Source organism: Anolis carolinensis, chromosome 1 (assembly GCF_035594765.1).
Source record: "Anolis carolinensis isolate JA03-04 chromosome 1, rAnoCar3.1.pri, whole genome shotgun sequence".
In the NCBI taxonomy this organism is placed as follows: Eukaryota; Metazoa; Chordata; class Lepidosauria; order Squamata; family Dactyloidae; genus Anolis; species Anolis carolinensis.
In genome coordinates, this window is record NC_085841.1 from 122,928,223 (window position 1) to 122,998,176 (window position 69,954).

Below are 69,954 nucleotides of genomic sequence, written 5' to 3' on the forward strand. Positions count from 1 at the left end.
ACCAATTTAATAAAGTTTCAGCCACAAAAACAAAGTTTTTGAAGTAGAACAATGACTTTCAAAGTAAAGACAACCCAATGAAACAGGAAATAATACTTTCAAACGAGGAACAGATTTTTGTTATTATTAAAAATGTTTTTTTAAAAAAACTGAAAATTCACCAAAAATCTGAGCATGTCAAAAGTTCTGAAATTTAGTGAGCTAGTGGTAAATGTGTTCTACCACTGTTGCAAGTTTAATCAGGATAACTCAAAAAATGATGAAGAGAGAAGCCCCTCAAGTTTCCCCATTGACAATAACGAGGTACATGAGAATATTCGGAAGTTTCAGAAAGTTTTGAATGTTTTGCCTTCAAAATTTGGAAATTATTTTAGAAACAAAGTGCCAGCGCCCCCTACTTTTGAACAGAGTTTAGAATCATTTTTCTTCTGGATCGCACATACCTAGTAGGGATTAGTGGTTTATTCTGCCACAAGCTGGATTTTTGGAAGTTGTCAAAGGAAACCAAATGCAAGCTCTTGATATATTTGCCATTTGTGTCCTTATTTTCCCCCGAAAGCCACTATATATTTATTACTATTTATTTATTTTATTCGTATGCTGCTTTTATCCTGATATAGTGGCACAAGGTGGCTATACACAGAGGTTGGGCAAATTACTTTTTGGGAGTAGTATTCTCAAAAGTAAGCAAGTAACTTTTAAAATCTCTCTCTATGTGCAGAACTCTGGCTGCCCTATATGAGATGCTTTAGATTGAGGATAATTACCGTGGAGCAATTTTGTCTTGAATACATCAAGCCATGAACTTTGCTGTGAATTTTGGCATGGAAATTCCTTTTGCTGACCTATGCTGAACCCTGAAATGTCACCTTTGCTAGATGCATCAGCCTTGTGACCTTTCCCAGCCTTCATTTCAGATTGTTTGAATTAATTGTTTCTTGCCCACAGTACGGAAGGCAGCACTTCACAGTAATCTCTTATGCCTCTGAAAAGCCTGTGGAGCTCCAGCAGCAGCATCACTATCCAATTTCTATCCACTCACTAAAGTAGGCCACACTGAGGATGCTTCCAAGTGGGATATGTGACACTATGGACTGACTGTCTGACTGGGTTACTTTAAGAAAAAAGTGTTTCCATAGCAACATTGACAGAGAAGCGTCCATTATTTCCATCGTGTCCATTTTAAGATTAGACTTCAGTTGCCATAACAGCAAATGCAGCATAAACATTGTTTATTGATGCTCAGAACAGATATTCTCAATACAAAACCCTACAACATTCCCATCACATGCAGTATCAGGGCTGATAATGTAAGTGATAACAAACTGCCAAAATGTAATCTGGAAAGGGCTAAAATAGGCTACAGTTTAACAGACCTCAGTCTATTTTTCTTCATTCAAGATGGTAACATGCCCAAATTAGCAAATGTTCCATGGTTGTCTTGAGATGAGAAGATACTTTCAATCAAAACATGGTCAGGTCTGAAGGATGAAGAACAGCAAACAGCATGCACAGATGTCCTGCCAATTAAAGGGGCACAGAACAGTCAGATTATTTTGGTACCTTATAGATGCACACTGGTTCGCAGGCGAACCCTAACTATGGACATGGTTTGGCATTCTACGTGGAGATGCATGCCTGTGGAAGTTATTTTGGGACTTAGTTGGATTTGGGTGGCCAGAGTATCATTGAATTGTGGGGTAGAAGGAGGCTCTGATGTGGGATGGGGGGTCCATTTAGTCCAACCCCCTTCTGCCTTTGTGCACCAAAAGCACAAACAAAGCACCTTGACAGATGGCCACCCAGCCTCAATGTTGTTAATAATAATAATAATAATAATAATAATAATAATAATAATAATAATAATAACAACAACAACAACAACAACAACAACTATTGTATAGAAAATTATCTTTAGATTGTTATGGTGTATATGAAACATACATGAATTTCATATATAAATTTGTGTTCCATCTCCAAGACATTTCCTTATGTACAGTGAGTCCTTGGTTTCTGCTGGGATTTGGTTCTAGGTCCCCTCACCCCACCCCACCCCACCCCACCCCACCTTACTCTGTGGATACAAAAAATCAAGGAAACTCAAATCTCATTAAATGTCAAAATCAACCTTCATTTTAAAAAAATATTTTCAAGCTATGGATGGTTGAATATGCGGATCCAGAATTCATGGATACAGATGGGTGAGGGGTGACTGAAAACAAATCCAAAATTCCAAATACTTCTGGTCCCAGCCATTCTGGATTAGAGATACTCAAGCTGTATAGTATTAAACTTGGAAGAGTTATTCTTTACTTTCTGCAGCACTTTATCAAGCTGCTGATCAGGTTATAGAAATAATATGTTGTTTGAAAAGTGGGATTAATAATATTATAACTGTAAACATGTGTAGAAAGGAATATTTTAACTGATGAAATTTCCTGGATTGTTTTTCCACAACAAAGGGGGAAACTCTATCTACAGGTTCCCCTCTGGTGAGTGTAAAGAAAGGGGGTGACACCACTGTCCTGTCTGGCCAGTGGATTAGGCTGTGCCGAAGAAAGGCTGTTTAAAGCAAAATTCCCACAAAAATCAGTAGCAACTGTTGTGTCTTGTGTGAGCACTCCCTTCTAGGTGAGCTCTACTTCAAAAATTCACACAAGAATAGTCTTGTCCCATCCATACTCAATTAAGAAATTCTGTATTTGGAAAGATGAGAAGACCTGAAAGCTGTCCAATATAACTTTAGTATTAAAGTAAGCAGTTACAACCCTATAAAGTTACCAAGGAGCCCCTGGTGATGCAGTAGATTAAACCGCTGAGCTGCTGAACTTGCTGACCAAAAGGTTGGTGGTTTGAATCTGGGGATTGGAGTGAGCTCCTGCTGTTAGCCCCAGCATCTGCCAATCTAGCAGTTCAAATGTATGCAAATGTGAGTAGATCAATAGGTACTGCTACATTGGGAAGACAACAGCGCTCCATGCAGTCATGCCGGCCATATGACCTTGGAGGTGTCTATGGTCAAAGCTGGCTCTTTGGCTTAGAAATTGAGATGAGTACCAATCCCCAGAGTCAGACACAATTAGACTTAATGTCAGGGGAAAACCTTTACCTTTACCTAATGTTACCAAATACATAGCACCTTCTTACTGACTCTTTAACACTAGGCACTAATGGTTGAATAATGTTGATCATATAACACTAAGTTTTCTCTAGCTCAGGGGTCCCCAAACTAAGGCCCGGGGGCCGGATGAGGCCCTCCAAGGTCATTTACCTGGCCCCCTCCCTCAGTTTTATAATATAATATTTTTATATCAGTTTTAATAATAAAATATATTGTATATACATATAATATTGATAAAAATATTATAATGTTATACAATATAATAATAATAATACCATATAATAATGTTAATTATATGTTATATATTACATATAATATTACAGTATAGTGGTATAGTTCAATATAGTAATATATGATGCTAATATTGTGCTATGCTAATAATATATTGTATGTACATACAGCTGCTCTGAGTCCCCTTTGGGGTGAGAAGGGTGGGATATAAATGTAGTAAATAAATAAATAATTAATTTTAGACTTAGGCTCACCCAAAGTCTGAAATGGCTTGACGGCACACAACAACAACAATCCTAATTAACCTGACTATCTCATTGGCCAGTAGCAGGCCCACACTTCCCATTGAAATCCTGATAGGTTTATGTTGGTTAAAATTGTTTTCATTTTAAAATATTGTATTGTTCTATAATTGGTATTGTTATATTGCACTACAAATAAGACATATGCAGTGTGTGTAGGAATTTGTATTTTTTTCCCAAATGATAATTTGGCCCCTCAATAGTTTGAAGGATTGTGGACCGGCCCTCTGCTTAAAAAGTTTGAGGACCCCTGCTCTAGCTACTCCCCATCCTTCACTATAATTCCAAACAGGAGGTCTAGGAGTTTGCATGGTCATAATCATAATACAAAATGGGGAAATGGCCTTGACACAGAAGCTGGAAACTAGAAAAAGTTAAGCAGGTATAAATCCTACTGAAATCAGCAGAGCTTAAGCACATAAGCACACTCAACTCATTATATGTCAACAAGGGAGAAAGTGTTCACTGTTATGGCTCCCCGTGTTGTTTCAAAGTCAATGTTCTCTGAATGAACTATCACAGCAAGAGGAACAAAATCATTTTGCCTGTGAAGATGATGATGCAAGGAAATGTATCAAGCATGCCTTTTCACAGCAAGTATCTTCACAGCGAGGCATATTTTGAGGCTTTATCTCCCCCTGCCCCCACCTTTAGATGAGACTGAGAGAGAGAGCAAGTTTGAAGACAGACTACTTGGTATTATTTTCATTAACGCAAACAGACAGGAATTGGGAAAAGAAGTAAGTAAGTTATCTATTTCCCCTCTTGTTCCTAAGCACAGATGCAAGACTTTAAAAAACAGGGACTGAAGCCAATCATGTTGGCAAACCAGACAGAAAGGATTAAAGGTTTATGTATTTTTAATAGTTGCAAGGACTGAGAGAGATTAAGGAACCTGGTACTCCCATGTATCTCGTCACTCAAGTCTGTTTGCCCAATCTGCTGACCAATTTGGGACTCTTAGATTTAGAAGTACTTGGATTTCTGCAGCTGCCTGCACTTTCTTTGGAAATCCTGCAGCAGTTGCCAAATGCTCACAAAATCTTTGTCTCAGCAAAATCTGCTTGGCCCTATATATCAGAACTATAAGTATCAAACCAGCAGACAAACCTTGTCAGCAGCAAGGAAAATGAAACACCAATTAAAGCTAGAACACACTGACGTTTAATAAAGTTTTAATGTACTGCATGCTAATGGCTGAAGGACAAAATAACAAATAAGAGTAAATCATGAAAGTAAAGGTGTGGTTTTTGCTAAGCTTTCACATAAATATGCCACTTATGTACATATATTTTAAAAACTGAAACAAAGATCTAGCACAAACCCAATGTCTAGGGGATTCTTCTTTAACACATCCAAGCAGAGGACATCAGTTTTCAGGAAAAATGTACATTTTGCGTGTCAAAAAATCCAGTGCTGGAATTTTAAAACAAGATAGCAGTCCAAAGTTAGGAGTAAAATGCACTAGTTTGAGCAGGAGCAGTATACACTTGTATGAGTAGAAAAGCATTGGATTTGATTTCAGAGAGATACCTTTCTACAGCATACACTATGGTTCTGACATGATTTACTACATTGATGGGAACAAATCATCTGATGAGTCTGAAGAGCTTTCCCTACCCTTCACATGCCAGATGATATGACCGAGGGCGCTTCCAGACAGCGCTAAACCCACTTTGGCACAGGTTTTAACAACTCACTTTAGCATGGGTTCCAGTCCCCACCCACCCACCAAAACTCCAGGCTTTCCCACGCAGGGGGGAGAGTGGCTACATGTCAATGCAAGACAAATTGAGATGGCATGAAGCGACCCCTCCAGCCCCCCATTTACCCCTAAAACTTACTTTAAAAGGTCCCTGGTGGCCATTTAAAGGAAGTTTTAGGAGTAATTGGGGGCTGGATGGTAGGGGCCAGGAGCCCAAAAGGTGTGGGATGGCTGTGGAGACTCATCCCCAGATAGTCCTGGGAATAAGTCCCCACAGGCCAAATACCCCATTAGACCCGAGCCTTTCAGGAAGGTCTGGATATCTAATTGTGTATCTAATTAATTGAGAACAAACTAAGGAAATCTCAATTAATTTGCTTTTACCAGAAGCATTGTTTGGACACCTCCAGTAAAAATTGAGACAGGTACCAGTTTTTGGTCCTGTTTGGATGGGCCCTTAATTCCAAAAGCTGTTCTGCTTTGCATTATTACAGAACCTAGCCTATTCCCATTTTCTACCTTCCTCAAAGATTCACCTATTTGTAGGTGTGTAATCACATTTATTACTAGAATGGCTCCATACTATGGAAAGCCTAGGGTTTGTAGTTTGTTGGGAAACGTTACACTATCTGATAGGGAGCTCTTTTGGCATAGTTCAGAGGATTGGGAACCAAATTACTGATCCCATGATGTAAACGAGACAGATAAAATGACATTAAAGTATTAATACAGTGTTGTACAGATGCATTCATCATTTTTAAAGGAGGTATTTTTTGTTTGCTTATTTGAACATTTATAAAAAGGTATTAGCAAAACTATAGACATTTTTAGGAATTTAAGCATTCCCTTCAATATGCTCAGCTGTGTTTACTGCAATATTTGGGAGGGGTGTGGAGAGTACGTTCTGATCAGTGCTTTGAAATTTTTGTGTGTGCATTTGTGCAGAACTACAACTCCCAGTATTTCCCAGCATCACCATTGGGAGAATCTGAAAGTTGTTGTCCAAAATGTAGCACTTGCAGACTCTGGTTTTACAATGCCATGTGAAAAAAACAGTTAACCAGAATCCTATCTCATAGATTTGTCACCCTCAGGCCAGCTTCAGAAGCTTCAAGAACAAGCAAGGTGACCACATATTTCTTGGATCAAAAATAAGGTTTATTCAGGCTTACTGTTCTGCCCTCACATTATCTTAACTACTTGGAAGGTGAACTGGCTGTGCAGGGAACAGATTGGAGACTATGTAGTTGAATGAAAACAAGAATGTATTAGCTGATAAAAGATTTAGACTTTACCTCCTCCTGAGTCTCATTACAAATTATGACAATGACTCCCAATCTTTGGGCCTCCAGGGTTTTTGGACTTCAGCTCCCACAGTTCTTAACAGGTGGTACGTTGGCTGGGATTTCTGGGAGTTGAAGTCCAAAACATCTGGAGGCCCAAAGGTTGGGAACCACTTCTTTATGAGGAGAGGTAAAAGTTTTTGAGAAATAGACCCAGTTCTGGTTGAACTGAGGCTCTTGAATCTTTTACTCTGACTGGGCTTGAATACAACTCATACAGCTCTGAACAGACATGCTATTTTGTCAGCCTTCTGGCCTTCCTCTCTCTTCACCTTCCGGTCATGAAAAAGGCTGACTCTTCCAAGAACCAGAAGTGCCTTGCCTGAAGCTCCACCCCTGAGGGGATTCTTAAAGGGGCAGAGTGACAGAGACTTTAAATGCAAAGAGGTGACCCCACCCCGCCAAGAAGCTGTGCAAGAAATATTAATCCCTCTAACTTAAAAGGGCTTAACTATGGGTAAACAGTGAAGGTCTTTCATGGGGCATGACACTTACAGAAGAAGAATAAAAATAAAAGTTCACACACATGTTGTAAGGGATAGCTTGAACCTCAGATTGACTCTGATGAGGAAAGAGGGATTCAGGTTCAGAATCTCCCCGAAAGGCCTGTAGATTTGGAAGATGAGGAACAGAGAGTGCAGGTTCAGTTTCCCACAGGGAGGATTGGAGTTGATGACCCTGAAGCCACTGAAGCCAGCCAGGTGTACACTGACATGGGAACGGAAGAAGGAGGATAGAAGGTTCCCAGCTTAATAACGAGTCTCAGTGAAATAACGAGGAAGCTGACCTTGATGAGATGGGCTCCTTAGATAGAGCTGAGCATTTGGAATTGAGGGTACAGCATAGTGTGAGAATTGCAAACAGGCGCGGGGAGGTGAGGGGGCAGAGAAATGCTTTCATGTTTTGCAAAGAGTGTTAAAAGGGGTGCATTCGGGGAAAAGCTTTTGTCAAAGCAACTTTCTCGCTACTGGAGAAGCAAGCTTCAGTTTTCCTGCTGTGCTTTGGATTATATTGTAGCCCATGTATCTATGTTTCTTGGAATTTGGCATGTTCTCTTTGGATGTTGTTTATTTCTTGTAAGCTCTGGACTTATATCTCAAATAACTGACTTTTGGTGTTTTACTTTTGCTATCTTTAATAAACTAAATAGACTCAAACCTGCTGTGGAGTTTGTGTGTTAGAGCAAGGTGAATCAAGGCTGAGGTGCGACATAGCCTAGCCTAGTTGTAAGGGAGACAATGGCTTTTTTTTTTAGAACAATGGTTTTATAGTTTAACTTATCTCTAGCACCTAGAATTAGCTCATGACCTGTCTGGCAAGTGAGAAATGTACACCTCTTTTTTATATATGGTCAAAGGCTCAGTTTCCTGTTGCCTAAATAAGGGAATATTGCACAAAAAGCACCCTCAGTCCACACACTGATTTGCCCAAGGAACTGGCCAATCCCAGAGCAAAGAGCCCTTTGGCATTGGGAACCTACACCAAAATGGTGGCCAAAAGTTTCAATTTTCAATTTAAGGTCCTCAGTTCATTGTCATTTTATCTATTTTTGTTCCATAAGAACTATGCAATTCCAACCAGACTTTCTTTTATTTTATTCTCATTCCTCATGCATCTGGAACACTTAGGATGCTGATCAGTTTATTTATATTTGTAATTTCCCTCCAATTTTATGTTAAAAAAACCCATGGTGATGCAGAAGGCTGCGTATCAACTATTATGCTCACAGAAATAACAGCAGCTGACATTTCACACCATTATAGAAATATTCTGTTGCATAGTGCAACTTAATGACCAAAGAAGGCACTTTTATTAGCTGGGCTAACTGCACAAAGCTAGTTTTAATGAGATCTCTGAAGATTTGATCTCTAGTGAGAAGGCCTATTACTAGATTTAAATCCCATCTTATCTGCAATTAGCCTTCTACTTGTCGCAATAATACTCTGAAGACTTACTAGCTTCCTATGTTGTTAGCATTTTCTGGATTCAGGAAAAAACTCCACCAAGCACTCTCTGTCCCAGAATTGTTAGGGGCTCTGGTCTGTTTCATAAGGGACACTGTCAGCACAAGATGAAAATAGAGAAGCACACTATTTGTACATCTCAATGTGGACTGTTACCCTGTTTTCCTGAAAATAAGACATCCCCTGAAAATAAGACCTAGTAGAGGCTTTACTGAAGGAGGCGATTTATCAACACACAATTGGTTGATAAAGCCTTAAAATAGTGTATAACTACTAAAATGATGTATAAATATTAAAATAAATACAGCGCCCCTACTTTGCGGATTTTCACTTATTGTGGGTGGTCCTGGAACCTAACCCCAGCAATAAGTGAGGGAACACTGTAACTGAATCAGAAACATCAGAAATTCAGGCTTATAATATCTGGCCTGAATCAAGGTTATAGGTTTTTTGAAAAAAATCTACTAAAAGTATAACTAGCTTACCAGTGTTTGGATATTTGTATGTATCACTGACGTTGATTTGTTTTGTAATGATTTTTGCAAGTTTATGGCTTAATAAAATTGTCACAGACTAAAGTTTTAATTGATCAGCCTAAATATCCAAAAGACACTCTCTGATCCTGGAAGCAAAGCAAAGTCAACCCTGGCTAGTACTTGGATGGGAGACTGCAATGAATCACAGGTACTATAAGCTGTATTTCAGAAGACGGAACTGGCAAAGCCTCCTCTGATAATTCCTTCCCTATATGATTCATGGGGTCACTATAAATTAACAGGCAACTTGAAGGCACAGAGAGAGAGAAAGAGAGTTTTCACTGCATTTTTTTGCTACTCATTGCTTAAAATTCCTTTCCCATCTGCTCATCCACACACTTACCAACTGACAATAACACTTCATAGGTCTTATGTGAACTCTAGTAAACCTGTTACTCTGTGTTGTTTTAGCTACCATAATGATCCTTTTGGATTTTATGATACTTTTGATCTTATTTATATGGTATTTGACGTTACATGATATGAGTGATGTTTACCAGAATACAAGGTTACACACAAATATTAAGGCAGGACATGACTTGGGATTGTGAAAGCGGATATAGCTTACCCATCCGCCCTTGACACAACATTCTCCTTCTTTCGAATAAATTTTGAAGCACCTGATAGGTATAACCTCTACTTGTTATCTAAAGTTGCAATCCTACATGAGAAAAACAAGCACTCCATAGTGATTCAGGGCAGCTGGACCTTGCAGATTCCCCTTCGCCCTTAAAACTGGAAAATATGTGTTTACCACCCATTTTAACCAGATTAGAACAGAGCAATTCATTGAAATGTATGCTCTCGAGTTCAAAGCAATTCGGAAAAAGAATCTGCAGTCGCAACTCACTGACAAGGAAGATTAGCTAAAGGAAAAAAAAAAGACAGAAAAAGAAAACCTCAAACATGGCTTATTTCTTTGTTCATGGAATCTAACAAGTAGGAAAAGAAGTGTGATGACTTGGCTCACTGTTGTGTGTTTTACAAATGAAAGAACTCTTTCCAGGAGCAGGAGGCAGCTGCTATGGGTGCATCTAATTCAGGGGTCCCCAAACTAAGGCCCGGGGGCCGGATGCGGCCCTCCGAGGTCATTTACCTGGCCCCGCCCTCAGTTTTATAATATAATATATTGTATATACATATAATATTGATAATAATATTATAATGTAATACAATATAACACTAATAATAATACCATATAATAGTATTAATTATTCTATATTACATATAATATTACTAATAATATTACAGTATACTTCAATATAGTAATATATAATGCTAATATTGTGCTATGCTAATAATATAATATATTGTATGCACATATAATTTGTAAGCCACTCTGAGTCCCCTTTGGGGTGCGAAGGGTGTGATACAAATGTAGTAAATAAATGCAGTAAATAAATAAATAATAAATAAATACATTTTAGACTTAGGCTCGCCCAAATCTGAAATGACTTGAAGGCACACAACAACAACAACAACAACAACAACCACAACAACCACAACCCTAATTAACTTGACTATCTCATTGGCCAGAAGCAGGACCACATTTCCCATTGAAATCCTGATAAATGTATGTTGGTTAAAATTGTTTTTATTTTTAAATATTGTATTGTTCTTTCATTGTTGTTGTTGTTGTTGTTTTTGCACTACAAATAAGACATGTGCAGTGTGCATCGGAATGTTTGTATTTTTTTTTTTTCAAATGATAATCCGGCCCCTCAACAGTCTGAAGGATTGTGGACCGGCCCTCGGCTTAAAAAGTTTGAGGACCCCTGATCTAATTAATGAAGTTTGACACCATTTTAACTGCCATGTCTCAATGCTAGAGTTGCAGTTTTAGCCTTCTTTGCCAAAAAGAACTGGTGGCTCACCATGCTACAAATCCCATGATTCCATCATATTGAGTCATGACAGTTAATGTGGCATCAAACTGCATCAATTATGCAGTGTTAGGTGCACCCCATTGCCAGTGAGGCAAAATATACACTCCAGATATTAATGCAGACTTTAAATGTTCAGCATCTTAATTAGCCTTGTTACAGATCATGGTAAAAGACAGAGTGAATTTGCTGCCTTGTTGGCATGGAAGCTACTATCCACTTCTGGAAGAAAGGAGGCAATGCAACTCCCTCATTCTTCGTCAGGGTCTTCCGATGCCTAATCTACTCCAGAATTAAAGACATGTGAGTGTTTTTGCTGTTGCATTTTTTATCGTGTCAGAAGCGACTTGAGAACATACTGCAAGTCACTTCTGGTGTGAGAGAATTGGTAGTCTATAACGACATTGCCCAGGGGTTGCCCCGATATGTTACCATCCTACTGGGAGGCTTCTCTCATGTCCCCACAAGCTAGAAGTGACAGACGGGAGCTCACCCTCTCTCGTGGATTTGAACCACCAAACAACAGGTCAGCAACCCAACCTTCAGGTCAGCAGTTCAGCCGGCACAAGGGTTTAACTCATCATGCCACCGCTGTTTCGTGATATAATAATAATAATAATAATAATAATAATAATAATAATAATAATAATAATAATAATAACTTTATTTTTATACCCCGCCCCATCTCCCCGAAGATACTCGGGGCAGCTTACATGGGGCCTGGCCCGATAAAACAAACAAATAACAGTAACAAAGCAATAAAACAATTATCCCAGTAAAAAATATCAACATCAATAAAAACAATAATTAAAATCAATATGAAGCCATTTTTGACTTATACTGGCCTGGCAATATGATAGATCATAAAACATTATCAAAGCTAACTTATGTTAGATGATTATCTGATGGATGATACATAAACCCATTCATTAAGATGGACTTTTATTTAGTGTTCTGGGACATCACAAATCAGAGCAATATCTGAGGATGATTTATTAATGTCCTATCATCTTCTTCCCAGTTCAAGACTCAACTCAACAGTGAAAAGAAAAAAAGAAAAAAAGAGTTACATTGACCCATGGATAAGTTAGCTCAGGATTTTTAGGGTCAATTTCTAGACTTATACATGAGTATATATAGCAACTAGATAGATAAAAAGGAATGTTCTCTGCAGCTTGAATTTATGTAGATAATGTAAACAGAGAACTTCAGTTGTACACTGAAAAATATGTCATAGATCTAAATAATATACTATTTGATTTACATGTATTCTTGTATCATTATGAGTTTTGACTGCTGTCATTTTTTCTAGTGCAGCAGTACAATGGTGAGGAAAGATGCTAAGATACTAATTATTTGAATAATAATAACAAAAAACAACATAAATTCAAAAAACAATTATTTGCCATCTCACATCTTGTATTGCAATTTTAAGAGTTAAAAGTGTTAAAAGTTGCAAGACAAAAAGTGCTACAATATAGAAATATTAAAGTTAAACGTGTAGGCTTGAAATATTTTCCTGGGTATTCAGCCAACTAAATTCAAAATAATAGACATCAAAGAACTATATTAAAGTGGTAACTATATTAAACAGACACCTGGTTATGCAATGCCACCCTAGTGACTGGCTTCTTGAAGTAAAAATAAATGGAAATCTCACATTTAACAAATGGAAATGTGGCCAACCCAGCCACGCCACATTTCCTCCAACAGGAGCCAAATCAAGAATTTGAACTCTGTAACTGCATTAAAATGAGACCTATTGAACTTATCATGTGGTTGTCTGACAAGCAAACAAACAAATCCAATAAAGGTAGAAATAAGGCAGCAGATCTGATTTGGTTTACCTAGAAACTGTCGCTGTTTGCTTTAACCCAGGATGGGTGAAACTTTATTTACAATTAAACAGAGTTTATTCTCTGTAACAATGGGTCTGCTGAATGAAAACAAATCCATGTAAATGTCTTGCAATTTTGAACTAAGTTGAGAAGGATCAGAACTGTATTATGATGACGATGATGATGATGATGATGATCTGGAACTTATGTCACAAGTACCACCTGCCAGCAGTAAAGAACTGGTGGAATCACAAACCTGCAAAGGTAGTGGGAAATGAGCACGCAAATATACTGTGGGACTTTTGAATCCAGACTGATAAAGTTTTGGAACATAACATGCCAGATCTCACGGTTGTGGAAAAGAAAAAAAGTTTGGATTATTGATGTCGCTATACCAGGTGACAGTCAGATTGACGAAAAACAACAGGAAAAACTCAGCCATTATCAAGACCTCAAAATTGAACTGCAAAGGCTCTGGCATAAACAGTACAGGTGGTCCCGGTGGTGATTGGCACACTGGGTGCCATATCTGAAAAATATGCACTCCCAACAAAGTATTCCTATCACCAAAGTCTGGCAAATCCTCTGTTTTCTTAGGGCCACAGATAATAGAAGCACATAAAATATCGCAAAGAACACCACTGTGAAAACAAGGGAATTCCAGACAGGAAACAATCAGGGCCAGCTAACACCTCCCAACAAAAATTCACTCAGGGAGGAAGCAGCCAGCCTTTAAAGCTGCAAGGCCATTACATGCTAATCATTTTGCCTAATTGCAGCATTTATACTTGCCACCAACAGAAAAAAAATTAAATCAGAAATATTGTATATTCACAAGCTTTAGGAAATAATATCCCCTGATGCCGCATCGTGTTAAAGCGCTGAGCTGCTGAACTTCTGGACCGAAAGGCCGCAGGTTTGAATTGGGGGAGCGGAGAGAGCTCCCACTGTTAGCCCCAGCTTCTGCCAACCCTAAAGTTCAAAAACATGCAAATCAGAGTAGATGAATAGGTACTGCTCCGGTGGGAAGGTACCGGCGCTCCATCACACATGACCTTGGAGGAGTCTACGGACAACGCCAGCTCTTGGGCTTAGAAATGGAGATGAGCACCAACCCCCAGAGTCAGACACGACTGGAGTTAATGTCAGGGGAAAACCTTTACCCTTTACCTTAACTACCACCAATTCCTCAATACGTTATTTCCCATACCACCATACTTCGCCACAGCAATGCGTGGCTGGGCACAGCTAGTCATTATATAAAATACACATATTTAATTTTATTTCTACAAAATACATATATTAAAGTACACAAAACAATGCTTAAAATATAGTGGACACAAGATGAAAGTTTAAAATTCATCATTAAAGCTGACTGGGTAGGCTTGCCGGAAGAGATAGGTGTTCAAATGCCTTATATGTATTTTAATGTATTGGAAATGCTACTAAATACTGAAATGTATTGAAATGCCTGTATGAGCTGTGTCAATTGATTTGACAGATGCAATGTGGGATAAATTAACCTCATTTACTATGACTATGGCATAAGTTAATATCCTTTACCACCACTATTTTTTTTCGTGTCAGGAGTGACTTGAGAAACTGCAAGTTTAACCCAGTGCCTGCAGTGGCACACTGGGTTAAACCCTTGTGCCAGCAGGACTGCTGACTGACAGGTCGGCGGTTCAAATCCAGGGAAAGCAGGTGAGCTCCCTCTGTCAGCTCCAGCTCCCTATGTGGAGACACGAGAGAAGCCTCCCACAGGATGGTAAAACATCAAACATACTGGCGTTCCCTGGCCAACGTCCTTGCAGACAGTCAATTCTCTCACACCAGAAGTGACTTGCAGTTTCTCAAGTTGCTCCTGACACGAAAAAAACCCCACCATTATGTATGCTAACTATAAGGAAAGTTCCATTCACCATCTAAGTTTGAGATGCCTTTTTCAGTGAAAAAATTAGATTAGGTACATGAGATAACAGGCTACTGCCAATAAAATCCCATAAAATGCTCACCTTAGGGTTGCCATAACTTTCTGACAGTAAGAGCGGTTCAAGAGTGGAATGTGTTGTCTTGGAGTGTGATGGAATCCCAATCTTTGGAGGTTTTTAATTAGAGGCTGGATGGTCCTCTGTCAGGAATGCTTTGATTATGTATTCCTGCATAGTCATGGGTTCGACTGGATTTTTTTTTCTCATGTCAGGAGCAACTTGAGTTCGACTGGATGACTTGTGGTCTTTTCCAACTCTATACTTCTTTGATTCTATGAAATACAATATAGAAATACATTTAGAAGGTAATAGAGTTCTTACTTTAAGACAATATATTTGACGTATTACAAGGCTTCCTTGTTTCTTGGGACTTAGAGACTTCATCCTCTGTTTAATATACTGTCTATCATTTGTTCCAAATATGTTAAATTTTTAAAAACAACATAAGTGACTGGTCATTTTCAAATAAATGTTCATTTGCAAATCTCTTGGCACATTTCCTGATTAAATTGTTGGTAGTGTATGAAGTTACTCTTTAGAAATGCAAAGCAGTCCAATAGTTGCATCCATAACCTCTCACTGACATATTGTGTCTTATACTCCAAGTTACATTTTTCAGTCTATCTAGGCAACCCTTTAAAAGTCTTCATATGCAGCAAAATCTAAGATGGCATTTCTGGGATTTCCAGTTAGGAAAATCTACAACTTTTAAAACAAGCAGATTATTTCACTATGTTTATGATCATCTTTAAAAGAGGAACTTGTTGCTGTCTCCCATCTGGTGAACATGAAAAGTGATGACTGCAATAGTTGTTGTGATGCAAGAATTGGCATTTGTATTTACATAATGTGACTTTGACTGACTCTTATTTCTGCCTTGTATCCTCCAGCCCATAATAAATATTAATATCCTAGACTCTAGATATAGGAGACCCATTTTTCATCTGTAATATAGAAAAGTGAACCACATCCTGAATCATGAGGAATGGAAGAGAATACTTATGAATAAAAATTAAGTGAAGAAAATGGAATTGTACCTAGTTCAATGTGGTCTGCTATAAAACAATAAATATAAAGCAAAATTTTAAAGCCTCTGAGATTGCAAAAGAAAAATTGTAAAATTGTAAAACATCTTTCTGTCTCAAAACAGCAATTTGCAATCCGGATTTCAGCAAGAAGGCCCAATAATTCCTCAAAAGGACCTGGGAAACATGACAGCATTTTAGGGAGAAAATAGTATAAAGGTATGGTCTCCAAATGAGGAAAAAGAAATGATTTATTTATATAAAATAATTCAAAAGATTATGTCAAGAAAGCGACAAATGCTGCTATAGAATAACGGCTGAAATTGTCAGATATTGCAAGGTTCCACTGCTGTAAGGAAAGAGTGCAAAGAGTGATATAAAAGGAAAGAGAGAAGGAAATGATATTAGTGCATTGATGACTCTGAGTGTATCTACATTGCAGAATTAATGCAGTTTGGCATCACTTGAACTGCCATGGCTCAGTGCTATGGAACCATAAGAGCTATAGTTTTCAAGGGCTTTAGCCTTCTCTGCCAAAGAGTGCTGGTACTTCACCAAATTACAAATCCCATTATCCCATTAAATACAGCCTTTTCAAACCCCCTTGCCACTTGGAAAGGAATTTTACCTCAATATTCTGTCTTAACAGTGGTCTATTATCTTTAGTACTGGTTATGCATTCAGAAAATAATTTCCCCCCAGAATGATCCATGGTTTTATGCGATTTATGCATTTAAAAGCTTTACTATAATATATAAATCACCGATGGATTTTCTTTTGAAATTCTTTCATATGCTCTATTATCCAACATGTGCATGCACTATGTTCCCCTGTGCCTCTTTCTTTCTTGAACTCAGCTTGGACATTCCTATGGTAAAAGTTTTTGCTGCAGAACAGTTCTCTGCACATTTACCTGGCAGTACATCCCATGGTACTTATTGGGATCTACCGCTAAGTACATACAATGATTATTGGAAACAGAGCATTGCTCTGTGGAATAGGAATGCTCTAAAACATTCTCCTTATGATCAATCTCCAGACGTTTCTGGGTTTTTTTTCTTGTGACGCGGAACAACCCTTGTATGCACAGAGGTTTAGTAATTCAAAAAGACTTAAACTATAAGGTATGTGCAAATCTAAAAATCAAGTAAGTGGAGGAGGAAAACAAATTTAAACCATGGATGTATCTCAACAATGTTGATACTGTTGTAGGGAGAATCGAAATATGGGGAGAATCCATGTATCTGTGTTAGAGAGATTGAGAGAACATCTGTGACAAATATCTGGATTCAAAGAAAATCTCTTCAAGGAAAGTTCTTAAGTGTCAGGAATATCCTCTTCCCCTGCTTTTCATAAGGTGTTTATTCCTTTTGATCATGCAAATAAGATATTTGGAGGCACAAAGTATAGTATAATTTATCCAAAGGTAGGATAGCCTGCAGATGTTTGCCTTTATCTGAGCCTACTGGAAAGTGCTGGGAACGATCCCTTCTGTCCTCCTCAGCCTCCCTGAATTAATTTCATGAAAATTATTTTTGCATTTTTGCTATTGAAGTAAGCCAAAGAGGAAGGGCGAAAATAAAGAGAGGTGTGAGTTAAAGAGAAAAATTGGGACGTTTTTCATAACAGCTGAGGAAATAGGACAGTGAGGATCAACCTAAACTGTCTCAGTTAAACGGGGACAGTTAAAAGGTACAGGAAAGGTACTGAATTTCTTCCTTCAGAAGAAGGCCCTGGAAAAGATTCAGAATGCTTTAAAAAAAAAAAAAGCACAGTGCGAGTGTGAAGCCCCTAGAGCAGACTTCTTGCTCTTTCTATTTTCCCAATTATATGTTTTCTGAACCATCCACAGTTCAATGATCCTGAAAAATATGAACAGCATAAGACCTAACCACAGAATCAGATAGATCTTGGTGGGAGAAAAATCAATAACCGAGTGAAAAGACATAACAAGGGGGGATGATCTTAAAAGTAGGTTGAGTTATAAGTCTTCAGTCATAAGGCTTTGCTATTTATATAACGCAATAAGGCAATTTGATCACTAACGGCACAATCCATATCTATTCTGAAGAGAGACCTATTGAGTTCAATGAAGCTTACTCCCTGGTAATTCTGTGATTGGATTGAAAGTGAGTCACAAGACAAGCCAAAAAACAGCTTCAACAGCTATCGCTGTCTGAAAAATAGATCACCAGGAAATTTCAAGACAGCTTAGGAAATGGATTTTGGGGGAGTGATCATGCTGATAAACAGTGGAAGGCAATCTGGCCAAAGAAGCTGCATCAGTTTGTATAAACTGCAATGAGAAAATGCATTTAGAACTAATACACATTTGGCACCAAATGCTGGAACAATTAAATTATACCTTGCCAACCTCTTCCAAACTGCTGGTCAGGTTTCAGATTGGAAGTGCTTTACTTGGCTTGTGGTGGATATATGAATATATACAGGAATTATGGGATGACATTTTCTCCTGGATATCACAAACCACAACAGACAAGCCTATAGCCAAGGGGATAGTTTAGGGGTTAAAACCACCCCTGAATTTTTCAGGTCAAAAAGAAAAACCTGGTTTACTCATGAATTTTAACTGGTTAACCAAATCCCCACACCAAGTATATGAGAAGCAAAAATTAGAGTCCCTCCAGAACTGCAAGCACTATCTCAACCACATTTTCATTATCCACACTATCATTACCTATCTTTTCTACCAATTTACATTGCAGTGGCAGCAATAGCTGACATAATGGAAGCGGCCATAGTGGAAGTTGCCAAAATGTGGTAGCCAGCAGGCAAGGCCTAAGGCAGAGCGGGGCACGAGGTGGTGGTTGTATTTGACCTGGATTGTAGGTGAAAACTGAGGAAACTGTGGAAACTGAGGTGTCTCCCACTGGTTCATCCAACCGAAGCCCTGCCAATGGAACAGGAGAAAAGAGAAGAAGCTGTGTCATTGTTAGACCTTGAACTTTATATGAACAAGACTGTTTCTGATGACCAAGTGAAAGCTCAATGAGTGCAAATCCACAGACTCCATTGCCAGGATATGTATTTCCTGTGGATACGGAGAGGCATCTAAGATTTCAACCCAAATGGTTCAGCAGATTTCCCTGGTTAGCCCACTCATTGCATGTACAAAGTGATCTCTGAAAGTACTGTATGGTGGTTGGAAGAAAATTTGGGGATAAAGGTGATCATCAAAAGCTTGGTGCATTGGTTGCTAAATCATTTGTGAGTTGGAAGAATGCAATAGAAGCCTTCAATAGGCACCAAAAAAACAGAGTACCATCAGAACAACTTGTGCATGGCTGAAAACTTCTTGCTAATTCACAGTTGAAAACGTCTTGATGTAACCCATCATCAAGATAAAGGAAATAAGAAGAAAGCAGAAGAAAACAGAAGGAAACTTCTGCCTGTTGTGGAAACTATTGTCCTTTGTGGCTGGCAAGAACTGATTTAAAGAGGGAGCAATGATTCAGGATCTATTACCAGTGAAGAACCTTTGCATAATGATGGTAATTTCAGGGTCTTGTTGAGATCTGTGCCAGATCAAGAGACACTGACCTGAAATGTCATCTCAGAGAAAAAAAGTTTCAACTCCTACTGAATGTTTTTTCTGGCTATGGGCCTGACACCAGATAATACACGTGACTAAGCTAGATAGCAAGAAGTGTACCTTTGGTGCCCCCATCAGTCAGCTTACAGGTTTCTTTATTATTATTTTTATAGTGCTTACAGTTATTATGGCCTTTGTTTGTGCTTGCACAGCTTGTTTTGTTCCCTGAAATTACAGTCATATTCTGTAGATTTTTGTCAAGAAGAAATTATATTGGACGAGTAATTGAAAAGCAGTCATACTTTAAAGATATCTACCATTTTTTCTCTGAAGGGTGAGTAATAATTCAGTGCAGATTTTACACTCAGTAAATAATAAAGGCACTTTCCAATTACACAATTACAATTTTCAGTCTACTTTAGCTGCCATGGCAGTATCCTTTGGAAATTTGGGGATTTTAGTACAAAGCTTTCTGGCTGTGAGGTCTAAAGTGCCAATCCAGGATCCCATGGGAAATAGTTATGACAGTTGAAGTGGAATTACAGTGTTATAATTCTGTTATGTGGATGAATGTAACCCAGCTAGGTTCAACACTCTTTCAGCTTCTCTGCCCTTGAACCGATGCCATAGCATCTCAATGCCCTACCCTTGAATAGGGGCTATGGCACCCAGGGCCGGCCGGAGATAATTTTTAATGGGAAGCGGGGGTGCTGAAAAGCGCCCCCGCCACCGGCCCCGCCTCCCGCGCCCTGGCCCCGCCTCCCACGCTGCGTGGGAGGCGGGGCCATGGCGATTAGTGAGGGGGCGGGGCCACAGTTGGCCCCGCCCCCGCCCAGCGTGCCCTGGCCCCGCCTCCCACGCTGCGTGGGAGGCGGGGCCAGGGCACGCTGGGCGGGGGGGCGGGGCCAGAGTTGGCCCCGCCTCCCACGCTACTCCCACTCGCCCGTCTGGCCTTCCTAGCAGGCCAGAAAGCAGCGGAGGTCCCTCCAGGCCGCGATTGCGGCCTGGAGGGACCTCCGCTGCTTTCTGGCCTGGTAGGAAAGGCCAGACGGGCGAGCGGGAGTAGCGGAGGCGGAGCCAGCTCTGACGCCGCTCCCCCCCCCCGCCCAGCGTGCCTTGGCCCCGCCTCCCACGCTGCGTGGGAGGCAGGGCCAAGGCACGCTGGGCGGGGGGGGGAGCGGCGTCAGAGCTGGCTCCGCCTCCCACGCTACTCCCGCTCGCCCGTCTGGCCTTCCTAGAAGGCCAGAAAGCAGCGGAGGTCCCTCCAGGCCGCGATTGCGGCCTGGAGGGACCTCCGCTGCTTTCTGGCCTGGTAGGAAAGGCCAGACGGGCGAGCGGGAGTAGCGGAGGCGGAGCCAGCTCTGACGCCGCTCCCCCCCCCGCCCAGCGTGCCTTGGCCCCGCCTCCCGAGGCAGGGCCAAGGCACGCTGGGCGGGGGGGAGCGGCGTCAGAGCTGGCTCCGCCTCCGCTACTCCCGCTCGCCCGTCTGGCCTTTCCTACCAGGCCAGAAAGCAGCGGAGGTCCCTCCAGGCCGCAATCGCGGCCTGGAGGGACCTCCGCTGCTTTCTGGCCTTCTAGGAAGGCCAGACGGGCGAGCGGGAGTAGCGTGGGAGGCGGAGCCAGCTCTGACGCCGCTCCCCCCCCCGCCCAGCGTGCCTTGGCCCTGCCTCCCACGCAGCGTGGGAGGCGGGGCCAAGGCACGCTGGGCGGGGGGGGGGAGCGGCGTCAGAGCTGGCCCCGCCTCCCACGCTACTCCCGCTCGCCCGTCTGGCCTTTTCAAGCAGGCCAGACGGGCCAGGGCGCACTGGGCGGGAGGCGGGGCACCGTCAGGGCGGTGCCCCGCCTCCCGCCCAGCCTGACGGCGCCCCCCCGGGCCTGCGCCCGAGGCGGCGGCGTCAGCTGCCGCATGAGTGGGGCCGGCCCTGATGGCACCTCAATACTGATCCTTCTCCCCATTTCTGTTCACATAGAAAAACATTTCTTATGTAAAGGTTTTGATACAATTTTGTTACAATATTCAGAAGTCTTTTCCTCTATTGTGTTGTGATTGCACAATAGAGGAAAGGAAAAAATAACCAATATATGTGAATGAATCATTTTCAGAAGATTTTAGAAAGTCCCAAGGGTGAAGAACTAATATAGCATAATACACATATCAAAAAGACACTTAAATATACAACATTTACTTTAATTCATGCTCTCCATAGCAGTATCCAATGATTCTCCATTCCTATTTTTTGAAGTTATAATAACTAGGAAAAGCTAGAATTGAATTCTGACCATTTCATGGCTGTAATTCAGGCTGGATCTACACTACCATATAATGCAGTTTCAGAATACAGATTAACTGCATTGAACTGGATTATATGAGCCGTTCGGCTATCATATTACCTAACAAAGGTATCACCACACTATGGACTGAGATTTAATTTATGGTCAAACGTGTGTAATAGAGAAGAAAGTCATGTATTTTTGCCTGGTTTGAATGAAATGTTTAAAGATTAATTTCTGAATTACAGTTCTTTCCCCCCTTGAATTTCCAATACTTTGATGTATCTTGTATTTAGCCTTTCACAGTGAGAAAAAATAGCTGTTTCATAAGAATGATTGCATCATAACGCAAAAACACAAAAGGAAAACTCCGTGCCTCTTCAAATGCTGTCTTCTCTTTTGCTTTTTTATTTTTTAGAAAAATCAAAGTGTATGAAGATGTCACGCCTCAAACAGACTCTACTAACTTTCATTAGTAAGTGATTGCCTCAAAGTAAGAAATGCATTTGGGGACAATTACATGATTTTCTATAGTAGAGCTGAGAATGGTTGATGTCTCTTAGAAGATGGGAAAGGATCCAGCTGCTGAGACAGCACACCATAGCGGCAAACCATTGCAAAGGCATTTAGTATTAACTCAAAAGACAGTTTTAAGCCTCCTCACTTGCCAGAAGGAATTTGCCATGAGAAAGATATATTTTAAGATCTTGATACTGAATTTTTCATGATCTGCCACTTGCGGTTGATCTTCACTTTAGTCTATCATTCATCTGTTCCATAAAAACACCAGCTGTAAGGTCTGCTTATTTTGATTAATTTTTCTTCTTCTTTTGTATTGAGGCAGAACTCTAAATAGTGCAAGAAATCTAATCTCAACTGCAGTAGCATGCCATCTCAACAACTCCATATCCTATCAATCTATATATTTAGCTCAGTTTGACTTCTTTTTGCCACCCATCAGGTGTTTCTCTTTCTATGGAGTAGAAAGACAATTTCCCAACTGATATTTTGATATGGAGATTAGAGAATACTTTTTGGACTACAAGGTAATAATTCTCCAACCAGAATAGACACTGAGCATGCTGGCAAGGAAAGTTTTGGTAGCTATAGTCCAAAATGTAATCTTTGTAAGTTCTGGAAGACATTGCATGTCTTGCCATCTTATTCAGAATGTCTCAGTTGAGATAATTGCGTTTTACAGGGTGTGACTGCCCTGTAACACACTACATTCAATTGGCCACAACTCTATTATTACAGCTTTAAATTGAGTTGATCAATTGTTAATAAATGTAATTCCTGACTCTCTGACCTACACCATCCCCCCAAAGTAATGAGAAAATGGAGCAAACACATAGCAACACAAATTCTCACAAGTAAATTCAAGCAAATTAAGGTTGATGGACGAGATGGTATTCAGAACGACAATTGCCTCTCTGAGCTCCAAGAGGGCCTTAAATACCCCAGGGCCTGACCCAGATGAAAACTGAAGTCTTCACTCAGGTCATTTCCACCAGCCAATCTAATTAAGCCATGTTGGGATGGAAGCCTACGGCAACGCTTTCACCCCAATTGTGGGCAGGGCCTCCACTGGATATCACACAATGTTGTGTGGTAGTTGGTGTCTGTCCCCATCCCCTAGATGGGGTGAAAGTGTCCTAGGATGCTAAGATCACCTCATCTGATGAGGAGTTAGTTCATAGTTAGAAGCTAGGCTGCCTTCAGAAGCGAACATTTTCTGTTCATGCTAACTGGCACTTTCTCTTATCTCAGTATCTTGCATTCCAAGATGCTTTTGCCATGTTGTCCCATACAAGCTTTTCTAACAATGAAAAGATAATATTCCACCACTTGGTGAAAGCAATGAAAAATCCCAGCAGTCTACTCTCAGTTACGCACAGAGTGAGAGTTATGTCATTTTACTTGGTAATCATTTTTGTCAGATCCCATTCATAAGACTATAGCATGCTGCTCATGGTGCGTTCACTCAAAGTGGCACTAGCAGGAAAAAAAGGTAGGAAGAGAGGGAGTGATCTGTATGGTAACTAATCTTACTCTGTCTGCAAATCTAGCCAAAGAGGAGAAGGAACAAAGAAGAGGGATTGGAAATGCCTTCTCTTATTAAAAGATAAAAGAGTTGAACCATTTTAGTACTATTAGAGAATTTCTGGCTATAGCATCCCTATCTTGAATCACTGCTGATTGCAATCTCTAATAGCAGAACCTGCCCTTCTAGACTGAAATCTCTATTAGGATGCCATCCCTTTTTATCTAGGAGAGCAGATGCCAAAAGGAGTTTCAGAATTCTGCTTCTGCCACTTACTGTTTGGATTGTTTGTTATGACACCCCCATATAATACGGCCCCTTCCAAGAAAAAAATAGTACAACTGTTATCGAGACCGCGATTTAGCAGGGATCTGCCCTGTGAGGGAGATCCAATCCGTCTCCCAGAAGAGGGAACGAACCTTGGCGAGCCCACCGTAAAGTAGGAAATGAACCGGATTATAATTTACCTGAGACCGAAAGGAAAAGCTCTGCCAAGTTGAAGGAAAAACCGTCAAAGTGTTTATTAAAGCGATTCAGCTGAATGGACATCGAGCAGCGATAGATCGACATGCAAGATGTAACGATACATTGGAAATAAAGCCATTTTATACATTTTTCAAGTTTGAAGTCTATTTGAACTTCCCGCCCCGTCCCTTCGCTCATCTGGCTGCTGATAGGTCGAGAGTGTCACACTAGGCGGGAGCTAGGATTCCCGCTCTGCGTCTCAGTCAATGAGGGACAACCTTCGCCTCTGTCGGGGCCAATCAGGTTGGGGAAGGCGGGAATCAGCTAGACAATGGGTTCTGGTGAATGAATCATTGGAGTTATCTTATGCAAAAGCGACCACCTGAGGCTAGCGCCTTCCAAGATAATCTTAAGATTATTGCTGTTTTTGAATAGGGTCATTTGGGATGTCCGGGGTCCTTTACGCACATACACAGTTCATGAATACCTTGAGGTATGGTGGAGATGTCAGTTTATATTGACACTATGGGATTACGGAGACAGGACCAGTGGGGAGTCTTCATTTTGGCTCCCCAGGGGTCCAGGATGGGATTGTGGTCAACGTTACCATATGAGATCTTATCACCCGTGGGGCTGCTCCGATCTGAGTGACTCAATCTCTCGCTATGGGCCATGCAGATGCAACATAGATTAAATCTTTATGGTGAAGGTCAGCTAGAGTTCAGACTGTGCCTTCCTTGATTAAAATATACTAGGGGATATAGAAAATCATATCTTATCAATTTCCACCCAAAATTGCCGAAAAATATACTGAATATTAGTGTTTATAGCTTATTTTCCTTTCCTGCGCTAATAGCGCACGGCGGGAGGCGATTTAGGCAAGGAACGCAGGTTTGACAATCAGCTGATGATCGGAGAAGAAATGGTAAAAAATGATCTCTGTTGGTTGTCTTTTAAAGGTTAGGCGATTTTAGACATAAATATGAATTAGGGTGATTCTTGGTGCGAAATTGAGTGAGTTCTGAGTGGAAGTATAGGCTGGGGGGGGGGGGGGTAAACAATCTGGCGATATCGCGGGTTTCCTGAGGACCGGGAGGAGATTCAGATTCCCTCCGGTTTTAAAGTGAAGGAAGAAACCCAGGTTTTTTCTGTAATATATTATATATAAAAGGGAAATATGTGGGTTTGGGGGTCTTCCAGGGAACCCATAGACCAAGTTACCTTTGGTTAAACAGTTAATAAAGAATTAATTCCAATATTTCATAAACATATAAGCATGCAATTCATGGAAAGTTCATAAGCAGTTCAGGCAATAGGAGGTTCATGAAAATAACAAAGTGAAGGGATTCTGGTTGATTTCTTTTCTTGGTAGCCCGGCGATTCACAGAACTGAAGACAAGGATATGAATGAGAAGTCCGGTCATTCATAATAATGTAGATGAAGGAATGAATGAAAGAAGTCCGTCCGGGAGTTCTTGTCATTGCAAGGATCGCAGCTGGTCCTTGAAGAAACTATATTTCTCTCTCTCTCTGGGAGGGTGGCAGTCCACCACCAGCAGCCTTGGAGAGAAGCCCAGGGTCCCTGGAAACAGCCCGCCAGCCGTGAGAGCCGAGAAGCGGCTGTTGCGGAGAAAGAGGCAAACGGAACCGGCTTTTTTTGACAGTCAGCTGATTTGGAGCTTCAAACTGGACCCATTCGGGCGCTGTTGGTGGTGCCGGAACCAGGAGCCTCAAAGAGTGTTAAATATAAGAGATAGGCATGCTTGGAGTATTTTTGATGAAGTTATGGTCCAATTTGTTCCGTTCCAATGGCAAGGAGAACGTGGCGAGGTTAATGGAGGAAGGAGGGGGGGGTTTCATGCAAGGGAGTCAAAAAGGATACAAAAAAACCACTGGAGAGGATTTCAAGTTAAAAGGAAAGGATACTTTTTATTTAAGGATTAGTTACAATGTTAGGGCTGGGGAAAGCAATGAAAAGAATTTAATAATAATAATTTGTTGCGGTCTGAACGTTCTCCCACTTTGCAGGCGATCCGGATTTGTGGAACCCCTCGCTGCAGGTCAGATGAATTTAAAAGCGGGGGTCTCAGCTATCACAACAAACATAAACTCGTTATCTACCCCTTCTTCTTCTACCTGCTAGTTGGAGTACACCAGAAGGTAGCTCACTTCCAAAAGTACTTAGGGCCCAGAATCTCTGAACTAACTTTGAGTAAGGACAAGGGACAAAGGTGTTCAAAGCACCTTTTGACACAAACCAGGCCAGGATTGTAAATGGTGGGAGACATCAACTTCATAGATAACTTTTGCAGTTTTTCTCTGTTTCTTATCTTTTGTTCCTTGTAAACTTGAAAGTAAACTAGGGGCCGGGCTGTGGCGCAGCTGTTGAGCAGCTGCCTTAAATCACTCTGACCATGAGGTCATGAGTTCGAGGCCAGCCCGTGGCGGGGTGAGCACCCGTCAATTAAAAATAAAAAATAGCCCCTGCTCGTTGCTGACCTAGCAACCCGAAAGATAGTTGCATCTATCAAGTAGGAGATAAGGTACCACTTATAAAAAGTGGGGAGGCAAGATTAACTAATTTACGACCTGGTATGAGGAAGTGCCGTCAGTGTGGATGATGAAGCAGCTGCTCCCCCCTGTGGCCAGAATCGAACATCCCCTCAGAAGAAGGTTAACTTGCCTCTGCGTGTCTCTCTCTGTCTCTGTTTGATGTGTTTATGGGCATTGAATGTTTGCCCTATGTGTGTTATAATGTGATCCGCCCTGAGTCCCCTTCGGGGTGAGAAGGGCGGAATATAAATACTGTAAATAAATAAATAAATAAAATAAACTACTGCTATTCAGAAGGTCTTGTCTTTCTCAGTGGGTTTGAGCCAGAAACCTGGTTGTGACTCAAGGGTTGCATTTTGTTTTATGATTTGTCAGTGGAAGATAAATATAGGCTTGATTGCAAGTCTCATTCTTGAGGCACGCATCTCAAAGTCTTGCTGTTGAATGGAAAATATTCTCAACTGAGGTTATAGAACCCCTTTAATATGAGTCTCACGCTTGAATAAAGGCAGGACAGATAGTTTATTAATCATTTGTAGGACAGATTGTTTATTAATTAATGGTCTAGTTAGACTATTCATTAATTATCTGGTTAGATCCCTAGCTGTGTCCTTGGCATTAGACAGCATTCCAGCCCCTTCGCTTAATGGCTGGGCATATCCTATAAATGTCTGCAGAAAGTTAGAAAGTAATTTTTAAGGATGTCACAATGAAGCTGTTTCAAACAGAGCACTGACAGATGAATCTCTGAAAACTGAGAGTATCATCTGACCACTGCTTAATTATAGATGATCTCAGCATGTCATTATCTCCATTTTACATAACATGCTGTTATAGCTTTTGAATGCAAATGTTTCATTACAAAGTATATTAATCTATCCTAAGTAAATCTAAGTCTATAAAATAGCTTGTGGAAAATGCCTCAAGGCATGTAGCCGGGGGGGGGGGGGGGTCACACCCCCCCCCCCCGAAATTCTCAGGATGGTCTGCGAGAAGGCCTTACTGGTATTATTTATCATTTATTTATTTATTTTATTTACAGCATTTATATTCCGCCCTTCTCACCCCAAGGGGACTCAGGGCGGATCACATTACACATATAGGCAAACATTCAATGCCTTTTAACATAGAACAAAGACAAACAAACATAGGCTCCGAGCGGGGCTCGAACTCATGACCTCCTGGTCAGAGTGATTCATTGCAGTTAATTGTAGTTGGCTTGCTCTCCCACCTGCGCCACAGCCATATGAATAAACTGTTAAGTTTATTCATATCATGATCAGCCTCCCACCCCACCCCCCCACCCCGAATCAAAATCCTGGCTATGAGTCAAGTGCATTGTGTCTTAAGCCATTTGGATATCACTTGAAGCCTTTTTCTCTTCTTCTCTAAAAAGCATTTCTTCTTCCTCACCCCTTCTTTACTATTAAATCGATAACTCTGTGGCAAAGCAATCTACTAAAAACAAGACTTGTCTTTAACTTACCTTGCTTTTGTAACTAGTGTAACATGAAGCTTCAAGATGTAGAAATCAACCTATCCTCCTACTCCCCTGAAAAAGATTTAACCTAAAAAAAAGGAAACAAGGTTCAAGAGTTCATTATACATAGACTAACCCTGAAGCATGGTTGATCCCATTATCTCTTAGTTCTCCATTATTGTCTTTACCAAAGCAATAGATTCACAACACATCCACCATCCTTTATACTGCATGACAGTTAAGTCTAGAGCAGTGGCAGTAACAGCACTGTATAAGTCACTTTGTATCTCCACATACGTGTTGTGAAACAAAGTTCAGAAGTGTTGCTACTTAATATACTTTATTCAGGACTGAACAGCAATAACTGCGTGGCACTGAGGATTCAGGAACCTGGGAATGTTAAAAAAGAAAAAGGAATGTTCTCTTTCTCTTCTAGACCTTTCCTCTAATTGCTACTATATGTATGTTGAACTATCAAGGTATCTCCCTTCTAACTTCTGCTGGAAAATTGTCACCAGAATCCTTGCAAACTGCCTTCTACCTATTTCAGAAGACATTCTCCCAGAATCCCAGAGCTCTTTCCACCCCTTCAGAGGAACAATGAATATGATTTGCATTGCACAACAGCTCCAAGAAAAATGCAGGGAACAAAATCAACCTCTGTACATAGCATTCATTGACCTTGCAAGGGCATTTAACGGTGAATCACATCTCTGGACCATCCTCCAAAAAAACAAAACAAAAAAACAAAAAAAAAAAACAACAACACACAAACAAAAACAGATACTCTGACAAATTCATGTAAATCCATGATGGCAACGGTATTGGACAACAATGGCTCCCCAAAAGATGAATTTAAGGTGGCATCAGGTGAGTGAATGATGACTAGCTACGATTTTGCCCCATAACTGGCTAAGTCCATCACATGAATGTTTATAGATAGAAAGGCAGCTACCATATGTGTTCTAGTGTTAGGTCAACTACTGTGATTTTAAAGCACTGATTAGCATAAATAATGTCTGTGACTTCTTTCTGTTGTCGCTGAAATGTCGTTTTCAGTACAGACTTTTTTTTTTTGCAGTGTGTTAAAGCGCTGAGCTGCTGAACTTGCAGACTGAAAGGTCCCAGGTTCAAATCCCGGGAGTGGAATGAGCGACCGCTGCTAGCCCCAGCTCCTGCCAACCTAGCAGTTTGAAAACATGCAAATGTTAGTAGATAAATAGGTACCGCTCCAGCGGGAAGGTAACGGCGGTCCATGCAGTCATGCCAGCCACATGACCTTGGAGGTGTCTACAGACAACGCCGGCTCTTCGGCTTAGAAATGGAGATGAGCACCAACCCCCAGAGTCAGTCACGACTGAACGTCAGGGGAAACCTTACCTATGTCTTGAACTGCAGATAGTTTTCAAAAACTGATCAGGTTTTGAGGATTTTCTTGCTACAGGAGGAAAATTGTAAAAATCACTTATGTTTTTGTCAAGAATGAAATTACCAAAGAATTACATCCCAAGGCATTTACATCCTTAAGAAAATGGTCATGAAAAGTAACTTTTCCAGGTTTTGGAGAAATGCCCGGGCCGGGGGGGGGGGGGGGGGAAGAAAGGGGGGAGGTAGAAACTGAAAGTCAGAAAGAACTCTTTGTTTGGAATTCAAAATGTAGGGTGGGATAATTTATTTTTGTCTGTAACGTTGAACCCATCTACGCTGCCATATAATACAGCAAACTGCATTAAACGGTCAGTGTAGACTCATATAATACGGTCAAAGGGGTGTTTGGCACATTCAGAAAATATTCTTTTTTGCCCTAAACTCTTATCTTTGCTATAACCCTGATTAATAATGTAGACTTTGGCCTTTTACACATAATATGCTGTGAAATCAATTTTAAAGCACCCCTATGAACATTTCCTGTGTAAATTACTACAACAACTTGCCTTTGCAAAGCCAGTATTTTGCCCCCTTCCTTTAAATCTTTTTATTAACTGCATTAATTATGTCGTAAGGTGCTTCCTTACCTACCACCAACGAATCCATTGCCACTGCACTATAAATAGTTCAATGTCATTAAGAAGAGCTAAGAGAAATTGAATTTTGTTCTCACATGCAGATGGCCCTACAACCCAGAAGACTGCAGAGCCTTTCACCTACACTTAGTTTTTTCCTTGCCTTTTAAAGTGCTTACACTGAAATTTTCTGCTCATATCATTAAACTGCTTGTTGCGGCTTTTCCAGCCAATATACGCTCATGAAGCCCAGAAGATAGTTGGCTGTTAGCTACCTTTTAACTAAAATAGGTATCTTCCCTCCCTCCCTCCCTCCCTCCCTCCCTCCCTCCCTCCCTCCCTCCCTTTTAATACAAAGGACATTGCTCTTCCCTTATTCATTGTATCTTTGATGAAAGTGATAAAACATGACAAGGGCCCGAGCATGGCAAAACTAGACCATGTTTCAACTTACAATGCTTGCAAGATTACTGATGAACAGGTTCACTGTCCCAGCATTGTGTAATCAAGTAGATATGAATACACATGTGCATGGTCCTTATCTCTTTTGGGAGAGTCATGATAAGCTCAGTCCACAGATGTCACATTCAACTCCACGAGCGTTTCCATCAGCGCTGCCTCTGAAAAATCCTGCAAATCTCTTGGGAAGACAGGTGGACAAATGTCAGCATGCTGGAAGAAGCAAAGACCACCAGCATTGAAGCGATGCTCCTACACCATCAACTCCGCTGGACTGGCCACATTGTCCGAATGCCTGATCACCGTCTCCCAAAGCAGCTACTCTACTCCGAACTCAAGAACGGAAAACAGAATGTTGGTGGGCAGGAAAAGAAATTTAAAGATGGGCTTAAAGCCAACCTTAAAAACTGTGGCATAGACACTGAGATCTGGGAAGCCCTGGCCCTTGAGCGCTCTAATTGGAGGTCAGCTGTGACCAGCAGTGCTGCGGAGTTCGAAGAGGCACGAATGGAGGGCTTAAGGGAGAAATGTGCCAAGAGGAAGGCACGTCAAGCCAACCCTGACCGAGACCGCCTTCCACCTGGAAACCGATGTCCTCACTGCGGGAGAACATGTAGATCAAGAATAAGTCTCTTCAGCCACCTACAGACACACCCCCAAGACACCAGAAACGGAGGACCATCATCTTCGGCCTACAAAGGATTGCCTAAGTATAAAGATAAGCTCCATGATAACCTCCAAAATAAATCTATCACGCATTATGGTTAAATTATTTAATTGATATGATTTGATTAGACAACGTGTGATATCTCTTCACTGTTTTAGTCACATCTTACTTCACTATTAATTTATTATTTTATTGCACTTATATATCACTTTTCTCACCCCTAGGGGGACTCAAAGTGGTTCCCAACATAATCAATGGCAAAATTCAATGCCTTACATGTATAAAACAACACATATCAAAACAACAACAATAGATTAAGACCATTAAAATTATAAAACTGTAAAACAACAGTCACACATATTACATAAAACATTTAGGCCTTGCAGAATCCCGATGATATCTTTAACTACTTCCAAATTTCCATATTTATGTCATTCACCGAATCCCTTATTAAATAACCAGGTTTTAAGTTGTTTTCTAAAAGCTAGGAGGGAGGGGGCCAATCTGATCTCCCTGGGGAAGGAGTTCCACAGCCAAAGGGCCACCACCGAGAAGACCCTGTCCCTCGTCCCCACCAAGCGCACCTACGAAAGCAGTGGGACAGAGAGCAGGGCCTCCCCGGTATATCTTAGTGATCTAGCTGGCTCATAGGGAGAGATGTGTTTGCACAGGTAAGCTGGACTGGAACTATTTAGGGATTTATAGGCCAAAGCTAGCACTTTGAATGAATGCCACCTCATTTATCCTAAATTTTTATTACCTGAGTAAAACATTGTGTTCCATTCCTATCCACTTTAGCTCACTTACCCTGAATATTCATCAAATTTTCCCAGAAAAAACCCCAAAACATATGAGATGGCGGACCAGAAGGTGTAAAATGGCTTGAGGAGGGTTGCATGCTGCCTCCAGGCTAAACTTTGTCCAGTCTTGTCATTTCAATTAGTCACACTTAGATGAACAAAAAACAAAACAACAATGTAAGCATTACACCAATACTAATATTTCTGAACAGCAGTTTAGATAATGGATGGGCTATTTCTTTCTGCCTTTTTCCAATTGGAATTTAATGCTCCATGGGAATAGTTTAACTGGGCATTCAACTAAACTTTGCTGAGTATCTGATTTCTGGTGATATATTTCTAATCTAACACTCTTTGCCAAATGCCCTTTAGTGGAACTGAATGAGCTTTCTCTAGCTGACAACTCTCTTTATTGTTATTATCATCACAGTAGGCCAAATTTTCAATTTAGTCAATTTTTATATAGACAGTTGAAATGAATTGCCAAATATTTGAGCGTATAGGCCAGGTTCTGCAGTTCAGTACACTACACCAAGACTGACTTATTACTCTAGTCTTAGCAATGAGTCCAGAAAAGCATCACTAGTATATATGGGAGGAGAATATAGCCAACACAGCCCACTTGCCATGTATATTGAATAAAGTCAAAGCCTAAGCTTATTGGAAATTATAATGAACTTGGCTTCAAATGAAGAGAAGTCCATACGGGACTGAATTAATCTATTAGGTAGGTTTCTCTATTTGCCTTTTATCCTGTTCTGTTTGTTTTCTGAAGTGCTGGTATATCATCAAACCAACTACCGCATCACACTGAGAGGGGAAAGAATGGGTGACCATCCCTTTAAGAGTAGAGAATCACCCCTCTTATATCATTAGCAGTCCCTTTCATGTTCTGCCTTCCCATCACACTTGCACATGGAAGCTTAAGAGCTAGCAACACATTCATCTTACATTCATCACAAGATCAGTATTATTTTTTTTGTTTTTAATCAGGAGAAACAACAATATCCAAAACCCAAGAGATCCCTTGCCCTGCCTAAAGCCCCTAACATTAAAGGGGACTGATATCAGTTAAAAACCACTGCTTTCCATGTGATCCTATGATTCTGCATCAAAGCCCATAGGATACAAGAGACAGTGATCCAGATTGAAACCATTGCGTTCCATGGGATCCTATGGTTCTGCATCAAAGCCCATAGGATACAAGAGACAGTGATCCAGATTAAAACCATTGCTGTCCATGGGATTCTATAGTTCTGCATCAAAGCCCATAGAATACAAGAGATAGTGATCCAGGTTAAAACCATGGCTGACAGTTGGGCAATGAAACAGGACGAGAAACTGTGATGGTTCCCATCACACCTGTTTTTCAGTTGTAAACAGGGGAGTACAATGTGATAAGAGGTAGGAGCTTGGAACACAATTGCTGTTCAGAGTTCCCTCCTTTCAGGACATTTCAGCCTCTTTTCAACCCTGGAATATGTGATGAACTCAGTGCCTCTCCATGTTTGAAAAGAGGCTGAAGTGTCCTATCAGGGGAAATTTTTCAATGTGATGAGGTTGATTGCTGGAGTTCCCTCCTTTCAGGACACTTCTGCCGCTTTCAGCCATAGAGGGCTATGCATGAAAGTCAGTAGTAGTTTAAATCATGTGATGAGCTCAGTGCTTCTCCATGCTTGAAAAGAGGCTGAAGTGTTCTATGATTGGGAAACTTTTCAATATGATAAGGTGGCAAACTCTGTCATAATGGCTGGGACTGTTCTCTTTTCTGGCCTCTCTGTGTTTCTCCTGAAGCTTTGTACTGATCAGCCTCTGTGTTAATTGTGTTGGAGATGTACGGTATGTATGTAAGTAAGTAAGTAAGTAAAAGTTTATTTGTATACCGCCCTCTCTCCCGAAAGGGACTCAGGGCGGTTTCCAATATAAAATCAGCATAAAACATTGTACAATAAAACACTGAAAACACTATAACTATCAGAAGTGACTATCAGAAGTACTGTGTTTCCCCGAAAATAAGACAGTGCCTTATATTAATTTTTGCTCCCAAAGATGCTCTAGGTCTTATTTTCAGGGGATGTCTTACTTTTCCATGAAGAAGAATTCACATTTATCGATGAACAAAAAAATGAACATTTATTATATCCTGTACAGTAGTTGTCATCACAAACTAGCATAACCAGATAAACTGTGAATCCTATCAAGAATTTATTGTTACTACCATTATTTCCATGTACAACAATCTATGGTATGTACATTTACCAAACCTGCATGTTCTGGTGTTCTGTTCGGCGGGCATGCTTCCAAACAAAAACTTTGCTAGGTCTTACTTTTGGGGGAGGCCTTATATTTAGCAATTCAGCAAAACCTCTACTAGGTCTTATTTTCTGGGGATGTCTTATTTTAGGGGAAACAGGGTAACTATCAGAAGTGATTGCAGTCTTATCAGATGTAACTATCAGAAGTGATTGCAGTCTTCTGTTCTTCCATTTCAATTGGAATTGTTCAGGGGTACTCTTTCCTATCTGCTTATCTTTGATTTTCTAACTCTTTTTCTTCCAGCTGTGGCTTCTCTTCACCCTCTAATCCCCCTCCCCTCTATTTTCTTTCTGTTTTCTTTACTCTTTCTTCTGTTGCCAAGGAAGAAATATGCTCTGTCCTGAGAGAAGCACACAGAATATGCTTTTCAACCTCAATGTGATGAGATTGTAGGTGAGCTCTTGCAATGTTGCAAGATGTTGCTACAAGTGGCAGCCCTTTGCAATATCATTCAAAATGCTCCATTAAGCATCAGCCACAGCTACACATTTATATAAGAAACAAATGAGGAATAACTATCGTTTTTAAAGTCTTCAGTCTCTTTAACCATCTCTGGGGTTGTCATAGAGCCCTTCAGTTCTTTCTGTTCTGACTCCATGAGGAATAAACATACAGTTTTCCAGGCTGTACTCTCCTGGGGATTGGAGAAGAGGGGTTGGGTTCTGGTGAGCCCAGCTGCTATTAAATTGCTTATCTCTCTGCCCAATCCCAAGTTATGATTCCTACGATTGTTCTTTACGCACAAAACATGGACAAGTTATTTTTGGACTATAATTCTCAAAATCATCCATCCAGTGTGACTATGCTGGATGGGAGATTCAGTGCATTGTAGTCTAAAAAGTAACTTTGCCATGATCATGTTCTGTCCTCCACAACCTCAGTATCCATTTTATCTTAAGGAGAGAACGAATATCTGCTCACAGATTAAATGCGATGTGGCAGCTAGGAAAGCCAATGCGATTCTAGGCTGCATCAATAGCAGTATAGTGTCTAGATCAGTGGTTCTCAGCTTGGGGTCCCCAGATGTTTTTGGCCTACAACTCCCAGAAATCCCAGCCAGTTTACCTGCTGTTAGGATTTCTGGGAGTTGAAAGCCAAAAACATCTGGGGACCCCAGGTTGAGAACCACTGGTCTAGATTGAGGGAAATCATAGTCCCATTCCATTCTGCTTTGGTCAGACCTCACCTGGAATCTTGCTTCCAGTTTTGGGCACCACAATTCAAGAATAATATTGGCAAGCTGGAACATGTCCATAGAAGGACGACCAAAATGGTAAAAGTTCTGGAAGCCAACCCCAATGGGGAACAGCTGAGTTAGTTACGTTTAGCTTGGAGAAAAGAAGACTGAGAGGGGACATGACAGGGGGTAAGCTTGTTTTCTATTGTTCTGAAGACTAGGACATAGGGCAATGGATTCAAATTGCAAGAAAATAGATTTCACATAAACATTAGGAAGAACTTCCTGTGTCTATGATTATATGATGTTATGAAAAGTAAAAAAAAAATCAGGGGACAAAGCTCCATGTGCTACTACATAAACTAGCTGGCCATCTGTTAGAATGTGGAGTCTGGTCTCCTGATTTTTTTTTTTTGTTCATTGTGTCTTGCCCGCTCAGTTTGTACCTCAGCTTCCATCCCAGCAAGCAGCACTCCAGGGTGTCTTCCTTCTTTAGCAGTACAACACATCTCTATCCCAGCCGTTTTTCAACCAACACCATCTGGAACTTCATTAAGCTGAAGGAGCCCCCAAATTGTTTAGAACATATAACGAGAAGAAAGAGGGAACTGATAACAAAAATATTGCTGGATATGAATATGCATTTCAGAAAAGGTGGGAGATGAACTTTTAGATAATCCATTGTTTAGATATATAACTAGAAAAATAAGCTTATTTCATAGTAATGTTAATGTGACTTTCCAGTGTGATGAAGAGTCTAAAATAAAAAAGCATTTCTTTTTTCTTTTATTAAAAAACAATACAATTTCCTGTACTGTAGACTTGTTTGTTTGATTCTGCCTCTAGTTACCTGATTTGGATGCACCAATGTTTTTGAAAAATCAATACTCAATTGCAGCCTGGACTAAGATAACTGGGTTGTAGTGTCACTGTTTGATGCTGGCATGTTGCCTCTTAAAGCTACACAGTGACTAAGGAGCAAGACACATTCATCTTAGGCTGGATCTATACTGCCTTATATCTCATGATCTGATTCCAGATTATCTGCTTATCCCAGATTATCTGGCAGCGTAGATTCAGATAACCCAGTAAAGCAGATAATCTGGGATCAGGTCCTGAGATACTGTGTAGGGCAGTGTAGATCCAGCCTCAAGGGGACTAAATTCTGGGTTGAAATGAGCTTGCTGTAAATCACTTGAAGCTTGTGGCCCTGGTTTAAAGTAAGTGATCATAAAGACAGTAGATGTACAAGTATAAAATAGAAAGTGTTTTTCCCTTGCTCCTTCTTGCTCCCCAAATCAAAGGAAAGCTGGACTCGTAGTTCTGGTTTTGTCACTGCTAGAGGCTTATTCGCAGTTACCAATGTGCTGAGGCCCTCAAACAACCCCTTGCAATACTTGCTCAATTAATTAGCAAGAGAGGTTGCTCCTGGCACACAAATCCAGGATCTTCAGTTATAAAAGTAAGAGCTGTGTCATTGATCTGCAGGGAGTTGTCTATTAACTTTGGCCAGCAAGCTCTCTATTATCCACTAACCCAGATTTTGTAAAATCCATTTCCTTTTGCACTCTTCAGAGAAAGTACTCAGTACTGAAAAGAGAGCCAGGCATGTGTTTTAGGGACAGAAAGCCATTAGAAGTACAGACGACTAGAGAGAGTATAGAAGCCTGCAGTACGTATTATCTCTTTTTTAGTGCACGTCTGAAAATAGACATGCTTTAAAAAATCTCCATGGTATCATTGTATAGAACTAATATAACTTGGCAAGAAAACCAAGTAACTGCATAGTTCTACAAGAGTGATCCATGGATCAATGGAAAGCCACAGGGTAATCATGGAGATCCTAGGAGACTCAGTAAGCCATATGGTTTTTCAGGTTGTCTTCCTTCCTTTCATGCATCCACAAAATTTCATTATAAGAATCTCCATGTATATCAGGCACCTTATCACAATTTTCTCAAAGGAACGATTATGGGGAAATGCCAGTAGGCAGCAAATGAGAAAGGCTTGAGGGAAGAGGAATCTGAAAAAACATATAATGAGGATCATAATGCAAACAGACTCATAATGGGAAAGCTTTCTCTCTGGTGGGAAAAAGTTCAAGAGAGCCCTGCAGTAACCGGCTTGAAAGCCTTTGAGCATTTATTACTTATTGTCAGACATAGTTGGTAGTTGAGTATTTTAGAGTATATGAATTAATTAACAAAGGCAATATGATAAAGTAAGATTCTCATAACATCAATAAGAATGTATTGCCAGCATATGCAAAGAAGGAAAGATTACAGTTGCTATTTCAGTTATTCATTATGCTTTGACTAACTGAAATAAGGTCTCTAGAGGATCCTTTTTGAGGTACCACATCCCATCTTACCACATAAACCAATATTTTAAATAGAGAAGATGATATGTTACAGTAATATTCATTTTTGTCAGAAATATTTACTCTCTGTTGTAGCTAAATAAAATGATATTGCCTGTGTTTGGTGAAACTTAAGGTTCATATACACTGTAGAATGAATACAATTTGGCATTACTTTAACTTCCATGGCTCGATGTTATGGAATATGGGAGTTATAGTTTGGTGATGTCATGAATACTTAAAATAACTTAAAATGTTTTTTTATTCCATTTTCAGTGAGACAGCGTATATCAGGCACTTTACAAAGAAAGAAGGTAGACATACAGACTATATAGCTACATTGGCTATACTAACAAAGGGGATATTCCACTTCAATCAGCATTCACATACATACATTCATGTATACACTGCCATTTCTTCTTTCTACTCCTGGAGAAGAGACCCAGCATGGGCCAGATTGCATTCCTCACAAATCTGCCATTCTGCTGGTACACTACCTTTCACTGCTCCCTGGAGAAAGAGGCGGGTGTGCAGACCCTGTGTTCCTACAGACTGCCACACTTTTGGAAAGTAAGACAATCTCTTGTATAGCATTTCTGCTGTTGCTGAAGTTGTAAACTTGTTGTCCAGTTAAAACATGCTGATTTTACCAGTTCTGGACAGAAGTTGTCTTTCCTTCTTAACATAAGGAACCATTGTTTGACTTCTTTAACTGAAAGAGTTATTGTCTTTGACTATGTAAACCTATTGTTTTCAACCACAGTTCACTAGGTTGGTAATGTCAGCAGTTCTCATCAGCAACTTTTTATCACAGTTCAGCAGTTCATGAATTCTTCATCTCCTTTGTTTTTTAATCATCTTGGGATGGTATCTTCAGTCTTTGCCATCCCGATCATATACCAATCATACAATTTAATTCAATCCATATATCACAGTTATCACAGTGAGGCCACACCACTCATTGGCAGAGAAGGCTAAAGAGCTTGTAAAACTCCAGTTCCCAGGATTCCATAGCATTGAGCCATGCAAGTTAAAGTAGTGTCAAACTGCATTAGTTCTACCATGTCGATACACTCTGAGTTGCTCTTCTCCAGTTTCAGCTTACCATCACAGATCCTTTTCTCACAGGGTTGCTTTGACGACACATGAGGAGGATTATTTTAAGGGTACATATTCCATTCTGGGTATAAAAAAATATTAGTTTTAATAGAAATGTAGTTATCTGATTTTCAGGTTTAAAGTACTTCCAAGGTAATCACATTTCCAAGATAGTCCACAATGGATCCAGACAACCCACTGTTTGATGAAGAAAGAAAGCTTAAAGTGCTGCCTTTTGTCAGGAAATATGAGCAGATTAACATTTCTGCCTTACGTACTTTCCCTTTCTCTCCAAGTGGGGAGCACAGCTCTAGGAGCTTGTCAGAGAAAATGTTGAGGTCACCTGCTGAAGCTCCATGGAAGCTCAGTTTATTTATTTATTTCTCAAGTGCCATTCTTACTTCAGTTAAAGTGGTAACAGCTCTTTGTAAGATAATATGCATTTTAATTAGAAGTTAATACATAGTTCACCTCATACTCTTTTGCTAAGCTTCAGCATGTTTTGCAGATTGATTTAGGGAAAACATGTTGTTATGGAGTTTTTAAATATGACCATGATACAGGTCCAGACTATCTGAAATATTATATCTGTAGAGGAAGGTTTTCTCTTGTTCCCACTACTTATTTACTTATTGTGTCAGAAGTGAATTGACAATACAGTTATAATGTATAGAAAAATCACAAACAGGGTTAAAAACTTGGCATTGTACTAAATTTCCTTTGACCAGAAGCTGGCTACTTGGAGTGTCTCTGGTGTGGCTGTAAGGAGGTCTTCCATTGTGCATGTAGCGGGGCTCAGACTGCATTGTAATAAGTGGTCTATAGTTTGCTCTTCTTCACAGTCGCATGTTGTGGACTCCACTTTGTAGCCCCATTCCTTAAGATTGGTTCTGCATCTTGTGGTTCCCACTATTATCACAGACTCACTTGGTGAGGACATGAGAGAGCCTTCTCAGTAGTTGCTTCCATCCTCTGGGAGTGCTTCTGCATTATATACATAATCAATGCAATCTGATACTACTTTAAGTGACATGGTTTAATAGTATAGAATCATGGGAGTTGTCAGAGAGTGCTGATGCCTCACCAAACTACAGCTCCCATGATTCCACGGCACTGAGCCATGGCAGTTAAAGTGGTATCAAAGAGCACTAATTTCTCGTGGAGATGCATCGTAAGGGAGAGAAAGAAGCTTGTAGCCTAAGGTTTTATAGACTGGGTCTACTGTAGACTCAGGACTTTATCACACAGAGTTGATTTAGCAGAAATGAACAAATTGTCTAATGGGAAGGTTCAGGAGAGATATTTCTCAAAAACTCTTATTTACTTTGTGCAAAAAAGATGAAAAGAAAGAAAGAACTTTTGGAACTGATGATTAGAAAGAATAGGTTTTTCCTTTCTTATTCTCTTTTTCTTGCTATGTTCTTGAATTTTTAATTTATGATAGCTTAATTTCCCATTTATTCTTTTTAATCTTTCTGAAGTTTGTTGTATCTGAAAATTCTTAACAAAAATATTATTTAAAAATGAAGTAATAATATTCTTACTGCTCCAAGTTATCCAAAATTACAATACAGCCTGATTCATCACACTAATAAACAAAATCTGGTTTTAAGTCATTATTCTTCTCTTACAAGTCTTATTCAACTTTTCAATATGATATCTCAATTACTCTTTTGGAGTGCTTAATTCTAGTAACCAAACAAAAGCAAACTGTAAATCATGGGAAAAAGTAATTAGATTATTTGGAATAATCTATGCAGCTAAGGATTTTGAGATAAATGAAGTTTAGGATATACATTTAGAAATTTATGCCACCACCCTTCTCCTAGAAACAAACATATCTATTATAAAGCCTACACAACTAGAGTTGAAAAATCACAGTGAAATTGTGTCAACGCAGAAAATAAACCCCTTGGAGCATCAACAAGTACTTCATCTAGCTGACCACATTTTTAGCCTGGAGAACTGACATGATAAAAGATTTTACCATAGCTTCAATGGAATGAATGGCAGTGGAACCATGTGGATCAGGTTAGATTGCATTATCTCAGAGATTTTGTAAAACTCAGGACTCTTCCAGACAGGGTCTTTATCCCAGGATTTGACCCCAGGGTTTCTGCTTTAAACTGGATTATATGAGTCCGCAGCGCCTGATAATCTGGGATAAACAGAAAACCTGGGATCAGAACCTGCGACATAGGGACTGGCTGGAAGGGCCCTCAGAGAACCTTAGAGAAACTTTTTTAGCAAATCATGAAGAGTAGTTCCATAACGCAAAATAATTTAGAAATCAGGTTCCATTGATAAACTTCAGTGGACACTCAAGACAGATACATTTCAGTGGACACTCATGGGGATTTGGTTACACAGTTAAAATTCATAAGTAAACCAGGTTTTTTAACAAAACTGAAAATTTGGGGGGGGGGGGTTGAACCCTTACCCCCCCCCCCCCCCTTGGCTACAGTCCTGATGCTGAGGAAGATGAGAAGTGCAATACAATGTGAGGGGCATATGTTTTTCATCTGTGCTATGTAGAAATGGTTGAACTCTATGTATTAACTAAACATTTGCTCTAAGATTTGTATACCTGTCTTTGTATAGCTAGTGTGATGAAGTACTTTGAATGTTGGATTACAATTCTGGAGACCTTTATTCTGCCATTTTGGGATTGCTTTTCCCAATGAAAATTTAAGCAAATGTTTAGGAGGCTTGCTGTATTTCAGTGATGCCAATGGCTTCAGTCCAAGAGATGGCTGGGCATATTTATTCATGCTCCAATGAGTTCAATGGGATTAAAGTACACATCACTGCACAGAATTGTGGAAAACATTCTTGTTACTCTTATATCCCTAAAGCTAACCACAATGTTCAGACTTAATGTTTTGTTTCATGATTACATTTGCATTGTTTGTTACTCATATAATAACCTTTTCATTTATAAATGATAGATTTTCTGTTTTTCAATTAAAAGCAAACTGTATTTCCTAGAGTCTTGCGGGAACTTCCAATTCTCATTTATAAAAAGGCAACACAGGTTATCAATTCTTCTACTTTGGAATATCAGTGTTGTACAATCAAATTTCCCATTAGTGGTGTGTGTGTGTGTGGGGGGGGAGGGGTCATTGGTTGTTGGTCATGTGTTGCACACCACTGGTACAGAATATATTGCCTGCTCCTCTCTGCTTTCTTGCTTCCTGCTCAATTTTTCTAATTTTATCTTCATAGAAAACGACACCAAATATGTGGCAGAGATTTATGTTGGGAGCCCAATTTTGGTTTTGGTGAACAATTGGGAAGAACGAGACAGCAGGTAAAGAGTGGTATTTAATCTCATTTTGAAGGTCTGGCCTCCCTTTGCATTTCTTCACAAAACAGCATTTCCCCCAGAAGTTACAAATGTGTATCTATAGGAAAGATGAAGACAAGAGCACCATAAAGAGTACTGTTATGGCCACTTTCCATAGAAGACAGACATGTTTCATATAATCTAGAGCAATGGTTCTCAACCTGGGGTACCCAGATGTTTTTGGCCCTCGTCTCCCAGAAATCCTAACAGCTGGTAAACTGGCTGGGATTTCTGGAAGTCGTAGGCCAAAAACATCTGGGGACCCCAGGTTGAGAACCATTGATCTAGAGCAAGACAGAATATTCTGCCTGAAGAAGCTCTTGAATAAGGCCTTCAAGAAAATATGGCAAAATTGAGCATGAAGAGCCAGGAGGGATCAAAATCAGGGTGGACAGCTACAGATGGTCCATGTGCAACAATTCCATTTTCAGTCCCTTACAAATCCCCATAGACCACACGTGGCCATTTCCCCAAAGCAAATGCCTCATTTCTACTTCTTATATTGGACATTTTGGAGTTGCAGCATTTCTTTGTCCTCTCCCAAAATAGCAAATACATGGCAAATGGTGACTTGTGGAGATCTCTGAAATATCTTTCTGTTTTTAAACTATTTTAAAACCAAATTTCTTTGACAGCAAAATTTAAGCAGTTTGGAAGATTTGCCGAAGTGGGGGGGGGGGGGGGAGAGACAAAGGTTGTCACAAATTGTGAATTAGTCATGGCTCACACAATTCCCAGCCCTACTGTAAATAAAGGATATCCCGTTTGAGGGACTGAAGTAGACTCAATGAACAACTGACATCTTCCAACTATTTTGACATTAAATATGTTCAATTAAATCATAGATGTTAAAGGTGAAAGATTTATATGATTGGAGGAGAAACCAGTCTTGCAGTCTGGGCAGCAAGATCAGGTCTGATTTTGATATAACCCTGGGTCCACCAGGGTCAATATGGTCTCAACTAGATGAACTATCTGAACACTGCAGTGTAGACATGCTCTTAGAGGCTCATTCTGCTTTCATTATTTCAAGGGGGCTTCATGTCCCCCTACCATTGGTAGTCCAAGCCTCTCACTCAGCTTGAACTTTAATTGTCTTCATTCACAGTATCCACCACTTAGTATATTAAATCTTGAAAGTTAAAGTGATGCATTAAAGGCAATCATTCTCAAGGCTTCCCATGGCTATAACTGGACAGTACAAACACTGTATCCATGGTATTTAGTTTCACCTACTAAATACGCCCTTTTAGGAATTTTCTACATCTTCTAGGTAATTCTATAGTATGCTTAAATGGGGAGTTACCATAGAATCACCCTAGGATACATCTCCAGGAATTTTCTAGTCATTCAAGGCATATCTATGACACTTTTCAGTGGAAGTTGTTCAATTAAATAAGATTTACTATTATCCATAGTTTCTTGGAATAAATGCCTCAGATGTGCCCAAAAAATGTCCAAATATTCTCATGTTCCCAGAGGACAATTAGGCTACATTTTCAAAAGTTGGGGGATGTAGCAGAGTCTCCAGAATCTGCCTTCGGGTGAGAAAGGCGGGATAGAAATGATGTAAATAAATAAATAATAAATACAGCCTACTGATAGGGGGTAATATAGCCCCCTAACACCCCAAAGATACCTACTATGCCCTAGAACATCTAAGTAGAATAAGTAAATGCTTTTAGTTAGACAGAGAGCAAAGGAATCTCCTTTATCTTTAAAGATAAATGCTGATATTCTCATGTATTCCTCACACTACATAAATTGTCATCTCATGACAAGGCTGTTTGTCCAAGACATGATTTATAGGTCTATATTGAATTTGTAATGAAGTTAAAGCAGGCTTCCATCATGTAGTTCTGCAATAAGAGAAAATGCACCATTTGTTGGTATTTTTCATATTTCCCCCCTTTGCGTCAGAGACTTTATACTGTCTCCATTTCCTGAGTGAGTTATTGGTTGCATTAATCTTTCCAACAAGCCTGAACACACAATACCACTATAATTCCTGACAAAGCAGATATTTCCAGAAAAGGTGTAGGTTAGAAACCTTTTTGCAAGCTAACTTTAAGTTATTCCTGTTTTGGTTCAGGTCAATGGAAGGTGATTGGAAATATTCATACACACAGATAGACCCCACTGTTCTTCACAAATAGCTTTGGCATTACAACTATTACACCATAGCAACTCAGCTGATGCTAGTCAGATTATTTGTCCTTTTAACTATAGATGCTAGGCACTCTATTTGTGACCTTCTTCACATAGAAAGCATGATTTTCTCTGGGAGAGATCATCTGTAAGCATGGGGCAGGATGTTATCAGTATGCTGATGACACCCAAATATATTTCTCCATGCCTTCAAAAACAGCTTCAGCTGAGGATAACGTGTCTCCTCTGAATGAATGCCTGGAGCAGGTAATGGGCTGGATGAGGAAAAACAAATTGAACCTGAATCCAGACAAAACAGAGGTGCTTGCCATCAAGGGTCCTAATCTGGGGATGGAGGTGTGTCTGTCAACCTGTCCTGGATGGGGTTACACTCCTCCTGAAAGACTGCACTCACAGATTGGGAGTGCTTCTGGATCTGACTCTAAATGTTGGCCCAGGTAGATGCAATGGTCATGAGTGATTACTATCAGCTTCAGCTGATATGCCAGCTGCACCCCTATCTAGATTTGGAGAACCTGAAGATGATAGTGCATGCATTGGTTGCACTTCTGCAATGCACTTTATGTTGGGCTACCCTTGCACCAAGTTCAGAAACTCCAGCTGGTTCAAAATACAGCAGCCAGATTGATTACATGAACATCTAGGAGTGAGCATATCACACCTATCGTAAAGTCATTCCACTGGTTGGCAGGTAATTTCCGAGCAAAGTAAGAGGGGTTGGTTTTGACCTTTAAAGCCCTACATGGGTTGGGTCCAGGTTACCTAAAGCAATGGTTCTCAACCTGTGGGTCTCCAGGTGTTTTGGCCTACAACTCCCAGAAATCCCAGCCTGTTGACCAGCTGTTAGGATTTCTGGGAATTGAAGGCCAAAACATCTGGGGACCCATAGGCTGAGAACCACTAACCTAAAGGATCACCTTCTCCCATACAATCCGCCCCACATACTTCCATCTTCTGGGGGGCACCTGCCCTAACCAGCCAGAATACAACTGGCAACTACCACCCAGAGGACCTTTTAATCGGCCACCCCATGATTGTGGAACCACCTGCCAGAAGAACTCTGAAAGCTATGAACTGTCGGAATTTTAAAACCATGGAAAGACCCATCTCTTCCGGCAGGCCTGCCCAGACTGTCTTTAAACAGGACATTTAAGTGTCTTTGGTTAGATCTCTGTTTTGTGTGTTTATGTATGTATAAACACATAGATACATTTTGATGTGTACCTTTTATGGAAGCACGTTTTAGTGTGTGTATTTGTAGTGTTTTTGCTGTGCTTATGTATTTTAATTCTTTTGTAACCTGCCATGAGGGGAGGTGGGTAAGAAATAAAATAACAATTATTATTATTATTATTATTATTATTATTATTATTATTATTATTATTATTATTATTATTATTATTTTATTATGACACAGCAAACAAGATAGATATGCTGGATTTCTTATCACAAAATCACAAGTCGAACACTTCCCAAGTGTCTAGGACTGTGTGATGTATTTTCGGATGATGCGTGCAGATCCCAGCAGGGTGGCCTTTTGCAGTTGGCAGATCATAATTTTGTCAATGTCTATTGTTTCCAAATGCCGGCTGAGATCTTTTGGCATGACACCCAATGTGCCCATCACCACCGGGACCACCTGTACTGGTTTCTGCCAGAGTCTTTGAAGTTCAATCTTGAGGTCCTGATAGCGGCTGAGTTTTTCCTGTTGTTTTTCGTCAATGCGACTGTCACCTGGGATGGCGACATCAATGATCCAAACCTTTTTCTTTTCCACAACTGTGATGTCTGGTGTGTTGTGTTCCAGAACTTTGTCAGTCTGGATTAGGAAGTCCCATAGTATCTTTGCGTGCTCATTTTCCAATACTTTTGCAGGTTTGTGATCCCACCAGTTCTTTGCTGCTGGGAGGTGGTACTTGAGGCATAAGTTCCAATGGATCATTTGGGCCACATAGTTGTGCCTCTGTTTGTAGTCTGTCTGTGCAATTTTCTTACAGCAGCTGAGGATATGATCAATGGTTTCGTCGGTTTCCTTGCACAGTCTGCATTTTGGGTCAACAGCTGATTTTTCGATCTTGGCCTTAATTGCATTTGTTCTGATGGCTTGCTCCTGGGCTGCAAGGATCAGGCCTTCTGTCTCCTTCTTCAGGGTCCCATTTGTGAGCCACAGCCAGGTCTTCTTCTTCTTCTTCTTCTTCTTCTTCTTCTTCTTATTATTATTATTATTATTATTATTATTTCCAGGGAGACTCATTGTCCCCTCTGCTTTTCATTATTGCCATGATCCCTCTGTCAACAATCTTACAAAAAACAAACCTCGGCTATCGAACATCTAAGAAATCTCACAAAATTTCGCATCTGATGTACATGGATGACCTGAAGCTGTATGGGAAAACGCAAACTGAAATCCAGTCTCTGACTAACACTGTCCGAATTTTTAGCACTGATATCAGCATGGAGTTTGGTTTGAACAAATGTTCAACAGTGGCATTGAAGAAGGGAAAAATCATTGAAAGTGAGGGCATAAATATGCCTAATGGCCAAACAATAAAGCGTCCCCAGCCAGAGGCCTATAAATATCTGGGCATATTACAGCTGGACAACATCAAGCATGAACATGTGAAAACTGTGGTCAGCAAAGAATACACACAAAGGGTCAGAAAAATTCTCAAAAGCAAGCTCAATGGAGGCAACACCATCAAGGCCATAAACACCTGGGCCATACCTGTCATAAGATATACTGCTGGCATTATAAATTGGACACAGGCAGAACTGGACAATTTGGACAGAAAAACAAGAAAACTCATGACCATTCATCATTCACTGCACCCTCGCAGTGATGTTGACCGGCTATTTCCTAGGTCATCTCATGGGTTTCATACTGGGAGAAAGGTGTTAGAAGCAAATACACTTTTTTAAAGTGTTTAGAGACAGGCGAGCATTTAAGTAGTATCTGCACTTTGTTTCGCCCATTAGGTCTATATACTCAAACCCTTTGTTTTCTTTTTACTTGCAGCATGCAGAAATTGTTATGATTGAGCCTCATGGCTCTGTTACTGACAGACGTGGGCGTAAGACTCCTCGAGAGTCAGATACTCTCGAGGAGCGAGAGAGAAAAAGACTGCGAGACATATTTGCAGCACCATCTGACGAAGAGTCTTTCGAGGGGTTTACGGAGAGAATGGAGGAGGGGCTGGTTAGCTCAGAGGAGGATGAGATGGTGTCACGACCCAGGCGGCAGAGGCACCAATAACCATACACAGAGGCCAGAATCTATCTAATATCTTTATTGAAGGAATATATAAAGTTAATAAAAACAAGTATAGAAAATAGTCCAGAATTAGACCCTTCAGGAAAGGTCAGAATTAGTCCAAAAAAGCAATGTCCAATAAGAAATATTAAGGTCCAAAGTTGTAATCCAATAACCGAAACACTCACTTTGGCAAGCAAAGTGAGGGGAGATGACAAGGTCCTTTAGTCCATAAAACTTGAGCGTGGCTAGGAAATAACTTGATACTTGAAACAAGGCTTGAACGTGGAACAAGGTAACTAAGAACAAGAACAAGGTCCGTGGAATAACTTGGTAAAATCCGTGAAACAAGGCAAGGATTAGTCCTGGGAAACAAGGCAAGGTCCGTAGGTAAACAAAGGCTGGGAAGCAAGGCGAAGGCTGGATAGCAAGGCAAGGCTTGAGCTGAAGCGAGGCTTGAATCGGAGCGCGCTGTCCAGACACAACTTGCTCCGTAGGCTGACGAATTGACTCCGCGAAGTTGCTACGCGGGCAAAACACCTATATAGAGTCCAACTTTCTCACCAAAGCGGTTCTCTGGGAATCAGAAACGAAAGCTAAACTCTAAGACCAGATGTTAAACTCCTTAAAGATTCTCACGAGAACCAGTGTTAATTGGCTACATTCTTAGCTGCTATCCTCGCACTCCTGCGCGAAGCTGAATCCAAACTTCTCTGTTGTTTACAAAACTCCCGGCGCAAGAACACGGGAGAAGTAGGCTCTGGGGTTGTTTGACATACTTCTGGGGCACAACTTTCTTGCAGGTGCAAGGTTCCCAGATCTGCCTGGGAAAGATCTGGCTGAGAGGAATCCAGTTCAGACTGGGAAGGTAAAAAACCCAAGTTTTCATCTTCATCCGGAATTACAATGTCCTGAGCAGGACTACAAGGCCCATGGTTCATCACACTATCCCCCTCCTCAGGGCCCCTCCCAAACTGGGATCCTCTCCCCGAGGCGCGAGGTCGCGGTTTGGTGGGATAGGTCAGATGAAAGCGACGGGTTAGATCAGGAGCATGGACTGTGGAGGCGTCTTCCCAAGAGCGTTCCTCAGGCCCAAAACCCACCCAGTCAATGAGATATTGTAGGCGGCGGCGATGAAAGCGAGAATCCAAAATGTCCTCAACCTCGAACTCCTCCTCCCCATTCATCAAAACAGGAGGGGGGGCCGGTTGGTCTGTATCAGGACGCACACCTTCCGCCGGAAGGAGCAGGGAACGGTGAAACACTGGGTGGATGCGCATTGAACGCGGAAGTTGGAGTTTGAAAGTCACGGGGTTTAATTGCGCCACCACTGAATAGGGGCCAATGAAACGGGCATCTAACTTCCGGCAAGGGCGGTGGGAGGGCAGAAAGCGAGTGGACAGAAAAACCCGATCTCCTACCTTGATTTCAGGGCCCGGCTGGCGGTGTTTGTCAGCGTGGCGTTTATAGTCCTCTTTGGCTTGGTCCAGTTGCTGGAGCAAAAGTTGTTGCACCGCTGTGAGTTCCTGCAGCCAATCCTCTGCTGCGGGAACTTCTGAAGTTTCAATGACAGGGGGAAAGAAACGTGGATGGAAACCGTAGTTTGCAAAGAACGGCGTTTCTTTTGTAGAAGCTTGAACTCCATTATTGTAGGCAAACTCAGACAGTGGTAACAGAGAAGCCCAATTGTCCTGTTGGTAGTTTACATAACAGCGAAGATACTGCTCCAAAGTGGCATTGGTGCGCTCCGTTTGCCCATCTGTTTGGGGATGATGAGCTGAAGATAAGCGAGAGTCTATGCCCAGTAGTTTTTGTAGTGCCTTCCAAAAACGAGAGGTGAATTGAGATCCACGGTCTGTGACTAAACTCTTGGGCAATCCATGTAGTCTGAAAACATGCTGAAGAAATAGATCCGCAGTTTCTTTGGCCGTGGGGAGGCCTTCGCAGGGAATGAAATGGGCTAACTTGGTGAATAGGTCCACCACCACTAAGATCGTGGTGAATCCACAGGAAGGTGGTAGGTCAGTGATGAAATCCGCGGAAATTATTTCCCATGGGCGAGATGGGGTAGGAAGGGGGTGTAAAAGCCCTGAGGGCTTCTCCCTTCGTATCTTGGAGCGCTGGCATACTGGGCAGGTGTTGACATATTTTTCCACATCCTTGCGGATCTTGGGCCACCAAAAATCTCTTAGGATCAAATGCATGGTTTTAAATAGTCCGAAGTGTCCTGCTGGTTTGCAGTCATGACACAGACGAAGCGCTTTTTCCCTGCCCGGTCCGGGTGGGATATAAACATGATTTCTATAGCAGAGCAGCCCATCTTTAAGCGAAAAGGGAAAATGCAGACCTTGGCGAAGTTGGTCCTGCGCCCAGGCATCTGCTTGCTGACTAGCCCTGATTTCTTGAGCACAGATGGGTCCTGGAGTAGGGGAAGTTGAACCAATGGGACTGGATTTGGTGTTCCCCACTGTGAGCGTGGCAAAGTTCTCAGGTTGTAGCAGTTGGGATTCAAAGGTCTCCTTGCGTCCTGCAGCGTATTCCGGTTTACGTGACAGGGCGTCTGCTTGCTTGGTTTGAGCTGGGGTCACATAATGGATCTGGAAGTTGAAACGTTCAAAGAATAAAGCCCAACGTTGCTGCCTCTGATTTAGTTTGCGGGCAGTTCTTAGATGTTCTAGATTACGATGATCAGTGTGGACTTCAATGGGGAATTTGGCCCCTTCTAGCCAATGTCTCCAAGTTTCAAAGGCTGCCTTTATGGCCAGTAGTTCTTTTTCCCAAATGGTGTAATTCCTCTCTGGTGTGGTTAGTTGACGAGAATAAAAGGCACAGGGGTGGAGGTGATCTCCCACCGGTTGTAAGAGTACAGCCCCAATTGCCACATCAGAGGCGTCCGCTTGCACCACAAAAGGGGTTCCAGGATTTGGGTGCTGTAGAATTGGCTGGGAGGTGAATAGTTTCTTCAGTTGCTGGAACCCTTTCTCTGCTTGATCAGTCCAGCGGAAAGGCTGCTTTCCACGGATGCAGCTAGTGATGGGGTCGGACCAGCGGGCAAAATCTGGAATGAACTTGCGGTAGTAGTTCGCGAACCCCAAGAAACGCTGCACCTCTTTCTTGTTAGTTGGCGCCCGCCATTCCAATACTGCTGAAACTTTGGCTGGATCCATGGAAAGCCCTAGAGGCGAGATGCGGTAGCCAAGGAAATCTACCTCTTGTAGATCAAAAGCGCATTTTTCTAGCTTGGCATAAAGTCCATGATCCCGCAATCGTTGCAACACCATTTTGACGTGGTTCTCATGTTCTGATTGTGATCTGGAAAACACCAAAAAATCGTCCAGGTAGATTATCAAGAATCTGTCTAGATAGTCCTGAAAAATATCGTTGACAAAATGCTGGAACGTTGCGGGAGCTCCGCATAAACCGAAATTCATAACTCGGGACTCGAATAATCCGAATTTAGTCTGGAAGGCGGTCTTCCACTCGTCCCCTTCTCTGATGCGAACTAGATTATAAGCCCCCCGAAGATCCAGCTTGGTGTAGACCTTGGCTCCTCGAAGTCGGTCCAGTAGATCCGAGATTAAGGGCAGGGGATAGCTGTTCCGCTTGGTGATATTGTTCAATGCTCTGTAGTCCACCACCAAGCGTAATTCCCCTGACTTCTTCTTCACAAACATCACTGGGGAGGCGGCTGGGGATTGAGAGGGTCTGATGAACCCCTTGCGAAGGTTTGTCTCTAAGAATTCCCTGAGAGCTTCTTGCTCTGGTTCAGTCAGGGAGTAGAGATGCCCTCGCGGGATCGGGGCCCCCTCCACCAAGTCAATGGCACAGTCATAAGGTCTATGTGGGGGTAATTTTTCGGCTTCTTTCTCATTGAATACATCCCAATACTCGGAGTACTTCTTTGGCAAGGTGATGATGGGCTCGGAGTCTGTGGCATGGCATACCTTGGCTACGAGGCAATGGTTTTGGCAGTACGGTGAAGCAAACTGTAGTTCTCTGTTGGACCAGGAGATGTTAGGGTCGTGGAGTGTCAGCCATGGAATTCCCAAAATCACAGGGAAATGGGGAACCTCGGTAACAAAGAAGGAAATCTCTTCCATATGTTCCCTTATCCACATCCTGGTGGGTTCCGACCACTGGCTTACGGGGCCCGTCTTGAGGGGACGGCCGTCTATGGCTTGCACCACACGGGCATTCTTGAAATCATGATATTGTAATCCCAGAGAGTCGGCATACTCTCTATCGATGAAATTGTTGGTAGCTCCAGAGTCTATCATGGCGTGGATCATGACGGGTCCCCTTTTTGCTGACCATAATGTGACCACGAGAAGGAACAGGACCCCGGTTGGCGGCTCTTGGATGGATTTTTTGACCGGGTTGGCGAGCCTCTCTACACCCGGTCGTTGGCTTCCCCCGCCGGCTGTGTGCCAGTCGGCTCAGACGCCTTCGGCTCCGTGGAGGACGCCGCCGCAAGACGGGCGGCAGGCTTCCCTTTGGCTGGGCACTCTCTGGCGAAGTGGCCCCCGTTCCCGCAGTACCAGCAGAGGTTCAAGCGTTGACGACGGGCCTTCTCGGCGGCATCTAGTCTGGGACGCACATTGCCCAACTGCATCGGCACCTCCTCGCCTCCTCTGGGGTATGGGGTTGGCGGCGGGGGTCTCCACACCGGACGTGGCTGAACACTGGCGGGAGCGGGGGGTTTTGCCCCGGCTCTACCGCCCTGGCCTCGAACCCATTGTTTCCTGTTGGCAATCATGACTTCAGCCCGTAAACATTGATCAATGAGTGCCTCGAGGGTCTGGGGAGGATCCACCTTGGAGATTTCCTCCAGCATTTCAATGTTGAGACCCTCCCGAAATTGTCCTCTGAGGGCTACATCGTTCCAGCCGGTGTTGTGGGCCAGCACGCGGAACTCGGCTATGTACTGAGACATGGGTCTGTCTCCTTGAAGGAGGCGCCGGAGTTTGTGACCGGCTGCCTCCAAATTGTCCTCGATTCCCCAGGTCTCCTTAAGGTGATCCAAGAAGCGTTGTGCTGAACTTAGGTGGGGGGAGGCTTGATCAAACAGGGCCGTCGCCCAGCTAGCCGCTGGTCCGTCTAGAAGACTGTAGACCCACGCCACCTTGATGTCTTCTTGGGGAAACTCGGCATCACGGGCCTCTAGATAAGCTTGACATTGGCGGCGGAAAACATGAACCTTAGCAGCTTCTCCAGAAAACTTGGTAGGCAACGCCATGGCCGGGAGGCGAACTCCGCGCTCCCTCAACCCTTTTATTTCTCCATCCTGCGCGTTGAGTCTGTCACGGATGCGGTCCACTTCGTCCTTGCTGATGGTGTAGCTGAGCGGCTGTCCAGCCGGCGCGGCTCCGGTAGACATCCTGGCCTCGGTTAGTTGGTGCTTATGGGTGGCGGAGTCAAACTGTCACGACCCAGGCGGCAGAGGCACCAATAACCATACACAGAGGCCAGAATCTATCTAATATCTTTATTGAAGGAATATATAAAGTTAATAAAAACAAGTATAGAAAATAGTCCAGAATTAGACCCTTCAGGAAAGGTCAGAATTAGTCCAAAAAAGCAATGTCCAATAAGAAATATTAAGGTCCAAAGTTGTAATCCAATAACCGAAACACTCACTTTGGCAAGCAAAGTGAGGGGAGATGACAAGGTCCTTTAGTCCATAAAACTTGAGCGTGGCTAGGAAATAACTTGATACTTGAAACAAGGCTTGAACGTGGAACAAGGTAACTAAGAACAAGAACAAGGTCCGTGGAATAACTTGGTAAAATCCGTGAAACAAGGCAAGGATTAGTCCTGGGAAACAAGGCAAGGTCCGTAGGTAAACAAAGGCTGGGAAGCAAGGCGAAGGCTGGATAGCAAGGCAAGGCTTGAGCTGAAGCGAGGCTTGAATCGGAGCGCGCTGTCCAGACACAACTTGCTCCGTAGGCTGACGAATTGACTCCGCGAAGTTGCTACGCGGGCAAAACACCTATATAGAGTCCAACTTTCTCACCAAAGCGGTTCTCTGGGAATCAGAAACGAAAGCTAAACTCTAAGACCAGATGTTAAACTCCTTAAAGATTCTCACGAGAACCAGTGTTAATTGGCTACATTCTTAGCTGCTATCCTCGCACTCCTGCGCGAAGCTGAATCCAAACTTCTCTGTTGTTTACAAAACTCCCGGCGCAAGAACACGGGAGAAGTAGGCTCTGGGGTTGTTTGACATACTTCTGGGGCACAACTTTCTTGCAGGTGCAAGGTTCCCAGATCTGCCTGGGAAAGATCTGGCTGAGAGGAATCCAGTTCAGACTGGGAAGGTAAAAAACCCAAGTTTTCATCTTCATCCGGAATTACAATGTCCTGAGCAGGACTACAAGGCCCATGGTTCATCACAGATGGATTGGACTCGGGTAAGGGAGGAATTGGGTGCCACTGGCCATGATGGGACAGAAGATGAATGGGGACCTTCAGGATTAGACCCATGGCTTAGCTGGAGGGATGGGACGGGATCCACAGCTGGAGATGCTGTTGGGCGTAGTCAGAGGTGTTCCAGCTCTGACGAGGAAAGTGATGAGGAAACGCCCGGGTTAAGGAGGACAGCTGACAGTGATGAGGATTTGTAACTGGCATAAAATGGGGCTTGGGAGCAATTGCAAATTGCGTTGGGCAAGGTAATCTGGACAAACGCTTGGGATCTGTGTGTGTGGGACGCTTTCCTGAAGACTGGTGTGTTTTCCTGTGCTGAGACGTAAGTGGTTTTGGAATTCAGGGTCAGACGGCGGGAGGAATTGTGTGGGCATTTGTTTGTGCAAACCTGTGCTTACTCTTATTAGCTTGACCTTCCGTCGTCTTCTTGACGGACGCCATCTCCTGCTTTGAAAACTCGGACTGAACTGACCACGGCTTGTCTTCCCCCCTTCTTGGACTTGGAAAAACTACAAACGTCTGCTTCTGGCTTTGATCTACGGAACGGAACTGGTCTACTCTACTGCTACAATCCTTGGCTGATCTGCTCGTGTTGGAAATCCTGTCTGCTGTGTGTGTGTGGGAGCGACGCAAGTTACTCTGAGCACAGTGTTGGCAGCAGAGAGGAATCTGCTGCCAATTAGTTGCATTCTTTGTATCTTTTGTTCCTTGGCTTTCGTTTTGTTTATACCCAGGCTGAAGCAAGCAGTTTGTTTTTACCCGGATTAAACTCCGGTTTAATCCGGTTTATCTTTTGAACATTTACTTTTGTCCCTTTTTGCTCCTAAAGGCAAATACTGCCTGGCCCTTGTGTTTTACGGGCATTTTTTGAGTTCTGTAATCTAATAAACTCTGTTACTTTGAATCTTGTGGCGTTCTGTCCTTGACAGAAATGGAGCCCCGAGGAGTTCCCAACTCCTCATAGAAGAAACCGGGAAAAGCAGGGAAACATCAGCCCACAACCCATGACAGTAAGGGGATGAAGCAGAATGCTGCCCAATGGTTTCCTCCGTTGTTCCCCAGCTTCTGGACCTTCATGTGGTGAGTTCCTAAGCTTACATCTATACACAAGAGACAGGTTTTATGGGGTTCATGTAGCCTAGTATAGGTCTTTTGCCCATCTCCTTTCCTATCCTAAGACTGCTTTTCTGAAACAATACATGTAAGGTTTTATTTTCTTTTTAAAAAACTTAGAAGAGCATAGCACTCTTGCATTCTATTTAAAATAGGTACTCTTAGCACCAGATATTTAAAACATATATAAATCAAATAGCTACTATTTATACTTGTGTATAAGTTGACCTAATGTATATATCAAGGGCAGGTTTTGAGGCCAAAAATATGGATTTTGATGTGACCTGTGGATGACGAGCATCAGTCCGTGGAGAGGGGAAGGCAACAGCATGATTTCAAAGGGCCAGCTACCCCTTGCTACCACTATTTCCTTTCCAGGCATTCAAAGGTCCTTTCAGCACTATATCCAAAAATTATGATACAGTACTAACACTTACCATTCCCTTCTCTGAGTCTGATGGAGTCCATCGTAAGAAAATCCAAAGAAAATACCAACCCACTCTATTCTCTTAGCCCTTCTTTGAGAGGAAGTGCCAAAGAGCCACTGCTACTACCATTTTTCGTGTCCAGAAATTCAAAAATGTGAGAAGCAGCACAAGAGAAAGAAGAGCTACGTCAATGTTTGTTTTAGTTTCTCCCAGAATGGCCTAAGCCTAAGCTCTCGTCTTTCACCACTCTACTCACAGGCGGGAATTATTCCTTTTTAATACATACATTGACCCATGGGTAAGTAAACCCAAGTTTTCAGGTCAATTTTTAAACTTAAATGTATGGACTCATGTACTGTAGATACAATAAAGAGAAATGCAAATTCTGATTCTATTGTTTCTAGTTATGTTATTACTACTGATATGAGAGAGGAATTAAAGTATCCCTGTCTTCAAAGCAGATCACATGTTGCATTTTAATACAGGAACTCATGCCAAACAAGACCATAATAAATAATTGAATAACCTAAAGCAAATCACATAAATGTTATATATTACAAAGGATGAAATATGTATATGTTAACAGCTCATACAGATAAAGTGAACAAGAATAAATAATCATAGAAATGCCAGCTTGAATTAAATACCAACAATTCATAATATAGATTATAAACAACTTCATCCAATCATAGTATGATGAAAAGAAACAGAATAGTCAACTGCATGGCAAATAACAAACATTCTATGTGTGTATATTTGCAATGATTCCCCTGTTCCCCAACGTGGTCATGATACACAATATCTCTCTCACACTCTCTTTTTGTATGTGTGTGTGTGTGTGTGTGTGTGTATCTCCCTCCCCCCCCTCTACACATGCACACACAGAGAGAGAGAGAGAGTCTGAGAGTTTGTTTATCATGACCACTCTTGCGAATAAGGGAAATATTGCTCAGATCTTCTTGATTGAAATAATGTTCAGGATTTGATGTTTCCAATGGCTAAAAATATAAACATGCAGTTAATACAAACAGTACCAGCAATAATAAGAACACTGCAAGTCTAATATAAAGTGTACCTACTACTATTTAACATACTGCATAATCAGCCCCTCCTCTTCCTTATCCCATCCCTGATTGCCCCATGTTCAAACTTCCGTACAGTGGCACTTATTTCCCATGCCAGTAAGGTTATGCTCAAGGTCCTACCAGGCAGACTTCAGCAATACATGGAGCGAGAGCTGCCAGATGTCCAAGCTGGGTTTAGAAAAGGCAGAGGAACAAGAGACCAAATTGCCAATATCCGCTGGATAATGGAGGAAGCCAGGGAGCTTCAGAAAAACATCTACTTCTGCTTTATTGACTATTCTAAAGCCTTTGACTGTGTGGACCATAACAAACTGTGGCATGTGCTTGGTGGTATGGAGATACCAAGTCACCTTGTCTGTCTTCTGAGAAATCTGTATAAAGACCAAGTAGCCACAGTCAGAACAGACCACGGAACAACAGACTGGTTCAAGATTGGGAAAGGAGTACGGCAGGGGTGTATACTATCGCCCTACCTATTCAACTTGTACACAGAACACATCATGCGACATGCAGGGCTTGACGAATCCAAGGCCGGAGTTAACATTTCTGGAAGAAACATTAACAACCTTAGGTATGCAGATGATACCACTCTGATGGCTGAAAGTGAGGAAGAGCTGAGGAGCCTTATCACCAGGGTGAAAGAGGAAAGTGCAAAAGCTGGGTTGCAGTTAAACATCAAGAAAACCAAGATCATGGCAACCAGACCGATTGACAACTGGCAAATAGAAGGAGAAAACGTGGAGGCAGTGACAGACTTTATATTTCTAGGCGCGAAGATCACTGCAGATGCAGACTGCAGCCAGGAAATCAGAAGACATCTACTTCTTGGGAGGAGAGCAATGGCCAACCTTGACAAAATAGTGAAGAGCAGGGACATCACACTGGCAACGAAGGTCCGCATAGTGAAAGCAATGGTATTCCCCATAGTAACCTATGGATGCGAGAGCTGGACCATAAGGAAGGCTGAGCGAAGGAAGATAGACGCTTTTGAACTCTGGTGCTGGAGGAAAATCCTGAGAGTGCCTTGGACCGCAAGAAGATCCGACCAATCCATCCTCCAGGAAATAATGCCCGGCTGCTCACTGGAGGGGAGGATATTAGAGGCAAAGCTGAAGTATTTTGGCCACATAATGAGGAGACAGGAAAGCTTGGAAAAGATCACAATGCTGGGGAAAATGGAAGGGAAAAGGAAGAGAGGCCGACCAAGGGCAAGATGGATGGACGGTATCCTTGAAGTGACTGGCTTGACCTTGAAGGAGCTGGGGGCGGTGACGGCCGACAGAGACCTCTGGCGTGGACTGGTCCATGAGGTCAGGAATCATAGAATCATAGAATAGTAGAGTTGGAAGAGACCACATGGGCCATCTAGTCCAACCCCCTGCTAAGAAGCAGGAAATCGCATTCAAAGCACCCCCGACAGATGGCCATCCAGCCTCTGCTTAAAAGCCTCCAAGGAAGGAGCCTCCACTACAGCCCCGGGGAGAGAGTTCCACTGTCGAACAGCTCTCACAGTGAGGAAGTTCTTCCTGATGTTCAGGTGGAATCTCCTTTCCTGTAGTTTGAAGACATTGTTCCGTGTCCTAGTCTGCAGGGCAGCAGAAAACAAGCTTGCTCCCTCTTCCCTATGACTTCCCTTCACATGTTTGTACATGGCTATCATGTCTCCTCTCAGCCTTCTCTTCTGCAGGCTAAACATGCCCAGCTCCTCATAGGGCTTGTTCTCCAGACCCTTAATCATTTTAGTCGCCCTCCTCTGGACGCTTTCCAGCTTGTCAACATCTCCCTTCAACTGTGGTGCCCAAAATTGGACACAGTATTCCAGGTGTGGTCTGACCAAGGCAGAATAGAGGGGGAGCATAACTTCCCTGGATCTAGACGCTATTCCCCTATTGATGCAGGCCAGAATCCCATTGGCTTTTTTAGCAGCCGCATCACATTGTTGGCTCATGTTTAACTTGTTGTCCACAAGGACTCCAAGGTCTTTTTCGCACACACTGCTGTCAAGCCAGGCGTCCCCCATTCTGTATCTTTGATTTCCATTTTTTCTGCCGAAGTGAAGTATCTTGCATTTGTCCCTGTTGAACTTCATTTTGTTAGTTTTGGCCCATCTTTCTAGTCTGTCAAGATCGTTTTGAATTCTGCTCCTGTCTTCTGGAGTGTTAGCTATTCCTCCCAGTTTTGTGTCGTCTGCAAACTTGATGATCGTGCCTTCTAACCCTTCGTCTAAGTCGTTAATAAAGATGTTGAACAGAACCGGGCCCAGGACGGAGCCCTGCGGCACTCCACTTGTCACTTCTTTCCATGATGAAGACGACGCATTGGTGAGCATCCTTTGGGTTTGTTCGCTTAGCCAATTACAGATCCACCTAACTGTAGTTTTGTCTAGCCCACATTTTACTAGTTTGTTTGCCAGAAGGTCGTGGGGGACTTTGTCGAAGGCCTTACTGAAATCCAGGTACGCTACATCCACAGCATTCCCTGTATCGACCCAACTCGTAACTCTATCGAAAAAAGAGATCAGATTAGTCTGGCATGACTTGTTTTTGGTAAATCCGTGTTGACTATTAGCAATGACCGCATTTGTTTCTAAGTGTTCGCAGACCACTTCCTTAATGATCTTTTCCAGAATTTTGCCTGGTATTGATGTGAGGCTGACCGGACGGTAATTGTTTGGGTCGTACTTTTTTCCCTTCTTGAAGATAGGGACCACATTCGCCCTCCTCCAATCTGCTGGGACTTCTCCCGTTCTCCAAGAACTCTCGAAGATAATTGCCAGTGGTTCTGAAATAACTTCCGCTAGTTCCTTCAGTACTCTTGGGTGTAGCTGATCTGGCCCTGGGGACTTGAATTCGTTTAGAGAGGCCAAGTGTTCCTGGACAACTTGTTTCCCTATTTGGGGTTGGATTTCCCCCAATCCTTCGTCCATTCCGTGTTGCTGAGGTTGAAGATGGCTTTCTTTTTCTGAGAAGACCGAGGCAAAGAAGGCATTAAGTAGTTCTGCCTTTTCCCTGTCCCCTGTCGCCATCACCCCATCTTCTCCTTGCAATGGCCCTATCGCCTCCTTTTTCTTCCTTTTTCTACCAACGTAAGCAAAAAAGCCTTTTTTGTTGTTTTTTATGTCCCTGGCAAGCCTGAGCTCATTTTGCGCTTTAGCCTTGCGAACCTTTTCCCTACAGGTGTTGGCTATACGTTTGAATTCTTCTTTGGTGATTTCTCCCCTTTTCCACTTCTTGTGCATGTCACTTTTGAGCTTTAGCTCAGTTAGAAGTTCTTTGGACATCCATTCTGGCTTCTTTGCACTTGTCTTATTTTTCTTCTTTGTTGGCACTGTTTGCATTTGCGCCTTGAGTATTTCACTTTTGAAAAACTCCCATCCATCCTTAACTCCCTTGTTTTTTAATATCGGCGTCCATGGAATGCCGCTCAGTAATTTCTTCATTTTTTGGAAGTCAGCTCTCTTAAAGTCGAGAATGCGTGTTTGACTTGTCTTAGTTTCAGCATTCCTTTGTATTGCAAACTGCAGGAGCACATGGTCACTTGCCCCTAAGGATCCAACCACTTCAACTGTATTGATCAGGTCTTCCACATTTGTTAAGATTAGATCAAGAGTTGCTGATCCCCTTGTTGCCTCTTCTACCTTCTGGACCATAAAATTATCTGCAAGGCAAGTGAGGAGTTTGTTGGACTTTGTACTCTTGGCTGAGTTTGTTTTCCAGCAGATATCGGGATAATTGAAATCGCCCATAACTACTATATCTCTTCTTTGTGCCTGTTTGGTCAGCTGTTGACAGAAGGCTTCATCAAGTCCTTCATCCTGACTCGGAGGTCTGTAGTAGACACCCACGACAAGATCTTTTTGAGTCCCGGTTCCCTTGATTCTTATCCAGATGCTTTCAAGCTGGTTTCCCGGATTACAGTCTTGCATTTCTTCTGCAACGTAACTGTTTTTGACATATAAAGCTACTCCCCCTCCTCTCCCCTTTGTTCTATTTCTGTGAAAGAGGTTATAGCCCTCAATGGCTACATTCCAGTGATGGGAGTCATCCCACCAGGTTTCAGTGATGCCTATGACATCGTATGTGTGGTGCTGTGCTAGGAGTTGGAGTTCGTCTTGCTTATTTCCCATGCTCTGAGCATTAGTGTAAAGACATGTAAGCCCCTGTGACCTCCCCTCGAACTGTTTATTTGGGATTATTGTGCTCTCTGTACTTGGCCCTTGCTGTGTTTGTGCAGCCCTCCGTTTAGCCTTTCGGCGGTTCCCTGTGGTCGTGGGTAATATAGTGTTCGCCAGGCTGTTGTTCCCCTCCCCCAGTGGATCTAGTTTAAAGTGCGCCTGATGAGGTTTGTGAGTCTGTGTGCAAAAAGATGTTTTCCTACTTGTGTGAGATGCACCCCATCGCTTGCCAGTAGTCCATCCTCTTGGAAGAGTAGACCATGGTCAAGGAAGCCAAAATGCTCCTCTTGACACCATTTTCTGAGCCAGTTATTGACTTGTACTATTTTTCCGGCCCTTGTAGAGCCGTGTCCTACAACAGGGAGGAGGGATGAAAAGATCACATGTACATTATACAGTTTTAGCTTTGTTCCCAGAGCTCGAAAATCATTTGTGATCTTTTGAAAAGTATGCCTAGCGGTGTCATTGGAAGAGTCGAAAACGACTGAACGAGTGAGACGACAACGAGTCAGTGTAGATGTGCCCATGGGTCCAAAGGCTCAGGATATCATGAATTCTGATCCAGAATTCAGAGTACAGTAGAGTCTCACTTATCCAAGATAAACGGGCTGGCAGAACGTTGGATAAGCGAATATGTTGGATAATAAGGAGGGATTAAGGAAAAGCCTATTAAACATCAAATTAGGTTATGATTTTACAAATTAAGCACCAAAACATGCTATACAACAAATCTGACAGAAAAAGTAGTTCAATACGCAGTAATGCTATGTAGTAATTACTGTATTTACGAATTTAGCACCAAAATATCACGATGTTTTGAAAACATTGACTACAAAAATGAGTTGGATAATTCAGAATGTTGAATAAGTGAGTGTTGGATAAGTAAGACTCTACTGTATGTCATAACTTTGGTTAACACTGGGCAAGGTGGTGTTATCTTGCCCTGTGTTATCCTGGATCAGCTCTATGCGATGGTAGGCTGCCATGGAGCTGGTCTGGAGCCCCTTTGCAGTAAGTGGTCAGTGTAGATGCATCCAATGACTGTTCTCAAGATGAACCATATTGGGCATCAGCAGTGTGGTGAGAAAGGGATGCTTTGTTGGTGATTGGGGCATAAGCAGATGATGTTTCCCACACTCTCCTACTAGCTAGGAAGACTGACTTTCAGAAGCATAACCTTTGTCACATTTCCTTGTTGCAGCCTATGGCATTCTGTTCTCTAACTGCCAGGAGATTGGACCCCCTTCTTTCTGTCCAAATAGAGATGCTGCTTAACTGTGCATAACTGGGAATTCTGTTAATTTTTTTTCTTTTGTACAAACTGATTTTTTGCTAATTTCTTCTCAAGGAAAAATGTTGAAAAATAGCAAAACTTTCATACTTTCACCCAGCAGGCAGAAAACCTTTGAAATTCTTGGTTCTTACATCTGAGAATGATGTATATGAAGATTTGCATCTTGCTCTGCTAAATGGTGCAGCAAAGATTAGCTGTACTGGAATGTCTACCTTGATATGATTTAGCACATTCCTATTGCATAAGCTAAATTTTATCCTAGAAAATTCTTTAATACATTTACAAGTTTCCTATTAACAAATTTGTCTACTAACTGATTGCTCTGAGTCTTATCTTTTACATTATTCCAACTCTGGATTCTCAAAAATGGACAAAACTATGCAATTGACCTTATAACCCTTTGTGATTTAGATTTAATTTGGTGACACTTACCAACACTTTCCACAACAAAAAAAACTGAACCTGGCTTCAGCACAAGATAACGTTTTGCTTAGCTAGATAATGTTGCTGGGCAGAATTTTATTATGAACGTAATACAAAGCTTCAGATACTTTTAAAAATGGGAACATCTCTCCTGCTGCCAACTCTTCGAGAAAGACATACAATGCAGTATGAACACAAGCAAAAACTGTTTTCCAAAACCCAATTTATCACTTACAATGGTGTGATCTCCCTGCTTCTGTTAATAAAGATGTGCAACTTGATGCACGCATTATGCCACTAGAGCCCTTTGTTGCAAGGATCTCTGTTCTGTCAGAAACCTTTTCCAGCAGCAAAACAAGCTACATATCTTTGATGATAGGCTGTGTAATGTTTACTGTTCACCTAGGAGACTGGAGGAAGCTGTGTGACATCTCTCAGATTCCTCAGCCTTCATAAAATAAATTGTAAACAGCAAGGCGCACTGGCTCTAGAATGTGTTTTTCAACATGAAAAGAGGGTGATCTGGGAATTACTGTCCAAGGGCTGTTAACATTATGCAAAGTTGCAAATGATGTGCAGTTATAGGCAAGCAGAAGAGATCCAAAGAAACTTTGGAGAAGCTGTCTGTCAGGTGCATGCATTAGTATGTCAGCTAGGTTTTATTTTACACACAGCTGTTAAAAAGTGCCTTCATCCAAAGTAGCCCTCAGCAGATTTTTAATATTTCTGTCTGCTATCCTGAATTAGAAGAAAGAGAATGAAGATGCCAAATCTTTCCTTCTTCCGAAGACAGGGCTTTAATGTTTTTGGATAGATGATGATGCATATGAATATCCATTATTAATGCCTTTCCCTTCGAATACAGAGCAAGAAGAGTTTATAAAAGTTATTGAAATGAGAACATCTCACTTGAAAACAAGAAAGCCACAAAAATATAAAATATTCACACAATTGTTGTTGTGGACAAGAGTAGCACACAAAACACAAATACACTTGGATACCAAAATGTGGTTCAGATTCATAGCAATATAATTTCTTCCCTCATTTTAACTGTAGGGGATCGGCTTTTAAAATAATTTAAAAATGAAACTCAGAATTTAATCTCTTCAAATACATCTCATTTGCATGCATTTACCCAGATTTAGACTGAGGCCACAAATGCTTACTTTAAAGTAAAAGAACAGAGAGTTCTTAAACTACATCCCACATATATACAACTGTGTGCAGTTGAACCCTTTGATATTTATAAGAAGAAACAAAAATAGGTAATTCATTCTTCTTTCTTCCAAGGACTCCATCTTAATAAAAAAGAGTTGCAAGACATTTGCATTTCCTAAGGCATCTTTTTTCAAATTGACATGTTCCTATTTTCTTCCCTGATCCTGAGGTTTGTAGCATAGCTGATTTGGTTTCTGGAGTAGAACTCTTGAATTGATAATATTGTATTTCCCATTTTTAAGCAGAGTAGTGTGAGCAGCTTGTAGTTCTTTCAGTTCATTTGAAAGCCATTCTCCACTTCGCTGGTATAATATGTTTGCTCTCAGAAAATAGTGGAAAAAGTTTTTACTGATGAAACTTAACATATGGATTCTCCAAGATTCTTTTTGCCAGATTTTTAAAACAAATGCACAACAGAAAAACACAGAACAAAAGACATCTTGGTGTAATCCCAGAATTCTAACAAAGCTCAGTATCTTCGAAGTACTTCATCAAGTTTAACAGATGCAAATAGCCTCTGACATTTCACTGATATTTTCCAACTCCTAACATCTGTTCTTTAGAATGACCATCTTAATTTAAAGTTGCTCTTTCAATACTCTCTTTCAATTCTTGGTCACACTGTGTGTGAATGTGTTTGTGTTTCAGAAATAGTGGCCAAGAGAGAGAATAAAAAACATTTTAACCGGTCATTTAACAAACTTAGAGGAAGGTCGTGTTCAAGCACATGATTCTGAGGGGGAATAAAAGTTTTATAATAATTCAAAACAAAGGCAAATAACTTGAAAGTGAAATGTTTCCATAGAAATTCCCCTATTCCACTTTCGTGAGCATATAGGCAACAGATCCTGTCTGATCCCAGAGTTAAGCAGGGCCAGCACTGGTTAAAACCTTGGATGGGACACCAACAGCAAAATTTAGGTGCTGTTGGCTACATTTCAATGAAGGAACTGACAAATCTACCCCTGAGTATTCCTTTTGTAAGAAAGCCCAAAAAATTCATGAGGTCACTACAAGTCAACAGATAACTTGAAGATACAAACACATGCACTGTAGGAATATACCTTTAAGTCTTGATTTCAAACTGTAGTTAATTATGGTTAGTGCTACTGCAAATAAAACAAAAAGGAAAATACAACAAAATTATGTTAGCATAGATGTGACAAAACCGGAACATTTATGCAGATATGGTGGGACTATGACAAGGTACAAAAAATTATAGGACAATAAAGGGTGAAATGGAATACATATTTGGGCTAAAAACAGAGCTGAATAAAATGTTTTTTTATCATGACAATTGAAAGAAAAGATTGTAATACAGATTGGCCAAATATTATAAAATATAATATAGGAATAGTACAAGCAACAGTTGCATTGAGATGGAAAGAATACAAAAATGGGAAATAAAAAATGGTACAAATATCTAGCTGATGATATGCTTCAAGATTACATCATTGAAAGTAAAAATAAGTATATAAATGGATATTTATAGTGAACCAGTTCTCGAATTGGAAAGAACTGATAGCTAAAGTTAAGGGAAAAAGAAAATACAAGGAACTAAATCAGACCATATCCATGATCCAGCAAATAGGTTAAAAGCCAAAATTGAATCACAAATGTTCCGGGGGGGGGGGGGGGGGGCAGGGGCAGGAAATAAGGAGAAAGGCATAAATAGGAGACTAAGGGCCTCATCACATTAAGAAATTCTCCATTTCTGAGACTGTTTGAGAATGATTTCAAATGGGTCCCATCACATGACGTTTGCACCATCCCATCAGTATTCCATTGGAATCTGTCTGCAAAGTGTTGAAAATGGATTATTTACAGATGGAATTCTAATTGTGCTTTTTGAAATACTATGGATTCTTCAATTGCTGAAGCACTGTTTTTGTGTGTGATAGGGACATCTGTGTGTATCCCATCAGCAATGGTACTTTTTAAAACAGTGATTCTCAACCTATGGGTCCCCATATGTTTTGGCCTACAACTCCCAGAAATACCAGCCAGTTTACCAGCTGTTAGGATTTCTGGGAGTTGAAGACCAAAACATCTGGGGACCCACAGGTTGAGAATCACTATTTTAACAGGTCATAGAGTGATGTAGGGGGTATTTTGAATGAATTGGGAGGAGCCAGCCTTCCATGGTATGATGACTCAAAGCGCAGCATTTTCAAATCATAAGAATCATAATAATCAGGTGTGGTGAGGAGAGTATGTATCCCGTCCCAATACAGGATGCATCCAGTCCTTTAAAAATGCGACTGATATAAACGGATTACATCCCAATGTGATAAGGTCTTAGTATGGAATTAGAAAGGGGTAAACATTGAGCTATTTTAGAAAAGTATGTAGTCTCCTTTACAAGTATGTGTCAATTTTGTTTCTTTAACGCTGTTGTAATATAGTGGAGAGAGTTATATTCTATTTATACAAGCCAGTTTTCAAAAAGATTAAAATAATAATGATAATAATTGAAAAAAATCATGGTTTCAGCATGACTAGGAATGGGGCAAGATACCAGCACTCCAGTCCCCCCTGTGAAGTCTTGGCTCTGCTTTTCCTCTCCTTTGCTTTAGTTCCCCCGTTTAGGTTTTCCCAATAGTGTAGATACCTCCATTTGTATTAAGTTTTTGGGTGGACCTTAAAAAAACCCATAGAGGCCAGCCCTAGTTGGTTTAGTTTATTTGCCTGCGCAGAGTTCTCTTGTTAGACTCTTTTCTTTCTACAATACAGCTACAGTATTTAAAGGCCTGGACATTGTCTGGAAATTCTAGGCCTAGCAATCCAAACAGGCATTCTTAGCACTAAACTCTGCATACTATCAGTATTTACTTACCATCAGCCCCAGAAACAACAGAAGCTTGTAGAAGACCAAGACAATTTATAAACACCAGATTATAATCCATTGCTTTATATTAGAGGATTCTAGAGGGATGACTGCAACCAGCAAAATCTCCTTTCGTAATGTATTGTTTTAAGCTATTTTACAATAGTCCTGGGTGGAGTTAGCCCATAGTTCTTCCTGTTTTCAGTAAACTTGTTTTGGTTAACTTTCATCTTGTGCCTCTGTGTGTTAAGGGTCTTGATCTTAACAGAAGGTATACAGATAGCCCCAGAGTAAAGCCAGGCACTATAGTTTTCTCAAAGGCTCGGGCGTGCCATCACACTCCCACAAAGATAGAAAATGGCACTTACCTTGATCTGATGGCTCTCTGCTTCCTGGTTTGCCCTGTGTGCTAGGGAGGAGCAAATCCCCACCCTCCTCTGAAGCTGCCATGTTAAGCCACATGAAAAGGAACCAGGAAGTAACGTAGCCTGGATCTCAAGGTTAGTGAAGTTTTCTGTATTTGAGGGCCTAAATTAGGGTGCTGAGGGGCAAGGGGACAGCCACTCTGCTTGCCCATCTGCTTGAGTGTGTGATAGCTGTGGGGACCCTGTAATCCACATAAGGATCTGGGATGGCTGTCCTCACCCCCAACACAGGGGAAATTTCAAATCCTGGAGCAGATTATGGATTTTCCCCAATGTTTTAAAATTTGGGATTCAGCAGCATTAAGAGGATTAGCCTTAGTTAATTCACATCACCCTACATGTGTTGTATGGATGCCCACAGGCTGATGTTAATCTATACTGGATTATATGGCAGTGTAGAATGGCCCCTACACAGACACTATAATCCAGTTTGGAAGTGGATTAAAATAAACCAGTTTTGCCATGCAGCATCTACACATACACTTCGGGAACTGGTTTGAGACTGGGACAGTGGCCATAGTATCCACTAATTGTAAATTGGAATAAAACTCAGGAACTGCAATAGACAGTTGTTGGAAAATGCAGGAGTTTTTTTTTTTCTTAACCAGTCTGCTGAGATGTATATCTGTCTGCTCAGGATCACTTCAGTTTCAAGGTCAGCATGGGATATACTATGGTCAACTGCAGTGCATCATCTGGCTTGTTCTGGACTTTCTGGTGAGTTTTTTAACACATTGTTTCTGGCTTGACGTATGCTGCAGCACACATTGAAGGTACATATTTTATGAGTACCCCGCCCTTGGATTGGTTTCAAACTGCATTATAGTGCCTGTGTAGAACTGCCCCTAGTTTCAAACCAGTATTGAAGAAAGTGGTTTTGCCATGCAGATGGAATTAGTTTGAGGCCTGGATGGTGATTACACAAACCACAGAGCACTGATGCACTTTAAGGACTTTTTTCAAGCTCTTTGTGGGAGTTTGTTTTCTAGTCACTGCAGTTTGAGGCTAGCTTCAAACTGCATTAAATGGTCAGTGTTGATGGGGCCTCTGTTTCTTAAACATTAACAGTTCATATTATAGGAATACTTGATATCTATAACAGAGTGCTGTGCAGACAGTGCTATATTTGAGTTTATGCTAGGATACAGGAGAAAATACAGAGGATGCTCTGGTAAGTTTAAACACGGACACAAACTTGTATTGTTGCAAGTAATACATCACAGATAAATAAAATTACCTAACTTTGGTATAAGAATCCCTAATGCTGGCTCCTCTCATGCCTGTATATGAGACATCTTGAGGCTTCCTTCTCAAATAAAGGATAATAAAACACTAAAGACTTTAGGGAAGAAGTGGAAAGGCTAGTAGCAAAAAAGCACCCCACAGGCTTTCCTCTATCCATAATTTTCCTATAGGCAAGTGTTGATGCTTCTTCACTTCTACCACATCTTAACTATGCTGTCAGATTAGTAATACACATGCACCACACCATGCCATGCCACACACATATTTATGCATAATCATGCACTGCTTCAAGGGCATCCTTAATTGGCCCTGGCTCAGTAATGTCAATAGAAGGCATCTGGAAAGGAGTTGAATCTGGCTGACGTGGGAGAAAGCCAAAGTCTTCTTCGTCCTGGTCAGCAATGATTACAGGGTCAGGGGCCAAAGGTGCCTGAGGCATCACACTACCTAGCAACACGCAGGGGGCACCTCCCAAGGGGCGAGCGCCCTGTGCGTGTTGCTAGGTAGCTTGCTATCTACCTAGCAATACGCACGGCTGGCTCCTTTTGCCAGCATGACGAAGGAGCCGAGGCACGGGTGGGCGGGTGAACGGGGAGGGCTTTTGCGGCCCTCCCCCTTCACCCGCTCAATGGGTGGCCCAAACGCCCGCCGAAGGGAGAAGTTTCCTCTCCGTTCAGCGGGTGCTTGGACCCAGAGAAGCGGCAAGCTCCCCTGGATCCAAGCCGAAGCCGAACGGAGAGGAAGCCTCTCCCTTTGGCGGCCGCTTGGACCCAGGGAAGCGGCACGCTTTGCGCTTCCCTGGGTCCAAGCGACTGCCAAAGGGAGAGGAAAACCTGGTAATCTGAGTGATCCGGGTTGACCGAGCTGAGGTACACCCGTTTAACTCGGACTACCGGGGTTCTACTGTATTTGATGGGGTTGGAATTACTTTTAATGAGGAATACAGTGTAGGTCACTGTGAAATCATAATTCATTGTTTGTGTAGATTGAGCCATCAGAAGCTGCAAGGTGTCATTTTCTCAGCCACCTAGGTGGACAACTTTGAATTTTGGAATATTTGGATTTCAGAATTCTGGATAAGGGTTGCCTAACCTGGCACATCAAACTTCCCCCAAGTTAAAATGAATTAGCTATGAGTTATTGCGCTCAAATCTAGTGCCTAAGATCTAAGAGGATCTTGGAAAAGTTACTTTTGGGGAACCCCATTTCCTTGCATTCCCCTGCCAGTATCCCCTATGGCCATGCTAATTGAAGAATTGGGGAAGCTGTGATCCAAAAAGTAACTTCTTCAAGTTCTGCTGCTGAATAAACATGTTGTTGTTGCTGTTGTTATTTGCCTTCAGATTG

At 41.6% G+C, this 69,954-nt stretch overlaps 1 long non-coding RNA gene across 1 annotated transcript; it reads right to left on the reverse strand.

Annotated features, from left to right (window-relative positions):
- Positions 1–344: 344 nt before the first annotated feature.
- On the reverse strand, positions 345–29,213 carry LOC134299302 (uncharacterized). The gene is made up of 3 exons (XR_010006487.1): positions 28,312–29,213; positions 14,939–15,186; positions 345–1,520 (listed from the first exon to the last, which is right to left on the reverse strand). It is a non-coding gene; the product is annotated as an uncharacterized LOC134299302 (long non-coding RNA).
- Between the last annotated feature and the right edge of the window lie 40,741 nt (positions 29,214–69,954).